This window comes from Cryptomeria japonica, chromosome 3 (genome assembly GCF_030272615.1).
Source record: "Cryptomeria japonica chromosome 3, Sugi_1.0, whole genome shotgun sequence".
Lineage (NCBI taxonomy): Eukaryota > Viridiplantae > Streptophyta > Pinopsida > Cupressales > Cupressaceae > Cryptomeria > Cryptomeria japonica.
Window position 1 is genome coordinate 471,548,227 of NC_081407.1, and position 72,089 is coordinate 471,620,315.

The 72,089-nt window shown below is 37.2% G+C and overlaps 1 protein-coding gene across 1 annotated transcript; it reads right to left on the reverse strand.

The window, feature by feature from the left end:
* Window positions 1–20,453: 20,453 nt before the first annotated feature.
* LOC131029589 (peptidyl-prolyl cis-trans isomerase CYP38, chloroplastic) lies at window positions 20,454–53,311 on the reverse strand. Its single transcript, XM_057960126.2, has 7 exons — window positions 52,921–53,311; window positions 52,499–52,783; window positions 51,031–51,230; window positions 22,482–22,717; window positions 21,704–21,846; window positions 21,356–21,427; window positions 20,454–21,153 (listed from the first exon to the last, which is right to left on the reverse strand). The coding sequence occupies exons 1-7, from the start codon at window positions 53,146–53,148 to the stop codon at window positions 20,926–20,928; spliced, it is 1,392 nt and encodes a 463-aa protein (XP_057816109.1). The 5' UTR covers window positions 53,149–53,311; the 3' UTR covers window positions 20,454–20,925.
* Between the last annotated feature and the right edge of the window lie 18,778 nt (window positions 53,312–72,089).

Below are 72,089 nucleotides of genomic sequence, written 5' to 3' on the forward strand. Positions count from 1 at the left end.
TAAAAATCATCTAATATAGATGTACAGACACTCTGGACAATATGGGAAAATCCAAGAAAACAATCTCAATATGATCACGGGGTGTGTCTAGGGCTGACTCACTAGCACTTGTGGAAGATACATGAATAATACTTGATGAAACAACACTTGCAAATATCGAAGGCTCGGGATCAGAAGTAGAGACAGGAACTTGTAATGTAGATGTAGGAGAATATACCTAGAGTAAAGGTTCATCTGTTTGTGGCAACTCTTCTACATTCAACTCATCTTGTTCCTAATCACCCTCATGTTCATTAACTAACTCTTCACCGGGAAGTTCACCCTCCTCTTTCTCATTTGGTGTATCCAATTTTTATATCTCATGAACATTAGAACTTGAAGGCTCTCCCTGAGATTTACCTTTCTTGGATCCAACTATGAATTTTAATTTAGGAGATTTCATTGGAACCACAACATCATGTTTGTTCTTGGTTCTAATCTAAAATCTCTTTCCCATTGAGCCAGCAGTGTCATCATCAGAAACAAAGGAGAAAGTTTTTAGGGGAACACTATGCAAAGATAACCAAATATTAGTATTCGTGAGAATACTCTGAAAATGTGCTCTAATAGAAATACACTCCTTCTGAGACCATTGAATAAGAGGCAGAGTAGAAGAAACCCTGTTCTTTTCATATAAAGGATCCAAGATATCACCATCCTCTTCCAAATCATCACAAATATCAGCAATACCAAAGTTCTCAATTTGCTCAATTGTCAAGCAACAATAATCAAGTTTCCTTATATCATGCTTGGATCTACAATCAGCCCAAACATCTTTGATCCGATGAACATGCACATAGGCCTTCTTCTTTGTTTCTCATACCCCTATTGTCATAATCCTTCCTAGATTTGAAGAATCTCATAGTGACTCTTCTCATCTCATCCTCCATGGCTCTAGCCTTGAAAATAGAATTGATAGAATATCTTCCAATGGAGATAGATAATTTCAAACTTGTCTTATGAGAACCAAATTGGGAGGCAGGTACTACATTCATCTAACAAGCAAGCTCCATTAGCACAATTTTGTCAGAAGGAAATCTAGGGAGCATGAAGGGCTCACCATTAAAACATCCAACCCTAATATCGGTAAAATTTGGAAACTGAAGAAACATACATCCATATTGATTAACAACTTCCCATGTGTGATCAGACACCCTCTTATTATATAGGTTTTTATCCATCATAACCATATAATAACGAAAGAAGGCATCATTGACTCTTCGGAAATGACTATGACTTTCTTTCGAAACCAACTGGGTATAGTATTCATGTACCTCAACTTGCCTTTTGTCACTAGTAGTAGTTAAGCCGAGAAAGTGTCTCATTGAGGCCACAACATACACCAAGTAAGAAGTCGTATAGAACTTGAGAGTAGTGGGTTGGCGAGTTGTTCGCAAATGGCATCAATGATTTGATTTCCCCAAAATATATTCTCTTTATTTCATTTGCTCACATGGATATATTGATACATCGACTTATAGAAAGTATTAGAAGTGGGAAGTGCTTTAACTCTACTCAAAATAGTTATTAAGTCATTGACTTCTTCAATGAAGTCACACCTGGGAAGAGATTTCGGCCATCTGGCAATATTTGACCTTGGAGTTTTAAGCCATTTGTCATTAATATTATGCCTACACTTGTCAGAATTTATGTCAAAGTAAGTTAAAATTGATTGTATAGTGATATTTGAATATCTCTCAATACTCATACATTTGAACACTGAATCAAAGAACTCTTCATCAAGCCCGATTAACTTCTTTTCAGATTCATCTTTCACGATTTTTCTTTTAGGATCAAAATGCTTCGCCACTACAATCACAAACTCACGATCTTGTGCTGACATGGGAAAAGTTGCAATTAAGTGTATACCACTATTGATAACTGCTTCCATATCCTGATATGAAGTTGGTTTCTTGATTCTCTTGAGAAATTCCTCTAGGTCTACATGACCTATCTCCATGTCTCTAATATGATCAATATTAGAAGTAACTAAAGAAGAAGGAAAACCGGGATGTAGGTATTGCTTCTTGAATTTAATTCCTCTTTTGTTTGGAGATACCTCTATCATTATTATGATAACAATATTGAGAGAAAAAGAAATTCATTAGTATCAACATGATACACTTGCTCAATTTTTTGTTCATATGATTTGAACAAATTCTGACAATAGTACATTTGAGATGATTAGGTTTTCCAAAAACCTATTTTTGATAGCTTGATATTTCTAAAGTAAATGGAATGAAAAATTACCATTTACGTGTGTGCAAACTAAAAGAATTTCAAACAAAAACATTTGAAAAAATGCATTTATAAAAGCATAGAACGAAAAACGTAATTAGAATTCATTTAAAAAGAATCTAATTACACTTAGAAAAATCCCAAAATACAAGTGTAATTCGGGCTCATAGATCCGAAATACACATATTAAAGAAAATAACCAAAGTGTTGGTTGGGTCTATAGACCTGCCAAACACTTAAAAATTGCATGAAAACCGTATAACGCAGGGCGGGTTTATAAGCATGTGTTGCACTTTAAAATATTTTGAAATGGTGTCAAGTGGAGTCGTAGACCCAACATACACCATTTTGTCGTGTATGGTGGGCCTACGACCCCGCCAAACACCGCTTGGGTATTGCAAGAAAAACTAGGGCACGATGGGGTGTTGGTAGGGTCTCCGACTCGTCATACACCACGTCGTGGTGTATGGCAAGCCGAAGGTCATGCCAATACCACAATAAAACTACAAGATAAAAACAATGTAGTGGGTCGAAAACCCACCACACACCACACTATGGTGTGTGACGAGTCATCGGCCCTTCACATCGTCACAGTGATATAAATACAATGTGTAGGTCGCAAACCCGCCACAAACCAATCAATGGTGCATGGCGGGCCTATGGCCCCGTCACGACCCCACCGTGAATTAAATCAATGAATCAATTAAAACCCGACTCGGATCAAAGATCCGACCAGGTAAAAAGCTATGAAGAACGATTTGATAACATATAAATTCATAAAAAAAAGTAAAACAAAAAGGGTTATAAAAACTCTATATCGAAGGAGAAAAATTCATACTCGAAAATGGAAGCTGAGAATCCTTCTCCTTCCAACCACAAATTCAATCTCAAAGGGATTAAAATGAAGATTAAAGAGATAATTTAGCCTTAAAAAGAGGAAAATAGACTCCTAATCCAATAGTTCAAAAATTCCACAAATAACTCAAAGTGTATTAAATAAGTGCAATTCGGGTTTATGAACCCGATTTGCACTTATGAAGTGTAATTTGGGTCTATAGACCCGAATTACACCTAAATGGTGAAATTAGCCAAAAGAGGTGCAAGTCGGGTCTACAGACCCGAATTGCACCTAGAAGGTGAAACTTAGTGTAAATCAGGTTTACAGACCCGAACTACACCAAAATGGTGAAACTTGGTGTAAATCGAGTTTAAGGACCCAAATTACACCTAAATTACAAAATTTTCACAATTAACAAAAAAGGGATAAAAGAAGGAAAACACGCTTTCGATTGCACAAAACATCTCAAAAAGTGAACCATAAAGAAAGCAAAAACCACAAACGAGTAAAATTTTGTGGGTGCCCTCATTTTTGCTAACGCTAAAAATGAGGATAACTACGTAATAATAATACACCTATCTTGCGGTCTACATTGAGAGAGGAGGCACAAAAATACATTTGGGATACCAAACTTCTTGAACATTTTTTGAAGCACATGTCAAAAGTTGTCATTAAAAATAAGGAGTGGTTTAGGCATGATCATAATGCAGAGGGAGCCATGGAAAAATGGCTTGTGTATACACATAAAAATGGCTATGAGCGATTAAATAAATATTTTATATTTATTTAATGTTTATTCTTCTATTAAATAGTTAATTTGAAAAGATTAATTTATTTAATTAATTTCGTGTCTTTCTATTAATTAATTTAATTGAAATATTTTATTAATTAATTCATCTATTCTATTCCTCTAATTAATTAAATATCTAATATTTAATTATCCTTCTAATCAAGTTAATTAAATATTTCTTAAATATTAATTCATCATTTATCTTCAACTTCCAAATTTAATGAAATATTGTGTACGTACACATATTTCATAACCTCCTTCTATATTCTCTCCAACATCCCTACATCTTAGGAAGGACTTGAGTCCACTTGTCCTCTCATGCCTAAATTTTCTCCAACCATCCCTAGATTCCCTCAATCAGCAACCCAGTCAAGGTGAGATGAGTGACACTTGTCTTCTCCTTCCCCCTTTCTCTCAACCTTCACCTTTGCTCACAGCCATCCAAATCTGTACATCTGATCATGACCATTGATCTGAGCCACATCATCTTATCCTCTCAAAGTCTATAAAATCAAGAGTTTGACTTGAGAGAGAGTTAGTCTTCAAGTGGGTTTTCATAGCTAATAATTTGTAAAACTTATGCATCTGTGAGTTTTCAATCTTGAAGCAAATAGCAATTATCATTTAGCATTGCATATCATAGTATCAGTTAACTATCAGTTAGCGGTCCATTCTTCATATGCCATCTTGGAAGCTATCAGTGCTTGTCTGAGAGCACACCATCTGCAACCAGGAACAGTGGAGTTAGGACACAATGAGACATAAACCATGAAGGTAAAAATGGCATTTCATTTCATATATATTTCATGTAGTTTCATTGGTTGAGTTTGGATTTCTTGTAGCATTTCCTTTGTATTTTGTGAAACTAACATGTTGCAGGTAGTATTTTGATTGTGAAATTCAAGTCGACGCAGCTTGAACTGGCTGGTCTTATAGTCGATCTACAAATGAAATTAAAAGATTTAAGAAAGGATGTGGAATCAATTCAGATTAAGTGGGAGGTGAGGGTTTAGTTATAAACTTTTTAGATTCAATAGATATAGAATGAAATTTTTAGTTATAATCTAGTAGATGATTAAACGTGTTTTGGTCCAACAGGAAATTGAGAGGAGGGTGATGGAAGCTTGAGAAGATCATGAAATTGAAAGAACTAATTTTTACACCTGTAGACCGAAATGCGGAATCTATGGAGTAGCCCCCAAAGAGCTATAGTAGGGTGCCCTTGCACATTGTGCATATGATCCACATCACTAACAAACTAAGGGTCTTGAAACCTCCTTGGAAGTGAGGAGCAATTAGCGAAGCCTTGCATCCATTATTTTACTGTTACTGGTTGTTATCAGAGAAGCCTTTAACTCAATCGAAGGGCTAGCAATTTTTATATTGGTTTTGATTATGGAACAAAGGTTGTTGTCTAAATTTTTTTATTTTCCAGGGCCAAATATGCCGACAAGGTTGTGTTTTGTGTTTCTATCGTGTTGTTGCTTTCTAGCCAGGAGTACCAGTTACCATTTATGTTATAATAACCCTTTATTTTTTACCCAACAAATATTTTAATTACTAACTTTAAAGAAATAAAAATAAATATAAATCAAAAGTTTATTAATCAATTCCAAAAGTACTAATAGTCTCTTATTATTTAATCCTAGGTTTTACTATTTTACCAAAGATAAGTCTTTGAAAATAGAAATCCTAGATTAAACTTTGCAGTCGACTAGCAAGGAGAAGAGTGTAGGTTCCCCAGAATAGGTCATCCTCCCTCCCTCCCTCCTTAGAAATATATTTTTTCCTTTCTTCTATCTGGCATGGTTACGGTTATACGACTAGAACTCTCCTTTTCATTATTGCATGTTCTTTATTAAATCCTAGTGGCACGGTTTAACTTGATTTATTAATTGCTTTCACTACCCCTCTCTCCAACATACTTGTGTGAGTTTGTGGTCTTTAATTTTATAACGAATCCACTTAAGTTCATTATTACACATGCCTAAAAAAATAATAACTTAAAATTTAAAACTAACTAAAATAATTTTAAATAATCACACTTTGAAATCAAGATGCTTATAAATATATATTATGTCATAAATAATTATGAAAATGTAAATTTAAATAAATTTATTAAATGATAAGATTAATGGTCATGACAATATTCAATAATTATTATTATTTCTGAATTTTAAAAAAAAAATTACACAAGAATTTGGATAATTTGTATGTAAATGGTGTTGACATTGCATGAAGATTGCATTGATGAAGTATAGTGTTGTCGTTGATGTCAATAGTAACCGGTAATGAAGTTGTATTGTAACTGGTAAAGATGCAGTAATGCAACCGGTAGTAAAGCAGTGAAGGCAACCGGTAGTGTTATTGAAGCAGAGAGATCAACCGGTAACCCTAACCAATTGATAAGACGAACCCTAATTGATGGAGCTCGGAGAATCGGTTGTGATGATCTATGACCGAATGATGATCAGAGATGAAGATACCACCTAAGCATGATGCACGTGATGAGTTTCAAAGTGGATTTGGCGCTTAGAGATAATCGTTTATCTTGGGAATGATCAAATGCATAGCATGAAGTGGAAAACGTGTGATGAGCTACAAGATCCACTGTGCGGTGATCCAAAAGCGGTTGAAGTTGTCTAGAACAATGTGTAGTTGATTGCTATGTAATCCAACGGTTATGATTGAACTAATATGTTTGTAATCTCTATGAGATTTGTAGGTTTTGTGTTGTCTTACCAACCTATTGTATTTGCTTATAAGGTCGATGATTTGTTTCAATGTTGTGTTAGCAAATTTGGTTAAGTGTGGTAATGATTGTTGTCGAACCAGAAGGTGTGTCTGCAAAATGTTGTGAAGGCAGATAGAAGCAGAAAAGGATCTAATTAAGCAAGGAAGTGTTATTTCCATATCAACAAAGAACGTGTTGCTCTCTAACCATTACAACAGTTAAATCCTTTAACCGGGTAAGATTTAACAGGCTTGGTGTTGTTGAAATCCTCTAACAAGGTGATCATTAGCTTGGATTTGAAATCCTCCATCGAGGTTACCTCTAACAGGGTATTACCTTTAACAGGGTATTGTAGGCAATCCATTAACCGGGTGGTCCTTCACCAGATCTGTTCTTAACAGGACATTATTGTATAAGCTTCTAACAAGGCTTGGCTCCTAACTGGGCGAACTTCAGAAGAGTTAAAAATACTTGTGGGTATTCATCCCCACCATGGTTTTTCCCATTTGGGTTTCCACATGAAAAATCATTGTGTCAAGTGGTGAATGATTTTGTGGATGTGTTTTGATATGGTTGATATGAATGCCTGGTAAATCCACTTAGATATGTTTAGATGACCAGAAGTGATCTGAAATGAGCTATTACTGATATTAGTGAAGTGGTTTAATGTTTTGGTTAAATGGTATTTGAGTTTCAAACCTGTTGCATTGTATCATTAATGTTTTGATCAACCGGTAAAGTTTGACAATGTAGTTGCAGTTTTTGATATAGTGACTAAACCGGTTAGTTTAGTGATTGGATTCTGAATTGGAATTAAGTTTGGTGAAAGTTTAGTTTATTTTCTATCTACTGATTCACCCCCCCCCCCTCTCAATAGTTGACCGGATCCTTATAGTTTCATCATATTATCAAATGGTATCTTTTAGGCATCTAAAAGGCCAATTTCATGTCGTGTTGGTGTAAGTTGACTATAGAGTTGTAATATTTGAGAGTAAAATCATGTAGAAATCTTTAGAGAACCACAAGTGGCAATTTTAAATGTGATTATTCACAAAATTTTAAATGTCATATAATTTACATTTGGATGTGCAAATGTAGATTTAAATATTGAATTTGTATCTCATGTGATTTGGATTTGGAATAGAGAAGATGTGAAGATTCAATAGATATCTTAGATTTAAGATTATTTTAAAAATTAAAGTTTCCTTATCATTCAAAAAGTGATCTATGCGCTCTTGTTTTCCCTTGAGATAATGGTCATATGCTAACAATTAATTGAGTGAGGCTATGTAAGCTAAAGTGAAGTTATTTAACTAAATTGAAGGCTTAAGAAGAAAGGTTGTCTCTATATCAATGTAATGTTGCATATTAATAATAGAATTTTGGCTTCTTCAAAAGAGGACATAAAAAAAATATATAGGTTTTTGGATTTGTGAAGTATTGAAAGCTTCAAAGTGTTATTAGAATTTTGAGAAAGTTTGGATATAGTGTGGAAATCATGTTACTACAACTCTTTGGCATTTTGAGCTTCGAAAAAGGTTGGATCATATTTTATTAATGCTATTTATTTTTGTTAAATCTATTTCTTGATTTAAAAGTGTGTTTCTTCCTTCATAACTGTGTAAAAATGGTAATTTTTTCTTCTTTGTTTATGTTCATTCTTTTTTTAAATAAACAACATGACATCCATTAATGGAGCCTCTAGCCTTGGAGTTATTTTACCATTTGTGTATAATTTATAAAATTTTGGTGACTCTTCTTTATATTCTTCAAATGGTGTTTGTGAACTGTTAAAAATCTAGTATTGGGTTGAAGATTGTCTCAACATGTGTAGCATATCTATATGTATAGGAGACAAGAGTGTATTGGATCATATTCATTAAAAGTATGAGTACACCTAAGAGAAATTGACTTGTGAATAGAAGGAATAAGGATGTGATGTTGAGAATATGATATCAGTCACATGATTCTATAAATATATCCTTGAGAAGGCAAGGTTTCATAGTGTGGATGATGAAATGAGAAACTATAAAATAGGGACAATACAATGAAAGAACCAAATTTCACATTCATCTATCACCTCAATAGAGCATAAGAACAAAGCATTAAATGAGATAATTAAAAAACATTACCTCTCTAAAGCATCATATTTCTCCATTGCCTTTATGTGTGCAAAGATTATCTTATAATGTGGATTATTGCATTCACTAGCATGACATTAGCATTATTTGGTTATAATATTGATAAGAGATTTGAGGATTTGAACGTTTGATGATTGGTGAGAGATGGTTTGATTCATAGATTTGCAAGAGGATTTGATGAATGGCTAGGATTGAGTTTGGAATCTTAGATTTGATCCATGATTTAGAGGATTGATGGGGAGATTTGGCATGCATAGGAGAATTGCAATTTATTTTGATTTTTACTCAAAATAATTAACTCAATGTGACTAGATATAATTGAGGAGTTAACTAAGTGTATGAGATAATTAAGGGGAGTTGACTATGCATGGAGGAGTTAATTGATTTCATGGTTGAGAGGAGTGTATTTGATTGATGAGTAGGAATAAGAGTGACTAAGTGAATTGATTAAACTAGTGAGTCCATTAGACGAGGTAGAATTAAGTAATTAATGATTGGATTATTTGTGCACATGACATAGAAATTAATATTAAATTAATTTATTAATGGATGATGTGTGGATAATTTGTTAATTAAGTCAATAAGTCTGTGGATAGTTATGGATGAATAAATGGATTAATTAATGAAAATTTGAAATAGATATTGCATGGATGAGTTAATTGGTTAATTAATGAAAATTTCAAGTGGAGAAATTGTGGATTTATTCCTCTTCTAATTCAAAAGTAGGAGAGATCACGTTGAATCTCGCACTACATGGATCATTCAAATCTATCAAATTAGTTGTTTGAGGAAGACTATATTCTCACAAGGAGTATCTTTAACCATCTCACTCTTTCGAAGTTCCTCACATTTAATTAATATCATTTATCCATTTGATAAATGAATTATCATTTATCCCAATTTGAAATATTCAATTTATCAAATGAATAAATAAATAATTTATCCATGTAATATTAATCCTAAAAATCTTAAAATGACAATTTATAAAATATTAATGTAGAGACTTTCAATATATATATATATATATATATATATATATATATATATATATATATATATTTTGTTGGATCTCTTCCTTCTAAATATATTGGGATGTCTCAAATATCAAATAGGATTCTCAATCCGAATAGCAAGTGGTTACCATGTCTAGGAAAATTATACTTTTGAAATCAATTATTTCTTTACTTCCCATAAATCTAATGACAATTCTTAAAATGTCCAAGGGTTTAGCTTTCAAGCAACAAAGAAAAATGGGAGCTTTCTTGTGGACTGGAAATGTTAGACAGAAAGAGAAGATCTCTATACTAGCTTGGGATATTGTTTGTAAGCCAATAAAGATGGGGGTAGAGGCATTTTAAATTTGGATCTCTAGAACAAAGGTAATGGGTGCCAAAATGATGAGATATGCAAATCCTGACTCCAAATGGTGTAAGTTAATGAAACGCAAATATTTGGATTTCTTAAATAACAAAAGGATCTTCACTCTAAGGACTTCACCTAAAGGTTCAAAAATTTGAAACTTCATCTCTTCTAGCAAAGATGTTATTTACCACATCCATCTTGGGTGATATATAATGGAGAGTTGGCTAACTTCTGGGTGGATGTTTGGAATGGGCACAAACTGTTATGAGCCTGTAGTGCCCCTCTCTCTTTTGCCTTGTCAGACCTTGTGGTTTGAGTCTATGTGGTTCGGCCCTTCTTTTGGTGTTGGTCGATTTTGGCCTTGGTTGTAATATTTGACTTTGATTTTTGGATTCATATATGTGCTATTCTTACTTTGTGCTACATGGTTCGTTGCAGAAATGATGTAATTTTTTTATGTTGTTATATGATTGTGAATTGTCGATGTCTATGATGGATTGATATGATGTTGATAATGATGTTCTTATTAAATGTCAATCATGTTCAGTAGCTAGTTAATTGTGATGGCTTTTATTATGTTCGCTATGCATTTTATCTTGAAGGATGGTTAGATGTTAGATTATATGTGTATATACTGACCTTGGACTAACATATCTTCTTTATGTATGAGATAATTCTTGTGTTTGTCTACTTGTATGGGTATGAGTCTATATGGAGTGTGAGGAGATGATCTTCCATCGCCCACTTTGGAGGGACACAGACTTTCACGACTCTCCTCCACCGGTGTTCCTGTATATGTTAAGATGTAAGTATGTATGTTTTCTCGGTGATGCAGGACAACAGGTACCGAGCATCGACTCCACCTAAATCTTCAGGTCTGAGCGTGCTCTTTGACCCAATGGTAACGTGGAAATTAGAGTTATCAATCAAACCATGTTGTACATCGTTCCTATGGAACGAGACCTATTGTTAGGTGACCTTGTTTTGTTGGTCTATGGTTGTTCGGTCTTGTCTAGTTTGTCTTCCTGTTTCGCAATTTCTTATACCAAGGTATTGTTGTGTGTTTGTGGTGTTAAGAAGAAAATTAGTATTGATTCCCTAATAGATCAATGAATGGAAAATCATTGCAATGTTTTATTTAATTAGAATTGTTGAGTTAGATAATTTAAGTATTTAACTGCGGTCAGCTGGATTTGGAAAGGTGGAAGAATCCTGATGAGTGGTCGGTGGTTGGGATGGAGGAAGAATGTGCTGAGCTGTAGGGCATTTTGGCGAATAGACACTGTAGCTCTCTTAAGGGGAGGGATGGGCTAGCTTGGTCCCCAAATCCTAAGGGCGTCTTTTCTGTGGCTAGTGGTTACTGGGAATTGATGAGGCGAAGACTTGAGGGAAGGGAAGTGGATTGGTGGAAACAGGTATGGAATAATGCTTCTTGGCTGAAGTGTAATTGCTTTGCTTGGACTTTGGCTTGGAATAGATGTCTTACATGGGACAATATTCGCAAGTGGGGATTCTTGGGGCCCTCTATCTGTGTTTAGTGTGGTAACGGAGAGGAAGATTCCTCTCATCTGTTTTTCAGATGCCCTTTCTCTATGCTTATCTGGCACTATTGGTGGGGGGTGTGGAAGCATCCTTGTGTCCATGCTGATTCTCTGGTGGAATTTTGGAGCAATTTGGGTAGACCTCCTATTCTGTCCTCCTTTATCCAAACTGTCTGGTATATTGGGCCCATTTTCATCCTATGGCAGATCTGGCTCGAAAGGAACAAGAGGATTTTCCGTGAAGCCAAATTGTTTGTTCAACAAGTCTGGAATAGGATCACAGTTATGATTCGGGAGACAATGGAAGCTAAGTGTGAGGTGACCTTCCCGCTGGGTAGAGACGAGGCAAATATTGTGAGTAGGCTTGGATTGCAGGAGCTTTCTCCGACCTCTGCCTGTGTCCGAAGAAGTAGACGGGCTATTAAGAAGGTGCAAAGGGTGGGAAGGTGGGTACCCCCTCAGGAGGAGTTTATCAAGATTAACACTGATGGCTCATCTAGGGGTAACCCAGGCCCGGCTGGAATAGGGGGTGTTGGCAAGAACAGCAGGGGGGAGGTTGTTTTCTTTTTCTTGGTTCATAAAGGATGGCAGTCTAATAATCTTATGGAGGGTTTAGCGATTCTTTATGCTTTGGAGAGGGCTTTGACGTTGGGTTGTAGGAAGGTGATTTGTGAGTCAGATTCACAAATTGTTGTTAATTTGTTGACTGAGCAGAAGGTGAGTGGGATTCAGTGGCAATTGGTAGGGATTGTGCAACAGATTCTCCAAATTAGCTCCTTAATGGAGCAGGTGTCCTTTATCCATATTCCTCAGGAATGGAATGGAGGGGCTGATTGTTTGGCCAAGTGGGCCTCAGATCATGACAGTGATTGGAAAGTGGAAGGTTGGGAGCATCTCTCTGGGGACTATTGTCAGGAATTGCAGAAGATTTTCACTGAGGACATGGATGGTAATGAAGCTGGTTGAGGTGTGGTTGGCTTGGTTGTTTTCTCTAGGGGCCTTGGGGCTTTGCCTATTTGTGTAATGCATTTTTCTGATGTTCAATAAAGTTTTTACTCTTTTTTTCAAAAAAAAAAAAAAAAAAAATTTAAGTATTTAACTATTTAAATTTCTCGAAGAGGAATTAATAACAATACCTAATTGTTTATTTAGAGAGTAATTAAATTAATAAATCAAAGTAAAATTTTATAATGTTATATTGACTAAAATTTTAGGGTTCATATATTTAAGTTACTTTATTACCTGAAAAGATTATGTTAATTAGACTTTTGATTATTTATTTGGTTATTTCAAATGAGATTATATTGGAATGTATTTTATCTTTTTCATGAGAATTAAATAATATAATTATCATTTTACTTATTTTTAGAGTTAAATTATTTGCAAGTGAGTGGGAGTTACAAGAAAATTAATAAATTAATTAATGATATTAATGGAGAGAATCTTGCATGCATTTGGGAGTTACATTTTGTGGGAAAAGCTTATCTTTGGAAAAAAATGGAGAAGAAATGCTTTTTGTTTTGTCGTGAAATTTTCTCTCTCTGCTTTTTTTGTTCTTCTTTGGTTATGGGGGTGTTTCCAAAAAAAAATTGGGGGTCAATTTGTTCCTTAAAGAAGAAATTGGGGAAATATTGGAAATTATGGCTCAGAATTGTCGAGGTTTATTGAAGGAATATAGGTAGATTTAGTAGAAGCTTTCTGGATTGGTAAGTGTTGTCGTGGATCTCTTGGAAAACTCTGCTTCCTCCTCTATGTTGCCTTCCTGATTGTGTAAAGAGGTATGTTTCTGACTCTTACTCCTTTGCATGCTATTATAGCTTCTTTATTTGAATGAAAATCAATGTGATGTTTTATGGAAATGAGGAAATAAGAACATTTAATTATTTTTTGAGGGATTATTCTTGCTAGATCTTCGAATTTGAATCCTTAGACTAAAAATCAATATCTGGAAGAAAATGAACCTTGTGGCTCTGATTTTGTGAAGATTTAAATTGTGCTTTATTTTAATCTCATTTAAAAATTTGGGATTTGTTGTATTTTTAAAAAATAAAATAAAATAAAAATCAATGTATTGGGCATTATGGAATCGTTTGGTTTATTGTGATATTCGGTGCATTTGATATCGTGTATTTGACTGGATTATGTGTGCAATATATACTTTACATGTTTGTAGTTCCAGGGTATATATATATTTGTGTTACCATTAATGTCAATTTAATTATTTTATGGGCATCGATCAAAACTTGTTTCGGCAAAAAATAAATTTTTGAGGAGTTTACTGTGCACATGGGGGGGGAAATAGTGTGGGGAGCCCACCCACGATAGTGTGGGTGGCTCAACCCACAGTCGTGGGGGTTTCCCCAGCATCGTGGGAGGGTGGGGACTCACCACAACCGTGGGTAATCCCCATGACACCCCCCTCCCACTCTTTGCTTTCCATATTGTGCGATAGTCTTTAAATATCGAATGTTTTTGACACTCAATTATTGTAGTTATTCAATTCAATGTAATTTAATTATAATTTTATATATATATATATATTTCGTTTATGTCTTGTCAGATTTGAAATATTGCAGTTACTGTATATGTGTTCAAAAATCCAGATTTGTATGTGTGTTTGTGTGTGTGTGTGTGTGTGTGTGTGTGTGTGTGTGTATCCTTGAGCTCTAATTCTCTCCTTATTCTTATTAATTTTATCATTCGCGAGATCCATCATAGATCTTGATTGGTGTAGCCCCACTATCTATGGGCCTGAGGTTGAGGCCTATAGAAACTATGGGGGCGGATTAGCAGAACGTCAAAGATCCCCCTACTATTCGCGAAGGGGCAGAACCGAAGTTGTAATGTATTTTAATTTCATAAATGATTGAGTAACGAATGTTAGCTTTTGGTGTAAATAGGAATAGAATGAAATATAATGTTAAATTTGAAGTAATGTATGTTTAGAAGTTGATCTTGTCTTCTTAGTCATAAGAATGGGTTCTTTTATGTGTGGTTTAATGAGACTTTGGCATTGGTTGACTTTTGTTTATTATTGTGGGATTCATGATCATGTTGTTAAAATGCTTTTAAACTCCAGCGACTAGGATAATATTCGTATTCCCAATTGAGCATGTTTCTCATTGTCCTTGAATGTTTGAGATTAGTGTCTTGCATGAATTCTATGATAGTCGAGCCTTCATTGTTGATTTTTGAGGTACTTCTTCTCTTGATATTTTGGATCAGTGGATTCTTTATGTGCTAGATGGTCATTCCTAGCCTATTGTCGTTTCTCCTTTTGGAGGTCTTTCTCTAGCAAGTGGGCTTTGCCTTGCTATTGTTGGAACCTTGTTACCTCGTGTTTTTTGGGGGGGTGTCATGACCTTGTGTTTTATTTGATTCCTGGGTGCAAGTCAAGGGGGAGTGGCTTTCATTAGGGGTCGAGACCCAAAGTGGTCGCCAAGGTAACTCAATGGGAGTTTTGTAAACAAGTGAAAACCTAATTAATGAACTTGGGTGGGTAGTTAGTTCACATTAATAATGATAATTCTTTGTTGCCTCTTTTGCCCGTAAATGCTTGTATAGGTTTGGGGTAAGTAGAGAAGGGCCTGGAATGGCTTCCACCAATCTTGTCTTCACGTAAGGTTGGTGTGGTCCACTAGTGTATGTATGGGGGCCGGGGGTCGGGAGAGGTCACCAGGGTAACCCAGGATGGGGGTCGGGACCTAGTGAAGACCTACCAAGGTAGCTCATGATATCCTAGTGATGGCACTCTTCCCTACTGCTACCTAGTGGTAACTTGCGTCTTTTTATCCTTCTATGAGTCTTTTTATCCTTTTATGGAATGTTTTGTAACTCTGGAAGTGGTTGGTTAACTTATGTTGTATTTCTTTCTGTGGATTGCTTGGGCCTCTGGAAGTTGATTATTGTCTTTTGTACTCCAGTGATGTTACTGTTGTGAGCCTTTTGTGTATCATGTATTGTTGATTCTCTTGTGAGCCTCGTGTGTACTCTGTTTGGTGGATTCCCATGTGAGTCTCTTGTGAGTATAACTTGTTGATTCTTTTGTGGTTCTTGATTGATACCCTTGTATGTTTTGCTTCCGCCTTGTGGGTTTGGCTGATACCTCCTAGCACGGTGGGTGGACCAATTGGTACCACATGGTTGGGAGGAGTGTTATTCGCATCCATTGGGTTTTGGCTCCTTCAGCTTCGTGTTCGTGATGGCTCGTGGAAGATTGGAGACCTTTTTATTGTTGCAAATTTATGTACTATATCTCTTCTTGTACTCTTGGAGATGGAACCATTATGGATCCTTTGTAATGTATTTAGATGTTCATGTGTAAATTCTCAAGAAATGTAATGAGAACCTTGTACCTATGTAAATGATCTATGTTATAATTTGTATAGCAATTCTTTGTTGGATATATTAGATGATGTTCAACCTTGTGTTGCATCGTTATGGGGCCTTGAGGACGGTTGCTAGTTGTTTAATTTGTATCATCATTCATCTTGTTGTATGTATCTCTATGCTTGTGTAAAGTAATCTTAAATAGAAAAAAAAATTATTCGCATTTTATTATTCGTGGTTGTTTTGTCCTTTGGGCCTCATGGCGGGGCATGACAAAGCCTTGGGGAGATTGGAGAACTATGGAAGTAATTCTCAAGCAAAATTTGGGGGAATAAAATCTTTGATTACTTAATTATAGATAAAACATCTTCCCCTTGATTTGCAAAGTGGAAATCCTTGGACTTTTTACCTATCCCTTAAAAGCATGAATCCTGAATTATGGGTAAAGCTCAATAAAAAGCAAATCCTTCTTTCTGGAAAAAAAAAAATTGAGATCATTTGGATGAAGGCTAAATTAGGAGTGTATAATGTTAGAGATGGTTAGAATTTAATTCTTGACAAGTAATTCCTTGAAAATTGGCCTGTTTTAGTATCTAGCTTGCTTCTAGAAAGTAGAAAGTAGGTGTTTTTGCTTGATTAGCTTTGAAAGATATGACTTTTATAGGTATGAGGTTGGACAGATTGGTCATAACTCCTTTATTTCCCTGTGTTTTATGTTTCAACGAATATGAATATAATGATTACCTCCTTCTAAACTATGAAATTACACAACATTGTTGGAAATGGTTACAAGATAAATTGAATTGGTTAGGCCATCTTCCCTACTCTTGCTAGCTTTCTTTCAGGTGGGCGCTCCTCTATAGATTTCCAAATTCGGTTATTAGTATAGGACATCAATTTTCAATTTTTTAATATTTGACAGGTTAGATTGAATACTTTGTTCAGATTACTGCTCAACTCGATCTATCTTGTATGTCTGCTTTATTGGGACTGCAAACTGCAATTATCGACTTGGCATTTCTCCTATGTAACTACTTAGTCATTTTAGAGATTTGAAATTGAGTCCATGTCACTTTCCCCTGCTCACAAGTGGAGGATACAATTATGGGAGCGGATTGAATGTACATAAATCTTATGCTTTCCCTTTTAAAGTGGCATCAATATTTGTTTCAAATCTCATGGACATTCTTTGGAGCCTAGAGTTGGTCAAGTTCTTGGTGGGGGAGCTATCCACTCATTCTAGTATATTCTTTTAGAACATTTTTTTTTATGATCTCTATTTCATTTTGATGATGGATTACAGAGTGTAATCTAAAATATTGATGAAAAACACTCACACAATCAAATCCAGGAGCAGCACATATCAATCTCATGGATTGTGGAAATCTACTAGCATTAAGATAACATTTTGGAGAGTATGTAATTTGCATATGTGGCCCAAAACAAATTGACCCATCTTGTACCACTTTTTTAAATATTAATTTATTAATTCTAATGGTCTTATTTTTTTACTCTAATTAAATATTACTTAATTAATTTATTAGGTGTTACATGATAATGTGTACTTTAGTTGATAAGGTGATGGCTCATGTGCACTAGGTGATAAATGAATAAATTAGATGATATTGGATGAAACTAGGGTGTGGCTAATTAGGTGATGACACAAACAAATAGATGGTAAGAGGATATGTGAGATGGATGGATGAATTGGGAGATTATATAAAATGAATGATTAGTAGATTAATGATGATCTAAAAGAAACATTTTTAGGTGTCAACAATTTGCCCCTTTTTGAGATGATGTTCAAAGTAACATTTTTTTAAATAAGAAAAGTAGTTATTATGAAATGAATGAGATATGAAGAAAGTGATGATATTCTTCAGGAATGTGGAGGAAATGATGAGATGATGATGCCCACTCGATAGATAAATCAATCCAAAAGAAACATGAGTGAGCTCTTGAATGATGAATTATGACATGACAATGATGAAGAATATGGAGAGATAGATGCAAGTGAATAGATGATATGAAGATAATGAATGCTTTATCATGTTGCCATATGAAGAGAAACCTTATTCTGATATAGAAATCAAGACTACTTCATAGGATTTTTATTGCCTTTTAATATTGTCACTATACCCTGTGATATTTGATCTTTCAACCTTATCACACTAGACTTTCTATGTTTCAAAGTCTTAAAATTGCCCCCTATTAGCATGATCATAAAAGAGGATAGCAAGGGAAACTTCTTTAGAGCCTCTTAAGGTCTTTTGTATTATAAAAGTGTCCTCTCGTTATCACTATCACAACCCTACAATGTTGGTTATGTGCTTTATAAGATTAACCGGTAACATTGTCAAAGGTATCATGTGTCCCTCAACATTTTCTATTTTGTCTTTTACCCTTAGACTATTATTTATTAATATTCAATTCCTTTAAGATCTATCTTATTAGGACCACAAACAAACTTGCCCCTGACTCTACTTTGGCAAACCTATAAGCTTCTAGAGGATTGTCATAGATCGATCGCTCAGGTCTGCCTCTAAGTATATCCTCTTTCATGGATAGTCATAACATCATTTCCATGTTATTTGTGTGATCTCTTGTAGGTTACAGTATCATTGCACCAATCAAGTTCATTTGCCTTATTTTTATCTTTTAAACCTTTTATGTGAAATGTATCTTTTTCATAAGATTGTGTTTTATGATTGTCCTATTACAATCTTTGTGACTGTCTTTCCATTTTTTTGTGATTGGACTATATAGTCCCCATAAATCTACTGACTACCCATGAACATTGCCTTTTGGTGTGATGATTGTCCATTGAGATGTCATAAATGTCTATCATTAGATGAATTATGACAATACCTTACATATCCTCATTTAGTGATCCTTAGCCTTATGGTTTGCCATTTTGAGTCTCCACTATGATTTACCTCTAGGCTATGCTACAATGACCCTAAATAACACGTTGGGATCATGTGGAATATCTTCTTATTTTCACCAAGTCCATCATGTGTATGTCTTATTATACTGACATAGATAAACAATGCCTGAAAAAGTGATATGATATTATCGACTCAATAACTGCATGAAAATAGTAAATGAAAAATATCAACCATCTTGAAAAACTTTCTTCAAATAGGTGCACTAACTTCTTGTTGAATGATAAAATAAGATGACCACCTCAGTATATCTGCTTACCTTTGCATTGACTCAAAAATACTAAACATTGAGACCATTTCTTTGTGGAGAAGGTTTTCACTGTACAAAAATGTAACACTTCTGGATCATGATCCGAAGGATGTAGTTATGACTAAGTTTGTTGATTTTGTGAACTTCAACAATCAAAGCATTTCCACTCTTCATGGCAAATATATGAATAATGCTTACAATTGGTGTTACCTCCATAGTCAAACATTCTAACACCTACAACCCCTTATGATCAAATCTTTATCACAAGGGAAAAAAAAATCATTTTTGAAATAATTCTTTTGAAGTTCAAATTTCATTTATAATTTTGTAACTAGTCACTAGCTTTGGCTCAATAAGTTGTCAATCCATCTTGATCTGAACACTAGAATACATACTCCTTTGTCCACTTTCACATAACCCAAATGCTTACAAAGAAGCGGCAACAAAGTTGTGAAATGTAGAGCCGAAGCTAACTAATTTGGAACCAATTTGTTTCCCTTTTAATGTGAATGCTATGACACTTCTTGTGAATCCTCTAATCTACCTACATCATCTAATGTCAATGATGATACTAGTGATGACCTTATGAAGACCAATAAAATGTTGATTTTTTATTTAATTAATTTAATATTAAATATGAATACCATCACAACATCCAATTTTGACAAATTGATATCTATTTTAGTTTTTATAGTGATTTATAAGTGACATTTTGAACTTAATTATATATATAGAGCAAGCTCAACCTTCTAAAGAAAAATTGTTATACTAGCATAACCAAAATAGTAGTTTAGGTCAATTACTGATATTTTGAATTTAATTAGATCCTAGATATGTAAGAACAAATTTGAATGGAGATCAATATCTCACATTAATGATAAGAGTATATACAAAGTTTAAATTCGTGACATGGTTGTATTTAACGTGAATATAATATGTCAATGATACTGCACATAGGCACTCCATGTCATACATATCATTTTCATGACTGGTTATTCTTGCATATGGATCCATAAGGTAATGGCAATAAGACATTTTTTAGAAAAGGTATGTAATAAAAATAAATAGTTTTTATTTACAATAGTTTTCTTCACAATTTCCAATTTTTTGTGTTTTTAATTTAATGTGTAATTTCAATGAATAAACCTGCTCTTTAAATATATTTAATTTTGGTGTTTCTTAATTGCAGATTAATTATGTAAAGAAAAATCCAGTGTAATGATTTGCCTGTAAATAACACTTCAAATCCAGATCCAAAAACCTTATTCATTTAACGAATGGAGTGATCCCTTGCACGAAGAATCTACGAAGACATTTTATGCTGCAAGACAAGAAGTGATAGCTAGATTCAATGGCAATAGCTACGAATGCCCATAAAGGCTTCTCTACCTAGACTAACCCATACAACCAATGTTCTTCATGGTGCAACGATATAAAAGTTTTCCTTTCTATGAAAGGAAATACAATAACTCCTGGGCGTCTGTTTAGAGATGTAATGCACTTGGATGGCACTGGTATAATATTCCCGGGAAATGTTTTAAATCATTTGAAATTGTTATCCATATTGAACTCAACAGGAAATGCCTACCTGTTCAATCACCAGCCTCAGTAAGACTGGACAAATAAAGTGGTGTGCATAGTTTGAGATGGGTAATCAATTATGAAATGAATCATTCAAAATTTGACTAAAATTTGTAAACAAAAGTGTCATTTTTGGATCAGACAGCAATTTTATAGCTCGGATTGGCAAGGTTATCAATGCCTGATACAACCCGTGCTGATTCAATCACATCTCCAACTTTTAGATCTGCAAGGTAATCTTGGTTCTCAGTCACATATCCAAAGACTGCATACCTTCCATCTAAGATATTTGCATCACTAGGTGTAAGTTCACTTTCTTTGAGAAGCCAAAATATTTGACTTGACGCAGAATCATCATCAAATTCCTGTTTCAGAAAATATGAGATAATTTGTCAATGCAAAGATTTTCTCCTTTGAGTGTGCAAAACAGAAACGATATTAAGAGCAAAATATAGCCCAAACATGAAGCATTATAGTACCTATGAAATCTATAAAGAAGGCAATAATCATTGGGCAACAAGCACTCAGAGTGATAAAAAGCAATATATACAGTTGTGAGATACTTACATCTCGGGCCATTGCCATTGTACCAAAAGCATTGAATGGAAGCTTTGTCCGAGCTTTGTACCGTCCAAGCTCCTGCCATACATGAGAAGGTAAAACAAAATTAGCTCCATTAAGCCATTTTTAAAGCATCTTTATAGTTTGAACCTCCTCTGAGTTCTAACAGGACAGAAAAGTAATACAAAATGGTACTTTCCTTGCAACAGTAACCCTTAAGTATAAGAAAAATGCAAGTAACCAAATCTATGAGCTTAATCAAATTGAAGGGTAATTCAAGAATCTGTAATGGACAACAGTACACTTTGCAGAGATGGCATCAGTGATTGTTTATTAGGAAAGTTTCTACTTTACCTCTAATGTAGCACCATATATAGGTGATTTGTCACCATCCACCATTATTTCTAGGGGGATTTTACGAACATTTCCTGTACTGGGATCCACAAAGCCTTCTGCTGGCCCTTCAGGATCACCCATTTGGACTACAAATCCATCAGCTGCAAGTTCAAACATCATGAATTTATTCAGTCAAAAGACCATAACTAGACCAACCATAGTTCCTTGGTGCATATGCAGGTGCAAAAATTCATTGTTTTATGGGAATAGGATGCATCAGAAACAAATTCGCAGACTTTTGAGTTTGAAGTGAAATGTTCAATAACAATTTGAAATCGAGAGAAATTCTGTGTATAGTGGAAGACCATGGAATTTGGCAGTTAAATAGCTATCTATATAGTTGAATCAAACAAATTCAAGCATAAGCGGAAAAACATATTCCACTTCAAAGAACTAGTTGAAATGCAATCAAGGTTTATGCACTGGATTCAGATTACATTCTTGAGTTCATCATCTCACAAGTTACAAGAATATAAAACTTGAACGTGTGACTTTATAGCAATTTAAGAGATATATGAAGTCTTCCTATAATTTGACTAAGAGAATGAATCAGGTCACTCAATTCTAGAATAGTACAGGGCCTACTGTGAATTCATGTTCAATTGTGGGCAGATATCCCCATCTGGGGAGATACATACTAGGTGCAGGCACAGTTAAATCTTCCCCCGGTTCTAATTTGCCATGAATCCAAACTTGAGTAAAACCAACAAAGAAAATAATTTAGTCTAATGCTTACCTCTTTGAATTTCCATGCCATCATAGAAGTGTCTCTCTACCAGGTCTGCAAAATTTCCTGCTGTAACTGGGGCATTGTATCCATCAAGAACCAGCCGAAAGATGACATCTTCAAGACTGGGATTGTCTTTGACCTTTACTTTCATTTCCACAGTCGCCCTCCCCTTTAGAAGAGGCTTGCTGGAGTACTCATCGGGCACTTCAAATGGGAAGCCATCCACCATATCTTCTTCAACACTGCAGAAATCCAATGCCCCTCAACTGCAGTCAATAACAGAATTAAATTATTAATGAGACTAATGCTTATTGATGACACCAGATTATTATATAAATTTATTATAAGTCAAGCATAATTGTGTTATTTAAACGATACATGATCTGCACATCCTCAAGTTTTAGAAAAGACCAAATCACCAGAATAGTGTGGATTTTGTTTGTATGAACCAAAATTTGGTCAAATCTTAATATAATACAGGTTTTATCATATAATAGTGATCCAGATACCAAGAGTTATCTGGATGACAACTCTAAATTATGAGAATCTAGATGTATTATATGCTGAAGTAATATTACTAATAAATCAGAGATGATAAGCAATGATCAGAAAGAGATGCACAGGAAAGATAATAGATCTCATAAAAGAAATTCTATTATTCTGCGCATTCAGTACACGCCAAACTCGAGGTAGAGGTTTGGCCATCTATCTTGTACTAGCTAAATTAATGATTAGAGAAATATGCATGGATAGATAACAGAACTAGAGGAAAAAACAGTGTATCTTTGTGCATTTTATACATGGCATGCGAGAGAGTGAGGAGAGAGAGATGTAAGGTTATCTATCTTCTAGCTATGCCTACTTTCTGTTTATCTTGCTCTCTTATGTGCTTTCTATGGATACAAATATCCATACATGATGTTACAAAGCTGCAAGGGCTAAAGAATTGTTATGGAGGTTGAAATGGTTCAGCTTCAATGTCAAACTAATTAAACTTGAGAGGTTGCCCACAGCTGTCAAGAAGAGATCCTTATCCTATGCTTTCTGGAGGAAATGCATTGACCCATTTAAACTTGGTTTTTTGTCAAACAATGTCTTAATGAGACAAAAAAAATTAAGTACTTAAATTCACCAACATTGTGTGGGCTCGTATCTATATTTTTAGTAGATACATTTAAATGTTCATGTTTTTAAACTTTCAGTGCCCTTTTGTTCATCTAAGTTATTTTTGTTATTTAAATTTATATGCATTTTAAAAGTATAAATTTTTATATACTGTTTTAATAACCATCTCCCCACTGTCCCCAAAACCCAGAAAAATATTTGCTGTCCTCGAAAATATGGAAAAAATGCTGCATTTTTTTACTTTCCATGCATAATTGCATGATCACAACCTTGACTTGAGACCTAACTAAACCCAAGACTGTAAAACCAACTTGCAACTTGAGCAATCAAACTTGACAACTGCATGGTAATTTTTTTTATTAATTCAATAATGAATTAATTTGAGAGGCAACAACATGCAAAACCTCAACTTAATTTAACTTGAACTCACTATTGACACATTTTACCACCTTCCTAGCCTTCACCTGAGATAAATGTGTAACATGGTAGATACTCAAGAAACAAGCACAAATGCACCAAGTTATCAAGCAATAATGGAGTAAGCTGCAATAATAACAATCTCACCTAAAGAGAATAAGAAAGCCAGGCGCCCATCCAATTGCATGACTTGAGCCATTTAGTTGCAAGAATACTTCTGATGCTAGCAAGCTACATTGATGGAGTCATTCTATGAAAAAAGGGCAAAGGGAAAGAGCACACGAAAACAAATAGTAAGCTTCCAAAATTACATCCTTCCTTGTTCAAATGGGGCAACAAACCTTTTCAACAAGTGACCAGCTAAATCCCTTTGATTTGCCTACTATCTCCCACAATCCATGCTGACCTGCCCATACAACCTAGATACTACCAATTCCACACCATCAAAGACCACAAAGACGAGACCAGGTTCCTATTCATAGGCCCACTACCAAGTAAGATAGCATTCTCCAAGTGACACACCATCTCGTATCACCAGATGTTCCTTTTTGTCTTCTAGTGACACCTATGCTCCACCAAGTTTCGGGAATGGGTATGGCAGGGGACAGTGGAACATGCTTCCGGTATGGGTTACTTTTTGGACATTTTTTAGGGGACAGTAGGGGACAGCTATTAAAAAATAGAGAAATTTCAAATATTCATTTGAGAACATTGTTAAAGCATTCATCATAGATATTGTAGAAGCTTAATACATAACATTAGACTTGAATTGAGATTTCACATGAGCATTGACAAACCAAAGAATTATAACAAAATGCCTAAAGGATCCAAGTTTCAACTATAAAATGATAAAAACAGAGAAAATATATGACTGTCCCTAATCAGCAAATGTAATTGGCAAATGTAATTGGTAGATCTGTATCAAAATCAGAGCTCGAGTTTGAGTCACTGCTAGTATAAGGGGCTGTCTTAGGTAATGGAACCCCAAGTCCCCGAAACGTTTTGGGGACGGGGACGGGGGTACCAAGGCAGGGAACATGTCCTCATTATATAAGTACATTACATCCACTCACACTTTATATTATTAAGTTCAAATCCCAACCTTTTTTATTACATGAATTTCTAGGCCAATAGACTCTCCCATCCATTACATATATTAATATATTTTTGCTACCAATAGGACTCACAACATTTACGTCTTAATATTAATTAATCTGTTAACAAATAATAAAATATTTATGTTATATAATCATATAACTGACTTAACAATGAGACAAATAAATGAGAAATTGATCCATTGACACTAATATTTGCATGTTAAATTATGATCAATTCAATAATGAATCAATCAAGAGATGTAAATCCAAGTATCAAAACATTACCATTTCAGATTGATACCACCTTATCCATAGGCTCACAAAGTCACTATTAACACTACGACACCAATGCGTTACTCCAAGACAATTTACATGACATAATGCAAGACGCAAGACACTTTCTAATTTAGGACAACGGAAATTAGCACTAACACAAAATACAACACAACAATTACATAACATATCTGTGCACGTATCAAAGACAATGTGTCACATGATAAATGGATTGACCTTCCAAAATGGAGTGCCTCAATGAACCTGAATGCCTGAGAAATGTTTGAAAATGCTGATGTCATCGATTATTTAGGAGAGATCTTTCACTTTGTGCCTTCAAACACCTTCCCTAGGTAAATTGGAGTTGAAAATAATGATTATGAGAAAACAGAGACCCAATTGCTCTGAAATACCATAATGGCTCTGTTATCCCATCAACAAAACTGAGGGATAACAGTGGCTCTTATTAAGGACCATGTCACCTATGTAACAGAGGGCTCTTTTCTGACACTTTGTAACATGATCTTTCTCAATTAGCTATCATAGGGGACTAAAGTTTATAATTGAGAAAGACACCTACCAGAGGGCAGTTTTGTGCAATACAGTTTGGGGAACTATCAGCTCCCTCACTAACTTCTTCCAGGCGAGCAAGAACAAGATAAAGATCAGGGGAAGCACAAAGGTGGTCAAATATGATTACAAACACCAAAGGCAACCAAAAAAGCTCTCAAAACCAAAACCTAAGGAACACATGCCTAGAAGCAAGGAATAACAGCCTAGTGCTGAACCTCTACATTGAGCTTTTGGAGGATAACATTCATAGGATAGCTACGAGAGGGTTTACATGCAGATTACTTAGAAAGCAAATATCTACCAATGAAATCCATGGACAGGCAAAACAACACAGAAAGAAATATAGCAACTATGAAATCAAAACTTGCTCAAGGGGATATTCCATAGACACCTTTGCCAATGAAGCAGATTGTGTAAGGATGTAATGTCCCCTATTTATACTGTGTCAATTATCAAGCAACATCTATGTTACTACCTTAATTAAGCATAGTCAACAATACCTTGTGACATAACTTCTTAAAATCATCCCCTAATTTACAACTGCTCCGTCCCTTTTGCTAGGGCGCTTGAAACCAACTCTCAAGTTAGCCCAGATTACTGAACTCAGTCCATTCACCCTTGGGGCATGCAGCCCAGATTTCAGGAGGAGTCTTTCACCCTTGGGGCATCCTATCGGATGGATTTACTCCGCCCCTCCCTAGCAGCTCCCATCTCCCTAGGGGATTTGGAGAAATACGGAACTGATTATAGATAAGGTTGGTTTTAAAGAGTTCTATTACAAGAATTTATTAACTTACATTTCATTCTTATAATCTTGGATTCTTATAATTAGTTAATTGAAGTCATGTTTAAGATACCTTAATTTGTGTTTGAAGAATTTGTATTACTGTGAATCTAGTTAATACTGTCTACTTGTTCTTCAGAATAGATTACTGATTTAATCTTGTATGTATATTTATACAGATTGCAATTATTCTTTATATATATATATATATATATATATATTATATTATCAATTATAAATGTATTTACTAATTACCTGTTGTATAAATTATTAATACCATTGCTGACTTAAAATATTAGTTATTAATATATTTCTGACTGTAAAGGCAGACAGATCTGACATGCATCGGATCTGGTCTGCCATTATATAAAATTAACATGACTCATACGTATTGCAGTCTATATTAACATTACTGTTAAATTCTGCATACAGGTATTATCAGGCTTCATATATTAGGCATACGTAACAAGCACATCCCCTATGCATACTGCCGAGAACAAGGATGTTACTGCCTGTAACTCAATAACAATTATGTTCCAATCTGATCGATGGTGATAATATATATATTCTCCTCCCTTCGATGCCTTTGATAGAGGTTTGCCCAGTCTTAAATACCTTTCGGTGTTTGCAAATAAACACGTCTCTTCATAGGGAGACGTCTACCTGGCCAAGGGATGTCTTCTTTCCCTCGTTGACCGATTAGACTAAGAGCCCAACCTAAATATTAGGCACCGTTTCCTTTTAATTGGTAGTACTTGTTTAAAGTAATATATATATGTTAAATGACAAATATTTAATTTTGTTCAACGTAATATATGTTAAATGATAAATATTTAATATTATTTTGTAATACTATATATATATATATATTGTTTAATAATAGCAATTTGTCTACAAATTATTGTTTCATCACTAATTCATATGTTAAGTGCAAGGAAAAGAATGGCAATAATAATATTATGAAAATATTAATGTTGGGATATTACAAAGGATCTTTCAAGGAGACCCTTGGTTCGTCCAAAATGCAGGGCTCTTTACAAAATACTGGTATACTGGATTCAAACCATTGGAAAAAAGTCATTTAGGGCACTGATATGGGTAATACTTTATACTTTACCTCACAAATTGTAGTCAGAATAAGTTTTCAAATTGATGGGAAACTCTATGGTAAGTTAACTCTGTACCTCAGATCTATCCATGAAAAAAGGATCAACAAATTATTGTAGAATTTGTGTGGAACTAGAGTTGGATCAACCATTCCCAAACAATCTTAACTATGAAAGAAAGACAGTTGGAGTGGATCTAGTCTATTGATTATGAATACATTCCTCTTCACTGTAGAGGATGTCATAAGAAACGATCTCATAGCCAAAGAATGCTGCCTATTGTCAAGAAGCACCATGCAGGGTAAGGAGGCTTCCACAAACCCATGATTGGGAAGAAAAAGTGGGTGAACACAGGTGCTAAATAAAAACACAAGAAAAAAGTTGAGAAATCCATATATAAGGTGTTAGAAGAGTCAAGGAAAGAGCAAGAGGTGATATGTGGTTATGAGGTTAAGGAAACAATAGAGAAAATATTACATGGGTGATAAGGTTATCATTCTCATTCTCCTCTTTCTTTTAGGAGATCAACCTCCTTACAAATGAGAGTCCCCAAATAAAGGTTCCAAGATACTAGATGAGGAGAAAAGTACCTCAACAAAACAATCTTTGAGAACAAATGCATCACAGTCTCGAGGGAAGTTATCAAGTGAGAAATATGGCCCCAAGTGTTGGTCAAAGGAAGAGGAAGCAAAGCTACTAAAATCAAGATTCAGAAACAAGCTAAGAAGAATGTGTGCCCTTGACATTTGAAAAGCTGATTCTCATTGTGGAATCTGTGCTTTTCATTCCTCCCAAGAATATCTTCCAAGAGTGAAGAGTGATTGGGATCTATTTGTATTCTAGTATGTTCAAACAAATACCATATCACATGAAAATTGAGGATTGAATCCTTTAAACTGGATTTTCTTCTTACATTATTTTATGGCCTCCAACTACAAGGGCCAAGGAATTTTGCCTCCAAGCTTTATGGATATGGAGCACTATAATTCAAAGAGAAATGGTTTATCGGAGATAATTTCAATACCCCTCTTGAAGATGGGAAACAAATGCAGAGGATCCCCCTTAAGACTAGCAGACTATAAGACCAGCTCAAGGTTTCTTCATGCAGAATAACACGAGACTTGGAAAAGATCACATTACAAAGTGGCTAGATCAATTCTTGGACTAATCAGGATGAGTTGAAAAGGGCTTTAAATTAAAATCAGAAGCTCTTCACACCTGAGGATCAGATCATTAGCCAGCTGAATTATGTGTCCAAGAAGAATCTCCCCAGGGAATTGTCCCTTCAAATTTGAGAAGATATGGATTTGTCATCCAGATTATGAAGAATTGACTAGAGAGGAATGGATAAACATTCCATTTGCTCAAGTTTCTTGCATGTTCCATCTAATGGCAAAGTTGAAGGCATTAAAAAAAGGTTTAAAATATTGGAACAACAGAGTAAATATTTTTGCAAACAAAATGATAATGAAAGGCAAGATTTCAAACATCCAAGCATGTGTGCAATAGATGGGTCTTGGCGGTGAGCCAGAGGCAAAGGAGAAAAAGGCTTTGAATAGACTAGATGAGCTTTATTGGTTAAAGGTAACATTTTGGGAGCAACAATCAAGGCATAAATGGATAAAGACAAGATCAAAACATGCAGTCCTTCCATCTTACTATACTGGCAAGTTGTTAAAAGAACGAGATTATTTTTTTGGAAGGGGCAAGAGCCATCTTTTAGTCCCCTTTGATCATGCGTTAACCTGTTAAGTTGACGTAACTATCATTCTATACATAAAATAGAAAAAGTATGTAAGTATAAGAACTGAGTTAATCCAAAAAGTATCCTCCTCAAAGGCACATAATAATTGAAAACTAGAATAGACCAAATTGTGTGAAGACTCATCGTGGTTAGTCAATATTATGCTTCCAACTTGTGTGTCTGAACTACACATGCGAATTATGTGATCAACTTCAAAATAATGAAATTTATAGGAAATTTTATCTATGCCACCATAGGAATTCAAATAGAGCAACATCATATTTTTATATCTTGCAATCCAAAAAAAACTTCACATACAATGTGTTAGCATTTTAATTCGCACCCTCCAATATAACACAAAAAGGAACAGATGTGCAATAGATTCACTCTTTTTAATTAAAAGGGTAAAGTCCCTGTGAATTAAAAATTAACCTAATTTGCATGATAGATACTTGCTATTGACTATCTTCACGATATTTTTTGGGGTGTTTCATGCTCATGCTGAATAAAAGTAAATTTATTTCTTTTAGGATTCACCAAGGATAAAAGGTTGGCATGCACTTCAAAGCTAGGCAAAAGATCTTTATGATTTTTGACTAAAAGAAAACTCTACAACTTACATGCTTGTGTTGTCCAATTAAAGGCAAAGGTTGACTAATCAAGTACACAAAGAATGGGATAAGTTAAACACATACAATGAATGTTATAAGTTAAACATAATAGTTGCAGCCAAAGGTAAAAGAAACCAAACTAACACTTACTACAATACAAAGATTTCGACAATTGTATGACTATGTTCTAGGCACACCACCTCCTCAATTCTTCTCTATAATTGAATGACAACATTTGAATGTTGTACTTGGTGAAGCATGAGGTCACGAGGTTTAGTCTCCCCCTAGCCCACGTGGTACCAGAGGATGTATCGCGCCAGCGTCACTGATCAGGTTAAAAAGTTTACCCGGCACACTGCAGTTTATAGGAGGGTGCTATACCCGATTCCTGTAGTCTTTAAATAAAATAAATAGATTGAATGTTGTACTCATTATTCTTGCACAATGATAAATGAGGGAGGATGAAAACAAAATAAACCAACAAAAAAATCTTTGAAACATGACTCATAATTGATGAAAGGACAAGGATTCAGCTGGGAAATCAATATGAAAAACTCATCACGTACAACACAATGGTCCACCAAATTACTTATGATACTATTTCCCATTTTTAAGTTTCAATTGAGACACATCCAAACTTAATTTTCAAAAGAGTTCATGCCCACCTAAATTCATAAAAATATAAAGGTTTTTGTACTTTGCAATTCTAGAGGTTGCATAAATTGTGAGTTCTATGACCCATCAGGGATTGTGATCCATAGATCATTGGATTGATAATCCTAGTGATACATCATTAATAGGTTTCCGATTTTAGCTCCATACCCCCTCATCAAATTGCCTATAGGCTTCTATATTATTATAGCAGTACTAATATGTGTAAAACAACAAAGAAAATAGATTAAACAACTCATAAAAATAAGGCAAAAACACTCTGTAACATAACACAATGGAGAAAATCCAATTGGGTAGAGAAAATCCAAGAAGAGTATGTCTGTGGCATCCTGCTCACTATATGGTGCTATCAAATGGAAATTCTGCCATTAAAATGGTCCTACAGGCCAGTACAGCTTCCCATGTCTCCAATCTGCCATTTCAATTCACACTAACCACATAAAACACTGTCTATCAACTTCAATACAGCAATAAGAATGATCTTTTCAGCCAACAGGCCTTCAGAAAGAGTAATTGCCTGCCTTTTATCCTTCTTTGCATTTCATTGAAGGAAAACTGGATTGTTTTGCCCAAGAATGGCAACAATCACCCTTGCATAACCATCCAAACATCCACATGGGAACCTGTTGACGTGTATTTTGTACACCATCATACACAGAATAAAATACCTTAAGGCATCTTATCCTCTCTTGAAAAAAGTCTCTAACTGCTGAAGATTCGCATGAAGGATCAGTTAGGATGACTCCAATGTTCTGGTTAGTAGGGTCTCTACGTGTGGATAAGCACCAGTTGGTATGATGTGATTTGCTGTGTCCTCAAGGGGATCTTACACTCCGAAATTCCGAAATCTTACTAAACTAAGAAGCTTTTCAAAAAATAACAAAAGGGATAGGGTTTTGAAAGAATTTTAATCTAGTCTAACCCTAAGAATGACTTCGTGTGAACAAGACTTGGCAAGATTCAACCAACTTCAATTTTGCCATAAGATAACAACTCAATTGAAATTGATGCGATCTTCTAAGGTAACAAAATGATTTTCAATGCATTAAAGATCAAAGACACCACCACAAAGGTACATATCCAAGACACAATAATGATTGAAGGTTAAGTGATTCCAGGTATTCTCCAGTCGACCACGCAAGGCGTTCCTACAATCAGCAAGAAGCTAGTGGTATGGATTACGAATCCTACCAAAGATCAAGTCTCACACTATGTCCTTCAAATTAACACACTACTTTGATTGAGCATGATTCAAGTAAATTTAACAACCATGAAGATAACCAAGAAAGTTGCAACAAAACACCATAACTTCAATATTTCATTGATTTCAAAGTCATCATGTACAACAATTGCTTGAATTCCTCTCCTCAAACTCAATCTTGCTACAAAAGTAAAATTGCTTCTAACTTTAATCTCTCTAATCTCTCAACTATCTCTATTCTCTATTACTCTAGTTACAAATGAAATGAAAAATGAGGGTATAAATAGCATCCTCAATTACAATGAATGGTCCAGATTGAAAGTAGATCAATGGTCAAGATCATGACACCTAAACCCTAATTAGGGTTTGTTACAAATGGCCTCCTTTTTACTGAACAATATTAAATGCATAGCCAAATATTAAATTTGGCACAAAAACCTAGGAGACATAAACCAATGACAAATAAGATGCCATGTCATCTATAACAACCTCTCATCTAGAATCTTATTCCCTTTCCAATTCTCTTTTTTAGCATATGCAACGAATCTTGATACGATTCCTTCGATCTCTGCAATTGGAATCTCGGGAAGATTCTTCATACTTTCTTCCAAATGGATGACTTGATCGAATGCATCTAGAAGAGCTGCGTCCCATGAAGATTCAAGTTCCTTTGTTCTTTCAATCAGGAGCATGGTGGCAAACATCTGATCATATTGCTCATCTGTAACATTAGCGTCCTTGCAAAAGATGACCTTGATTCTATCCTCTAATTCCTGCATATCCACATCTGTCTCGACCTCGATCCTTCTGCCAAGAATGGTACGAAGTACCTCAAATACTCTGTCCTGGATAGGATTGATCACCTCCTCAACTTGGCTACATTTAGTACTGATGTCCTCGAAGAGAACACTCTTCATATGGAGTAAGGTTGACCACTGAAGCAAACTGTGAGGTCCTCCATCCATGATCTTTTCTTGCGCTAAGACCTTCCTTGATGTGTGTCTAATTACTTTCAAGACAGGAATGATAACATCTTTGGTATGGGCAAATGCGGCTACTGTTATCATCAAATTGTGGATTATCTCAAGAACCTGGATAGCTTGATGAATAATCTTCATCATCCTTGTTACAAACTCTATGGCCACTGTATGAGATTTATCCATCCAAGTACTTGTACGCTGGACCATATTCCTGAATCTTTCTGCCTCATTGATTGATTGAAGTGGAAGTGCCTGCACTGGTGATCTAGCTGGATCCTGACGTCCCAAAGGTTCATTGATGTGACTGAAATATGTCCTCCATGCACCGACCTCTCTCTCAAGCTTTCTATTCTTCTCCATTTCTTCTCTAAGCTTGTCTTTCAATGCTTCAAATGAATCGGTGGCATCATCCAACGTCTGCTCTGCTGTGGATGGTCCTAGCTCAAAAGTCTGTATATCATATTCATATGCTAGGATCTCACCTTCATATTTGTCTACTGCCGGTGTAGCTATCTGCAGTTTTCTGGATCCAGTCTCATCTCGAATCATCTTGGACATCTTGGTAGCCTTTCTCTTCTCTGTTACTTCGTGAGAACGTCCAACAAGGCTCTCTAAATCAATTGCATTGTCCTCGTCCTCTACTACGATCACCTTGGTTAATCTTTCCTTCAACCAATCTGGGATAGCCGATCTTGTCTCTTGAACTTGAATTTCCTTATGTACTATTTCTTCTTGTCTGGGAGGAGATGTCATTTCATTGTCTTCTTTATCTTCATCAAACTCATAATCTTGGAGAGATCCATCTGGTGACCCTTGCTGTGCCTGTCCTTCTGTACCATCGACCCCATGGATTCTTCCACTTGAAGTGTCCTTTTCTCCTGTTGAGAAGATGTGCCGGATGAACGATCTCGGTTGGCCTCTTGTTTCTTCTTGGAAGATTCTCTCTTTCCAGGTCTCTCTTTCCTCTTCGAACCTCTTGGATGGAGATTGCCCTCACTGGCACATCGAAGGTTACCTTCACCTGAATTTCTAGGATTAGGATTACCTTCACTTACACTAGCTCCACCTTCGGCTGGTTTCTCTTCCAAAGTGAAAGTCATAGCTATGCCTTGCTCTCTCAACTTCTGATGCTGTACGTAAACCCATCTGCGAGTACAAGACAAGACTGGAGCCATTAAAGCATCTAAATCCACGACCTCGGGCTCATTCCAATCTAACCTTATTGATTTGCTTTCTCGATCATAGGATGACTGGATATGTCTGCCACTGTCCTGAGCTTGGTCGACCACTCTGTAAATCCTGCATTTCCTGATGAAATCCAAAGGCAATCTAGAATGCATTTTTCGTTTCACTTCAAGATCATCTAAGAGATTCATCATAAAATCTTCAATTTGGTACTCATGCTTAAATTTCCTACCGACTGTCTCCTCTAAATGTCCATGTGGATCAAAGCTTTCCCTCAAAGCAAAGGTTGAAAAAGAATACAAGGCTAACTCCTTCTCTGCGTCATCCATGGCTAAAGCATTAGGACATACCTCAACTGAATTGCCCAAAATGATAGGTACTGGAACTCCATTCCCATGTCTGTGTCTGAATGCCTTCGCATATGCTGCCAACTGTCTTGTTACTTCAAGTAACACAATTCTGTCTGTCGGATATCTCGGCAACATGTATGGAGGTAAAGGACATCCATGTACTTTAATATAAGTGAACTTGGGAAACTGAATAAACCAAGCACCGTACCTCTTGATTAAATCCTGTGCATCTTGAGATAATCTGTTGTGAATCCCACCTTGCAACGTCCTTGTGATGTTCATCGTGAAGGTATCATTAACTAGCTTGTAGTTGCTCCCTGGCGGATGATGCAAGTAGGCATAGGAATCACAAGCTCTGACCTCGCCGGGTCCTCTTCCAATCACTCCTCTGTGAGGTAGTCCTGCGTACTCAAAACTCCTGATCAAGGCATAGATGACGTATGAACTCATGTGGAAGGACTTGGTAGCCTTGAGTCTCCTCAACTGTACGTCTAAGCAATGGCTAATCATCCTAGCCCAATGTATCGTACCCTTTCCCTGAACAATCACCTGGATGAAGTAGAACATCCACTTCTCAAAGTAGAAGGCCTGAGGGGCTCCTGTAACTCGGTTGAGCATCGTGATCAAATCTCTGTACTCCTCCTGGAAATCAATCCTGTGCGGTGTGTTCGGGATCTTGCTCAGACGGGGACGGCTCTTAAGTAACCAGTTCTTATTGATAATGCTTAGACAAGCATCTGGATCATCTTCGTACATTGACCTGGCTCCTTCTATGCTCTTGTATATCATGTCCCTGTGCTCTGGAAGATGGAAAGCTTCACTTATAGCTTCCTCTGAAAGGTACGTCAAAGTGTTTCCCTCATTGGACACGATCGTTCTGGACTGTGGATCATAGTGACGAGCACACTCGATCATCAACTCATGGCACTGAACAGCTGGAGGAAAGTCGGCCGCCTTAATGATGCCACTCTCGATTATTCTCCGGGCGACAGGTGATGGCTTGCCAATGTAAGGGACCTCTCGAAATTTCTTCGTGCTAAAGTTACCCAAGTTGGTATCTCCAATGTTGCTCCACTTCGACACGATCTTAGTCTCCACTTCTTCGGTCTTCTGATCTTCTTTCATGAGAGCTGAACGACTGGTGGATGCTCCCGCCTTCGGGGTTGCCATACCTACACAACATTTCATAATGAGAAACTAGATCTTGCAATATATAACATAGATTAGAGAATATTTTAGGAAACTTCATGATAAGTCTTAGAGTTATCATTTCCTAAAAAACGATTGAGCTAGGAATTCAAAATTCAAAATTCAAAATTTAAGCTATGACGATCTAAAACTTAAAACAATAAAACCAAATCGCCATACCTCACGAGAGAGCTAACTCTAGAATGCAAATGAATAAAATCGCCTAGGCAAAATTGAAGTTATATAGTCTTCAACGTGATCTCTCCTTCAAAATAGCAACTTCGCCACCTTTGATATGTCCCTGACGTGGTCTCCAATATCTTCTTCAAGTTCGCACAATATGAAACTTTAGATTCGCACCACCTTGGATAATATTTGCGCCACCTTGCTTGAAATGAAATTCGCACTTGAACACAATTTCGCACTTCTCCCTTTGTCTTCCAAATCGCATGTGAAATGGCAAAAAAAATGATAATGTGAAAATGAAGATTTTCACCCTCCTTTTATAGCGCTCACCTCATATTCTCCTTGAGGCCGACTTGGTAATTAAATAAGGCAATTTAAACGATTTTTAAATAAATACAAGGGCCGACCTCCATAAAACAAATAAATACCAAGCGCTATATTTAATTTTTTATTAAAATAATTAATTAATTATTTGCCAACGTTTTTTAATTTAACAATTTCGATTTTTACAAGGCAAAAAACAATTAATTAATACCAAGCGCAAATATTAAATGCCATTTTAATTGGATTTTCAAACTTATCGAATTTTCTAGCATTTAAATAATTTCAAAAATGTGTTTGAGCGCCAAAATTTGAAAATGAAATATACAAACCTCATCGCCCTGGTCCCTGACTGAGGGACAGGAGCGATCCATCATCTTGGTCTCGATTCTTGCAATTTCGACGTCCAAAGTCTTCATCTTCACGTTGAATTTGTCATGTTCGTTGGGTCCTTCGAGCTTGAGTGTCTTGCTTGAGCGAATGAATGTCTCTAGATGTGATATCGCCCTGGTCCCTTGGAGAGGGACAGGGGCGATCCTAGTATTTCCCCCTTGACCTTTGTAACTTCGAACCTCAATCTTCATTGTGAAGGATAAACAATGCTATTCTTTCATTCCACGCTCGTTTTTCTTGACTTCTATAAGGCATTTAGACGTTTGGAAGGATCATCGCCCTTGTCCCTTGGAGAGGGACAGGAGCGACCCATGTGTTTTCTCCATTTCAAGCTTAAAATTGGTAACATCTTAACGTTCACCTCCTTTATATCACCTTCCAAATGATGTTTTAAACTTTATGCAACCTTGCTTTGACGTGATCTTCAAAGGATAAAGAGTGCTCTAACCAATATCGCCCTGGTCCCTTGGAGAGGGACAGGAGCGATCCTTGTGTCCTGGCTCAAATTTGCAAACTTTTGATCTTTGTTCTTCGTTCATCACCTTCCAAATGGCGTTCTTGACCTTGCCTACCCTTGCCTTGTCTAGGTTTTGACGGAACATGAGTGTTTTAATAAAAATCGCCTTGGTCCTTGTCCAAAGGACAGGAGCGATATAGGCTCCTTGGCTCAATTGATAACATTTTGACGTTAAAAACCTTTGTATATCATCATCGAAAGACACCTTTGACCTTGTATGATCTTGCATAACCCTGACTTAACGAGGTTTTGGAAAGATTTAATCAATATAATCAATATCGCTCTAGTCCCTTGGAGAGGGACAGGAGCGAACTTCAACGTTTTGAGCTTGTCCTTGTTTTGACCAACTTGCAATCACTTTCATCATGTAAAATAAAGTCCCTCGATCCCTCTCAGCCGCTTGGTACTTGGCAAACTTTTGAAATCTAGGCACTTATAGGAATTTTGCTCTGGTCCCTTCCTGAGGGACAGGAGCGAACTAGGGGTCTTGGTGTAATTCCTTCAACATAGGCGACTTTGGATACTTCGTCCTTCATTGAGGTGCCTTAAAACGTCCTTGCCACCTTGTACTTTGTCTTGGAGTGCCTTGAACTTGGAGGAAAAGGCATCATAATCATCATATCGCCCTGGTCCCTTGGAGAGGGACAGGAGCGATATTGCTCTTGTAGGCTTCATTTCACTTCATCACCTTCAAAAACTATCTTCACTTGTCTTGTTATACCTCCTTTCATCCATCCATGCCTTGAGATTCTTTCAAACTTGGCAAGAAAAACATCTAAGACAAAAATCGCTCTGGTCCCTTGGAGAGGGACAGGAGCGAACTTGGGCATTTGGGTCCCTTGTTGACGTTTCATAATCTTCAATTTGTCTTCAACGGGTTCGACTCACCTCCTTTCTTGCCTTCAAACATAAAACTTACTTGATTTTTGCCTGAATTTTGCCTTATGAAGAACTTCGCTCTGGTCCCTGGGAGAGGGACGGGAGCTACAAAGAACTTCGCCCTGGTCCCTGACTGAGGGACAGGAGCGATTTTTGCATTTTGGGTCATTCTTCTTCACGACGGCACTTCAAGTTATATTCATTTGATAAAACACATCTCCTTGGACCTCTTCAAATCGTCAAGCCGTAAAAGTCTTGCAAGGACAAAGCAATATTTGATTTTAAGCTCCGGTCCTTCACTGAGGGACAGGAGCGATTTTCTTCCCTGAGGCATTTCCGTGTTCGTGAAATTCTTCAATTTATATTCAACGGAAAGATCACGCCTTCCTTCATCACTTTTAATTCGAAATTCATCTTGACTCTGCAGGGACAGTAAGATTTTTGAAAACGAGCTCCGGTCCTTCACTGAGGGACAGGAGCGATTTAGCTCCTACAGGCCAAAATAACATGATTTCACAAGTTTAACCAATTCATGAGGCAAAAACAAATCATTCCCAATGCCTGGGATCAAAAATCAAAAAACTTCAAAATTTAGTCAAAATTACTCAATTGGACAAAAATTCACATTTCATCTTCAACACTTAGACAAATTTAAGCTCTGCACTCAAAATTTCCAATTGAAAATAGACCATTTTGGCGAATTCATTTCATTCAAAATTTGCATCCTACGAAAGGAGGCTCAAAAGCTCTCAAAACTGACTGGATTCTGGCCTGAAAAGACGGCAATTAAAACCCTAAGGCTTGACCCTAAATCCAGACAATTGACTGACTAACAAAACCCTAAAAAACGAAGCGAAAGGCGAGCGAAAAACAAGCAAAAAGAGGGGGTCCCCATTTCAAATGGGGCGATGTGTGAAATGGTCACAACAGAACCCAAATGATATATGTTCCAACTCCAATAGCCTCCAACAAAAAAGAAATGACTTTACTATTTGCCAAATTGACATGAACTACCATGGCTTCATGGGGACATGGCAATCACCGCTATTTAGGAATAACAGCCCACAAAGATGATGTTTACTTCCCTAACAAACTCAGCCTTTTCCAAAGTCAAATGGCCATCAAAACTTATCTGGAATGGATGAAGATATGTATGCTTGAAGCCATAAATCTCCCAATGATGTTTTGGACCACCACCAAGACCTGTAGACATATTTTCTCCATTCATACACTCACAAGATATCATTCCAGCATTCTCCATAGTATGAAAGCAAATCATCCCAATAATGATCCCAACAAAAGCCCAATGCTCCAATAATCCACATGATATCAGAAAACACTCCTTAAATGACTTCATACCATTTATGTGAAAGATTGAATGCCTACTGCAACCCATTATCACCTATAGCAACCTAGAAGATGCCTGTAGCAGTGTACCAGTAACCTATAAGTGACACTGCAATGTAAACATAACTTTTGGAATCTTCCCAGTCCAAATTACTCAATCAGATTCAGATCACAACTCCCTAAACAAGGAGTCTTTTGGTCCTCAAAAGCCACAAGACACAATCAAATACAGGAACTTCTTTCCCGCGCCTTCACGAGACATCCACTAAGCTTTGTTTAGCAATTGCCTTTTCTCAACAGTCAGGCATGTCTCGCATTCTCCTTGTCTAGTCTACCTTACCCTCTTATCAAGAATGACATCTCCCTCCAATCCTTCAGTCTCTTCAAATGCAAAATCATCCAGTGAAGAGCTCATCCTCCTGCTCTTCATCCATCATAGAAGGTTCAAACAAGCATGACCAACAAACATTGATCACTGAAAATATTTTCATACTCCAGCAATTCAAACAAAAAGCATTCTGTCCCACCTGCTCAATGATCTGAAATGAACCATTCTGCAGAGGTTTCAACTTCCATGAAGACCCTTGTGGTCTCTCTTGCCCGTGTAGACCCAAACTATTCTATGTTGATAATGACATCTCTTATACTTGAGCTGAAACATTTTTAGTCTCTGTTGGACCTAGAGGTGTATTTGCATCACTTTCACCACAAGCCTCTGAACTTTATTAATCTCAATGTCTCTGTTTTCCAGCTCCTTACTTGACTGTACCAAATAGATATCAAATGGGCTTGGTGGCATAATGTAAGAACCCCTGCTCAATCTGATTTTTTTTTTTCAATTTCAGATATTTGACATTCTGTCAAACACTTTGCATGCAAGGTCTGATTTCTGATTTCTGATTTCTGAGTTCTTATTTTGTTTTTGTTTTTTTGAAGTTTGTTTCAATGCCGAATGATGAAGAACATATAGAAATGCAAGTACTAAAATGCATAAATCATAAACAACAAGTTTCTTAATGAAAGCTCACTTATTAGCCTAAGATCAGATCTGATATAGGTCTGATACAATTACAACGGCAAACTAATGTCTTCGGGTTTGAAGTTTATTACAAATCAAAATGGTTACACACATACCCAAAAGAAAGGATAGAAGCCCAACATCTAGTAGAAGGTACGGCTGCCTCAAATGGTGATCAAAATGACTGATAACAGCAGCAAATGTTCTCTGAAGATCTGATATAAAGTGCTGACCTTCAAACCCTAGTTGAACATCGTCCAATTCTCCCAAAATATGCAAACCCTTGTGCCAAACTCACATAAAATATTCCAGCAATGATAAAAATATTATTCCACCTCCAATGGCTTCCAAAAATCAGTCCAAATCAAGTCGCCCTAGCTGGAAATGTCATTAGAAATTCTCAAAATGGGATTTGAAACCCTAGCTTCAGCAACCATGAAATTACTTCAGTCCATAAACTCTTGTCAAAGCACCCTTAAAAATGATGCCAAATGGACGCCAAAGATGTGCCATGATCAAATCTGCAATTATCATCAATTTCTATCAACACCCAAAACCCTAGCTGCCAAATATTTGTGAAAACCAGCGAATAACAAACCCTCTCCTTGGCTGTTCCAACTGAAACCTGAAACAATATGCTCTATAAGGAACCCTAGGTGGATTCCTCTCACAAGGTGGTGTTGGGTTTCCGTCCAACCCACTAAATTCTGAAGGTTTTCGTCCTCAGAATTGGCTAGGCATGAACATACCAGCTGAAAATGGAGAATTCTCAAATAGCATAAATCAACATAATAATGCTTGGAGGGCGTAGGGATCTATTTATAAAAACTCTCCATGCCACTTTTGGACCCTAAAATCCATTAAATTATTTTTAATAAATTTTTCTTCTCTCTAAGGGGTCGTCCCACTCCAAGGAGCAATATTTATTTTTTATTTTTGCTTTTTATAATTTTCCCCTTCATAAAGTCACTTTATGACTTAACAAAATAAGTCAATTTATTTTTTAATTTTTTATCATTCCGAAAAGTGACTCATAATATCATTTTATAAGCTCCCAATAAAATAATATTTCACTTTTAATTTTTCCATTGATAAAATAATGTTAGGCCTAGAATTTCATCCCTCATCCCTCATCTCCAAATTAGCCCACCAAGATGACAAATAGGCTAATAATCTCATTAAGTGATCACTGAAGAGAAGGAGACATTACACATAAAACCAAAACGCCCCTTGAAAGGCAAACGATTCAAAGAAGAACAAATGGTCTTGCTTATGACTCTTATATGCACACTAAATGTTCATCACAGCCTTTGGGATACCTATGATTACAACCCCATAGCACCTGTAGTAATGTTTTGTTCGCAACTATCCATACATTTGGGGATGAGAGGCAGTAGACAGTTTGAGCTTGGTATCCATTCTTTCACACAAAGTGCACCAAAACTTGCTCAAGAACCTTGAATTCCTGTCAGATATAAAGCTCCCTAGGATACCAAAATGTATACACACATAATTAGAGAAAACTTTCACTGTATCCCTGTCACCATCTGCAATCAGCACAAACTTCTTGCAGAAATGTCCACAATTACAAAAGTATAATCATTGCCTTACTTAGTTCTTGGAAAACCTCCAACAAAATTCAAGGATTGGTATAGCCCCAACTATTGATTGTTGGATTTAATCACACTACACAACTAACAACTATGGACAAACTCTACATCATCCGCTTGTAGGCATGGCCAATAAACATAGCACTAGAGATTACTTGTAGTCTTATTTACACCAAACTGACCAGCTACATGTGATGGATGTGCCTCAAGCATCAACGCTTTTGGCACACAAAGTCTGCCTACTTTGTATAGGAATCCTTCCTAAAGGTAGTTGTATTGTTGAGGCACAAACCCAACATGTTTCTCACTACATATAATCTAATTTATATCTTGCTCGTAATCTTATACATACACTTCACAAAATAAAGGCTCCAACTTGGACAAGCTACTCATTGTAGATAAAAAAGGTGGTCTAGATAGCATATCAGTCAGTCACCTTATTTGTCACAAATAGCTGACCACGAGATGGAAGTGTTGAAGGAATCCCATCCATTCATAATGACTAGACTATTGCAATTATGCATGTGCTTCTATGTATTATAAGGGCTTATGTTTTGAATGCACCACAATCTACTTTTCCAAGTAACACTCCCACTTCTTCACTGTGGAAACTGGAAACCAAAGCATATAGTTCCTTATCATACACGTTGGACTTTAATATAAGCCCTTTGAAAGTTTAAGACTAATAACAAATAGGCTTATCCCTGTAGCCATACTACACCCATAGCATCATAGCTAACATCCATCTCTACCTCAAAAGTTGCTTACAAAATTGGGTAAAGCAACTATTGGTGTCAAACTTATCTTCTTCCGACTACTCAAATGCACATTATTATCAATTGCTGCAATAAAACTCCCTTCCTTTGCAGCAATATATGAGAAATATTTAATGAATTTATTAAGGTAGTGGACTTTGGCCAATTGAAAGTTGCCTTAACCTTGGATGGATCTATCCTTGTCTCTCCATCACCATGACTGAGCTATACTAAAGAAGTTTTAACATACTTGCACTTCTTACCTTTCGAGAGTAATTTATTCTCCTTCAAAATATCAAACGCCTTTCAATATGAAACAAATGCCCTTCACAGGACCTATTGAACACTAATATATCATCTAAATAAACAATGACACAAGAGTCAATTACTAGTCTCAATACCTTGTTCATGAGGCTCATGAAAGTCAGTAGTGCATCGCACAATTCGAATGGAAGAACCAACTGTTCAACGAGACCCTGGTATGTTTTGAATGCTGCCTTCTACATGTCCCCTTCATTGACCTTCACTTGATGATATTTATCTTTAAGGTACAACTTTGTAAAAGTATTTACCATGCTGCAATTGATCCAATAGATCACCAACTTGAGGAAACAGATGCCAATTCTTCATGGTTATCTTGTTCAGTCCCCGATAATATCTAGCACAATAGCAATAGACAATCCACATGGAGATGTACTTAGTCTAATTACTCCTTCAGACCTTCCAACAAGTTATTGACCTACTATCTGACTTCTGCACTTCCATAACACTTTGTCTATACAGCCCCAAGTTGGGTCAAGGACACTCAAGTAGTTACTGAATCTTGTGTTCTATAACTCTCTTTGGGGCCAGTCCTTTAGGTTCTACGAATAATTCAGAAAATATACTCACCAGATCATCCACACCTTGCTGCTCTTGATGAGCATATCTGCCATGTAGTCCTTTCAACTCAGTCCCTTTTTTGTTCCCCTTTGCCTCTAAATATCAACAAAGAAAACTCACAATAGTGTTGATCAACCACTTGGCCTTTGCCACACTTGCCCTGGTAATTTGTGTCTTCAGATCACCAATTTGAGGAAACAGATGCCAATTCTTCATGGTTATCTTGTTCAGCCCCCGATAATATCTCGCACAATAACAATAGACAATCTACATGGAGAGGTACTTAGTCTAATTACTCCTTCACACCTTCCAACAAGTTATTGACCTACTATCTGACTTCCTGCGCTTCAATAACACTTTGTCTATACAGCCCCGAGTTGGGTAACGGACACTCAAGTAATAACTGAATCTTGTGTTCTACAACTCTCTTTAGGGCCAGTCCTTTAGGTTCTACAAATAATTCAGAAAATATACTCACCAGATCATCCACACCTTGCTGCTCTTGATGAGCATATTTGCCATGTAGTCCTTTCAACTCGGCCCCTCTTTTGTTCCCCTTTGCCTCTAAACATCAACAAAGCAAACTCACAATAGTGTTGATCAAGCACTTGGATTTTGCCACACTGACCCTGGTAATTTGTTTCTTATTCTTAACTGTGTACAACATGAGTTAGAACCACCCTATACTAATTAGGCCTTCTCCAATATGTAGCATCAGTATCACTAAATACAAGTATGGATTGCCAAATATCACTCCAAATACATCCAAGGGAACCACATAAACCAAAACATCATCTTTGAAATCAGCAACCACTAAGAATGTGACTTTGCATTGCTTCTTCACCTTGATTTCCACGCCATCTTTCTGCCAACCCACAGCATAAAGTTGTGGATGCTCCATTACTTGCAGACCCAATTCATTTACTAAATTCTGGGATGTTAAATCAGCCTTACCTCGTTGCTGCACTCCTGTACACTCTATCGTTGCCGCTGCTAGAAGTAACCTCATTAAATATCTTGGTCTTCTTCATAACAGATGAGATAAAAACTGCTTTTTCAAAAATTTCTTCAAGTCTTCATGCTTCAAAATAAGAGCAACTTTTCTACGCTTGAGAGATAATGCATGACTCTCATACCATGTGATAGTATGGCTTGATAACTTGAGCCTAGCAAGTGAGATCTGTTAGTGAGAAGTAAGCTTATGAAGGCTGAAGTACACCTCCATCTAGGATATCCAATAATCTAGCTTCTCAACACAAATCTCCCTGTCATATGGCTATATATCAATCTTTGGTTGAGCCTAAAAATACAATCCATGTGGATGACTCCCCTTCTCATAGTTCAGTCTTCACTAGTTCCTCTTCTTCCTTATGTTAAAGCATTCCTAACTTCTCAAGGCTTGCATAAAGATTTCAATCTGCTCTATCTTTCCCTTTGAATTAGAGATTCTAGCCATTGCTCTTACAACCCTAGTCCACAGCCTTGTTCCTCTTGAGATCATAAGTAACTAGACTCTTTCTGACACTTGACCTTGTAGATGGGCATAAAACATCAACAGCCCTAATCAAAAACCAGAACTTCAAGATTTGATACTGTTTGATCCATAAATCACTAGATGGTTAATCCTATTGATACATGATTAATGGATTTCCAATGTTAGCTCTATCTACACTCTCATCAAACTACCCTAGAGGCTTCTATCTTACCCATAGCACTATTAATCTACACAAAACAGCAAAGAAAACAGATTAAATAACTAGTACACACAAAGCAAAAACACAAGAAACAGTCACATAACACAATAATGCATATAGAGAAAACCCTACAAAGTAGAAAAACTCCATGAAGAGTATGCATATGGCATCTCACTCACCATTCAATCCTATTACAGGGAGATCTTGCCATTAAAATGGTCTTGTGGATCTGCACAAACAATAGTACAGCTTCCTCTGTTTCCAATCTGCCCTTGCAATCCACAAGAACCCTATTACACATTATCTTCCTCCTTCAATACAGCAATAAGAGTGCTTTTTGCAGCCAACTGAACCTTCACAATGGGTATTTGCCTAGCTTTTATTCTTCTCTTCCTTCTCTTCCTAGCATCAATGAAAAAATGGATCAATTGTCCAAAAATGGCAATGGCCACCCTTGCATAACTGCCCAATCATCCAAATGATCCATATTCCAGCCCCAATGGCCCCCAACAAAGAAAAACAAAGAGTTTACCATCCAGCAAATTGACATGAACCACCACAGCTTCATGGAAGACAAACTGTCACAGCTGTGAAGGAATAACAACCTGCCAAGATGATGTTTGCTACCCTAACACTACCAAATGCATGTAAACAACAAGCTCAGCCTTTCACAAAGTCAAACAAGCACCAAACAAGAAACAAAATCATCCTGTTTGTGCTCTATTTCCCTAAAACAACTTTCAAAAACAATAAGCATAAAAGTTTATCTGAAATGGATGAAAATATGGATAATTGGTGCCACAAATATCCAAGCAATATTCCAAACCACTTCCAAGAACCTGCAGACACATTTTCTCCATACATACACTCCCTAAATATCATTCTAGCTTTCTCGATATTGCTGAAAATGACAATCACCAATGATGATCCCAACAGAAAACCAATGTTCCAATAATCTATGTGAGATCAAAAACACTCCTCAAATGACCTCATACCTTTTATGCATAAATTTTATATCTAAAGAAACCTATAATCATCTGTACCAGCCCACAAAACTCTGTAGTGTAATGTCTCCTTTTAGGATTACCCTAAATTTTGCCCTAGAAACACAAGTTCAATAAAAACAAGAAACATAATATAGTTAGAAATATAATTTTACCCAAAGAATGTAAAAGTCAGATAGATCCTGGTCGAGACCCTGCAATCATGTTAGACAATTATTGAAGATACAATTCACAAAATCAATTAGTACTAGAGTTAAAGAACATATATTCACAATCAACTTAATCATATAATATCTATAAATCATTATTTGGGGTTCAACCATAAAGGGCTCAGATAAGGAGACATGATAGGGTGCCAAAAGCGATCCTCACACTAGGCCCAAGAGTGGATATACCATCCCTCTTGGCCTCATGTGGCCTTCCACCATCCATCCTTCATGAGGTGGTGTACCTAGTGAGGAAGCTTGTACCTGCCCTCCCTATTCATACCACCTTATTTGCCCTCATATGATTAAGACTCCTTTGAATCCATTCCAACAATCAACCATTGTAGAGGTTGGAGAGGAAACTCCAATAGGGTGCCCGAAGCATCCTTCCCATCTAAGCCCAAGGGCAGGATACACCTTGCCCGCCTTGGCCTCAACTAGCAAGTCGCCAACCATCCATCATGAGGTGGTGTACTTAGAAGAGGATCTCATATCAATTTCTCCCTCCCTGTATTCCCTCACTCACCTCACCATGATTGATTGCAGCTATTTGTTAAATAGACTAGATATCTAAATATTCCACATTTTTTTTTTTTTGTTGCCACAGGATATCCCCGCAACCCAGCCAGCACCCATTTGGGGCGAGCTGAGGTGAGACTAGTCCCTGGGGATGTACCAAGCCGCCTGCAAACCAGGTGTATTGGGTGAATCCAGGCCTCAAAGTCGAACTCAAGACCAATGGGGAGCAAACCCACAGCCCAAGCCAACTCCGCTACTAATGCGGGCTAAATATTATTGCTTATAAGATGTTACGTATCAAATATATTATTTGTTGTATACATATTATTGCCTATTATAGTATGTGAGGAATTATGCATTAAAATTACTATCATGCTTCATACATCAAGCATACATATTAACATATATCCCTGCATACCACAATGTTTACAGTTTATTAGATCAGGTATGGCTATATTCTGAATGGCAGACTTCCTTAATTTATTCTTATCTTCCTTGTTATTCAATCCTCCTGCTTGATTTCTGATTAAATAATTATTTATGTCTTGATCAATGCTTATTGAATTCTCTTCCTTGCTGCCTTCTTACATCGTGGTCCTTTGCCTTTATATCTTCATGTCTCTTGAAGAGAGACAACTCTTGGAAGTTGCTGTCCGGAGGGTCACAACCTTTTAGTAATGTCTCTTCATAACCCAAACCAATCGCTGCATCAAGTGCCTTAATTGCTGTTAGTCATCGATTGCTATAATAAGATTGTAGTCTCCTTAATATTAATCATCACTCCTTTCTAAAAGGAAATTGCTGTCCAATATATTATCCCTTCTATTAATCACCATCCAATATATTATGGTTTCTATTTATCGCTGTCAATATGTTATGTTTTCTTCTAATCGCTGTTCTGCAAGTGATGACTTTTGCTTCTACACGTGCTGTTTGTATAGATATTAATCATTGCTGTTGTTAATCATTGTTCGCTGCCTTCTAAAGATTTAAAATTTGTGAAGAATTATAAATAAGACAAATTTTCTGCTGATTAAGACAAGGTTAATACTATTACTTAGGCGGGGGCATGAAATGTAGCAGCTTGCACAATGCTTGTAACAGCCTAAAGAATGCCTATAGTAGCCTGCAAGATGCTTGTAGCAGCCTACATGTAACCCTGCAGCATATACCTGACTTTTGAACCTTCCCAGTTCAAACTACTCTGCCAGTGTCAGGTCAGATCATTGGTGATCCATTAAACTAATATTAAAACAAATAAATGATGGCTAGTGGTTATGGTTGCATTAGATAGCTAGCATTTACTAGCTCAATATTCCTATGCCAGCCAATTATCATAAGCATAGGAAGCAGCATTCCATGGGAACAAGTCCCCGAGAGTCCACTTGACATCCCAAACGTCCCAAGGATTTGAGGACTTGGAGGGGACCTTCCCTTTTTCCAAGACTGGATAACCTGTTCCATTTTGGTGCATGCAAGTAGAAATATAACTTTTTAAGGAACATAATCTAAAAACTCCTAAACACTTTAAGGCGGAGGACTCTAATTGCAAATTCAGCACATTATATTTGCTTCTTAACATTTTACATGCTTTTAATTTGTTTAATTATTTCCTAGTTTACTAGCCATTTTAGCATTGTCCCCAAACTTCAGAAAAAAATTTGCTATACCCAAAACTTCATTCCCATACCCCATCCCAGAAACTCAAAGAAACATCAATAAGCACCAACAAATTAGTTGCGGTTGTGCCAAATAGGGTTCTATTACAATTGTGTGATAGACAATTAGTTGTTAGTTCAAGTTGAGGTTGCACCATGGAGAAAAGGATGACAGAACATAATGATTTATGTTGTAATTGCCCCAACCATTTCATGTATAGAGACATTAACAGACCTTTAAAAAGTAGTAAGATCCAAGTTTAGGAAAGCCAGATTACATAAAGGCGTTTGAATTGTTTGGGTCTAGTCTGTCTTCTTCTGTACCTGAGATAGAAAATGATACCAAATAGGGTTCTACTGTTGACGTTATAGCTAGGTCGGATCCCTTCTAGGGCCGACCTAGCACGTGTAGGTGACTAATTGGCCTATTGGCCTTAGTCACGATTTATATGCAATAATCATAACTTGTATTGAAACATGTTGATGGGACTGACCCTATATTGGGCGCCAAGCCTAAAGCATTATATTGTAATTAAATTGCTCTTCTTGTAAGCCGACCTAGGGTGAATTGGGAGGCTAAGACACATATATATACAAAGTCCAAATCATTGTATCAACACACAATGAGCGAATACATTCTTCATTCAGCAATCTCCTTCAGCAGTGATCAGCGAACTATCACCCAAGGTCAGCGAATACCTCTAAGGACAGCGAATCAACTTCCAAGGACAGCGAACTACCTTTTAGGAACAGCGATCATCTTCAAGCACAGCGTATTCATTCAGAGGCAGTGAATCCTCTCCATTATCAGCAAATGATGCTTATAGCAGATAAGTCAATTGTACTGCTGTGCCCTAGTTTGGAAATCATCACTCTACTGTGCATATACTGCTGTTCTAAGTGCTTCAAGTGTTGAAGCAGAGTTGTAAAGATTCTTACTGATTATTGCATAATAAGATCTGAGATTAATTGCTGGGTTTTTCACCTCCAAGAGGGAGGTTTTCCCAGGGTATTCTGGTGTCTTTTGTGTTCCTTTTATTGGTTTTCTGTTATTGCTATCTATATTTAACAGTCTGATCTAAAATTAACATCTACAACAATTGCATGATAGATAGTTAGTGGTTAGTTGAGGTTGCATCATGGAGAAAGGATGACAGAACATAATGATTTATGTTGTAACTTCCCCAACCATCTCATATATAGAGACATGAACAGACCCTTTGAAAGCAGTGAAGACCTAAATCCAGGAAAGCCAGATTACATAAAGGTGATCTTATTGTTTTGGTGTAGTCTGTCCTCTTCTGTGTATGAGATAGAAAATGATACCAACTAGAGTTCTATTTCAATTGTGTGATAAATAATTAGTGGTTAGTTGAGGTTGCACCATGGAGAAAAGGATGAAAGAATATAATGATTTATGTTGTAACTGCCAACCATTTCATATGTAGAGACATGAACAGACCATTAGAAAGTAGTAAGATCCAAGTCAAGGAAAGCCAGACAAATAAAGGTGCTTCTATTGTTTGGGTGTAAAATGGCCTCTTCTGTGTATGAGATAGAAAATGATAATCGATGATCACATTGTTTGGTTACCTGTAAATTTCAAAGTAGCACTTTGGACTTTGCATATGGCGTATCATAGCCTAAAGGACAAAGTAATGATGAAATGTAAGACAAATTTTTGCTTCTTTTTTTTTTTTCCAAATAAGGCATCATAGTGATGAAATGTTTCAATATAAGAAAAGATGAATTTATTTAACTACGCAATAACTAGTAGCTCAGGTTCACACACCCTAATAAATTTAGATTGACTAATCACCAAATGTTTCCTGGAGATTTTGATTGCAAAGCACATTGAAGTATGAATGTGTTCTCTCACTTCCAGGCATTTGGGAACATTTTCGCTCACAATAAAAGTTCCATACCAATACAAGTGAAGACCCAAGCCAACTGACTTTTTGTCTAAAAATTTAAAGCCACTGATCCTACTAAATTTAAGATTCACCGAAATTTTCCTTAAGGTTTTGATTGCTAAGCACAATGCAGTATGAATGCATGCTAATACAAATTTGAGAATGTTTTATGCCAGTCTCAAGTGAATGTCCAAGCAAACTAACTTCCTATCTAAAGAGATGTATAAATAAAATATTAAATGCAAAAAAAAAAAAGGCACAACCCTCATATAAACATTTTCAGTGTGATATTATTTATAGGTCCTGTCTTCTTTAGAAAGCATGTAACTAATTGCTTTGGACATTACCCTCCAACCAAATCAAGGAGCTCTTGTTGTTTTGGTGCAACAAGATCTCTCTCTCGTGCTTCCACAATCTTTTGAAAATCTTGTAAGCCAGCAGTTATCTTGTCCAGCAATTCTTGTCCATGATCTTTCTTCAATTCTGCAATGCCTGCTAGAATGGCTGGTTTACTTTGGTTGAAAATACGGGATGCTTGCCTTATATTCTGCTCATCATTAACACACAAAAAAGGAAGTATTGAAGTAAGCTTGAGCTCAAAAACCTACTTAAAACGGTATTCCTAGATACAAAATATTCTAGAAAGATTACGTATTAAAAAAGGAATACAATTAAGCTAAAGCTACTCTAGAAGAAGAAAATGCCAAGTTCATAAAGAGGCTCTGGCTCATTTCTTGTCGGATCTTCCCATTGGATGAGGTTGCAATGCATGCTTGTAACTTGTGCAGGATATTACTAAAAGATATTTGAAGCAAGGATATAGCCACCCTAACGGCAGGATGCTAACCTTAACAAGCAAACAAACATCATTGGTTTCATCTATAAAAAGCACAAACAGGATATACGTTAAGATTAAATAACTTCCCTTAGTGAATCACTCTTAACACTTAAATAATTCTTCATTAGTCATTATACATTTTACCCATAAAGATGATTTGACGTAAAGGACAAATTCAACCGGTAGCTTGCCCTCACATGGCAATAGTTTAACTCAGACACCCAATACAAACCAAGTCTACTGAAGGATATACACATTTGGTAAAGGGGCTCTCGGCAAACATGGATGAATTGCAGCAATACTCCCATAAGATAGAAGGACATGCAAAAACAAGTAGTGTACATGAATGAGAGCATTAATTTCTATATTGCCTGGCTTCCAACAATATTGCCATCAAGTAAAGGATAGCCAGTGACAACGACACGGTGCAACATGCAGACATTGATTGCAATGGATAACATTGGCTCTAGAAATCTAATTATTGGAGAATGAACCACACTCAAACTATAAGAGGGCTGGTAGCTCAGTGGTAGAGCACCTTAACATGCATAAGAGAGGTCCTAGGTTTGAATCTAGCTGGTCCATGGAAATTTCACATGGTATTAGAGCCATACTAGGACCCCCAAAGCACAAAGTGTAGCTCAAGGGGGAGCAATAGAAATGGAGACACACTAGAACCATAAGAGGGCCAGTAGCTCAATGGTAGAGCACCCTAGCATGCATAAGAGAGGTCTTCGATTCAAATTCTAGCTGGTATATGGAAATTTCACACTAAAAGAAAGATTCTTCATCATACAACAACATTGTTGACAAAAACTATTGCAATATGTGTCCACAAACCAAATCTGATCCCAATGGAGAACAAAGAGATGAAAAACATAAAGTTCTTTTCTTCACTACGAGAAGAATGCCTTTTTAGAAAACAACAATCAGTAAAGTTCTCTGATTTTGTGTTGTAAAAATTTATATCCTCTTACCCTCTCCACAGAATCCAATGCCCTAGCTCCTGGAACCTTGAGATTTTCTGTGATATCTTCAAGTGACTTCTGTACCTCTCTGATGGGTTTGTTATCAATTGGCAGTGCATATCTCAGCAGAGCTTTTGGGTCCTTAATTGGAGGCCCGGAGATCAACACAGAGAGATCCTGTATTACAGGCCCAGATTCAAATGAAGAAGCAGGTGTAACAGAGGGCTGTATTGTGGCAATTGTTGCTGCCAAGGCAATGCACAGAGCACAATTTTTCCAGGAAAACCATGTCCTCTGCGCCAAAAGAAAACACAACCTTACTTTAAGAGTTAAAATGCTTTCAAAATGATTCCAGTTAAGTTAATGAATAAACACACAACACAAGAAGCAAACTCATACATTTAAAAGAAAAAGTGGAAAAAAAAAGATACCTGGGGATTTATAGGTGAAGTTCCAGAACACCTAACGGAGATGCCATGATAGAAAAAAGTCGACGCAGAACCTTTGGTGCTGCTCGTGCAATTAGATAGCCTGAATTTGGATAAGCTCTTATTAAATTCGTTTGTGAATAGATTCCTACGGTGAAGCCTACAATTCGATGCAGCGGTGGAAGCCCATTTCGGTGCTGCAATGGAGGGGCAGCAGATGGGCGCTGCCATTGCCAAAATTGAGAAATGAATTTTAAAATGAAGGCCGAATGGATAGCGAACTCAGGGAATAGTGAGGTAATCTTCCCATCAACTTTCGAGCAATAAGGAAATATGGATTTGTTTCGAATGATACCCACGAGAGGCGATGAGATTGTGGATAAGCCTATTACTCCTTTCAAACCGGTTTGCTCCCAGTTGTCTTTATCTTATTCGCTTTGTAGGCTGCTGTTCTATTCAATTTTTACAAATTAGTGACTGATTTAAAAACAAATTAAACTGAATTTATTACAGTAGTTATAGCTAACTTCCTTCACATATAGATCTTAAAAGGTACACCAGATTTTAACTTTTTTTTGTTGTTTTCGTATGTGACTTCGCTGCTTACAGCTAAGGTTTCAGTGTCTTAGTAGTAACAATGCATGTTGTAGGATCAGTTACGCATACAAGGGTTAAAAAGTACACATTTCAAAGTGTCGTTCGATACCTAATTAAAGATGTTCCAATAACTGCCCACTCAAAATTGCCAGTACTTGTGGACAAATCGCCCAATAGTTGTGCACAAATGTCCCAGTAGTGGTGCATGTTGATCACTAAAATTACTTTCAGGAAAACAGCCTTATGGGAAACTCAGTGAAGGGGGACCTGCGCATTTCCACTAAGTAACCTTCGGGATTTTAGAAGTCGACTCTTCATTTGTCTGGGGGAGTAAAGGGAAAGAGAGAAACATAAAAGTAAAACCTACTTTAGAGTGATGCGCTGAAACTGATTTTAGTACATTAAGGAGCACAGAGAACTTCACATACATGTCATTATGAGCTCCATTCAACAATCTACATGCCCAGAACAATAATCAAGATATAACCAAAATTCCCTTTAACATAAAGCAATACACACCACACATCCACTGGATAACAAGTGCAAAGACATAGTTTAATCGGCAGAGTATTAAGCATATATTTCTAAAGTCATATTAGAATTTCGCAAATGCACAATAAACTATCAAATGCATACTGAATAACAATAATCATAGAGGCCGCAGGCAAAGTTTGTTTATCTTGTCTTCAGAAAATACAACCAACAGACGAAAGCCTAAAAATTCCTATAGAATATCAGTTTATCTTTTGAAATAAGTTATGAACCCCTTGACAGGCAAAAATCGCTATTCTTATAGACTGGGATTTAACAACCCGTGAAACGAGACAAACAAAAAAACACTGCTAGCAGCTCCTTTGCATTTGACGACGTGCAAAAACCTGCAAATGAAAACCACCATCGGTTTCTAGTGAAACCGCATTCATTGTTTTGTTACCCCGATCAAAGATCTCTCGACAGTTCGCTTACAACTGAAAGCACAAAAAACCTTTGGGTCGCCGCTATGGAAAACACGTGGCAGCAGGAGGGAGAGAGGCTTGGACCCTGCTAACTGCTAACCTAGGACCTCCCAGAGAACTGCCACGCAACACAACACACTCCCTGCAAACTACAGCTCCCGCCCACTCGGGACAAAAGCGAGTGCCACAAAAAAGAAATCACCACGCGTCAAGAGCATGCAGCTTAACCATCAAGGCAAAGAAAGGGCATAAGAAACGAGCATCGTGCCAACACGTGGTAGGCACGGGCCAACCTCTTCAAAAATACGACGTGTACAAGATAAAGTACACAACTTTTTGGTGACTTCTGGGAAAATCCTACCTGCAGGGTGTCGATACCCAAAATTTATGGTTACACACCAGACTCAATAAATCATAAGTAGGGAAAAGTCGATCAAGGACCTACTGCAAAGGGACCCAATCATTCTCTGAGAGCTTCTCTTGGGATTCAAGGATCTGATAATTCTGATCAAGGCCAATAATTTCATGGAAAGGGAGATCACCCAACTCATCGTTAACTAATCTGAGCAGAATACGAAGTCGAGCCAAAGGATGCAACAACTCTTCAACTTCTTCAGCAACAGGGGAAACACTTAGATTCTGTAGAAAAGTCTGCTCTTGTTGTCGTTGCTCAATCAGACTCATGATCTACTCAATCTTCAAAATTGAACCATCAAGAGGGAAATTGGAGGGTAAGCTGAGACTTACAAAGCGTTCAAAACGCTCTTTGATATCTGACACCAAGGATTTGAGAGATCCTAAGGCGGACGCAGCCCAAGCTGCTACTTGGTGGCGACCGATGAAACTATTAGCCTTTCTAACCAACTGCTTATGATCAGTCACCTCTTTGGCCATCAATTCTTCTTTGAAAGCAGTATATAACCACTTGATCAGTTTCTAGGCATCATGAACCTTGGGCGCAGTAGACTGTGTGGCTTCATCAATGATAATGCTTGCCTCGGCACATAGAGATTGCACATCAACTAGGAACGTCAGGGCTGGCTGCAAAACAGGGAGGAAGTGCTTGACCTTTTCCAAATGTGAGACATATAACTCCCGGATGAAAGGGATGAAATCTGCTGGAGCAGCAAACGGAACATCAGCAGGCTTTAATAAGAGATCAATTTCTTCTTCTTTTGCCCGGATCTCTACATATAATTCTTTCACTTTCTGCCTGGACACAGATGCTTCGTGCTCCAACGTTATGACCCTGGTGCCCTTGTCTCGTAACTTGCCTTGCGTTCGGGTCAGTTCAATGCGCTCATTCTCCAGAGTATTCTTTAAATCTCACATCTCATTTTCTAATTGGGCTTGTCATGCTTGCCATTCTTGCACTATCTGCTCCTTTTCCTCTTTCTCCTCGGAGAGGAGTGCCTGTGTTTGGGTCAAATCCCATAAGAGTCTCTCCTTGTCCCAGTTTGCATCTTGCAACTGGATCTGAATCTGAGTCACATCCGCGGAGTCTTCTTGGAGTTGTAAGAACTCCTGCTCTTTGTCATGGAACCTCTTTTTAAATTCATTACTTTCTTTTTGCTCGGCTTGTAGCGGAGCAGTCACAACATTGAGAACACTTTGCAGCTTTTCCTTTTCGCCCCTCTCCTTCTGGGCATCAGCTTGAAGGCGCGATATCTCAGCATTCTTGGCTTCCTCCTCTATCTTGTAAGTGTCGAGCGTGGCTTTAACATGGCCCAATTCTGCTATGATTTTTTCTATGCATCTTCTCCCTTTAGGGAAATCATAAGACACCACTTTCTGCGTCTCCTCCAACATCTCTACTTTATCTTGTGCGCGAGCCTACTTCAAATCTATACTGATGGCATGCAATGAATAGTTTGTGGGCTACATCTCTCCCTGTGGCTTGATGACGTTAGGGAGCATAGCTACGAACATTATGTTCTGGCTTTCTTCATTGAAATGTGTCTGGATACTGGGTTGCTTGGGCTCCAGACTATCTTTCTCTTTCCGCTTTGCGGTTCTCTAAACTCGGGCCAATTTAGAGGAATTCACCTGTTGCAAGAAATCTGAGGGAGACGGAATCGCCTGCCCCGCAAAGGGAGTGCCAGGAGGGAGAGCAAAGGGTACTGAGACTATAGGATCTCTTAGCTGCAATTGTATTGGCTAGGGAAGAGTAGCGAGCAAAAAGGGAGGAATACCGAACATAGCGCTAGCAAGAGGGGATAAAAATAGACCGGCACTTGAAAATGCATGAGGCGAGGAAATTGCAAATCCTAACATCTGCACGACCGAAGAGGCAGGAACGAACTGAAAAGGGGGTTCCACAGATTGGGAAACATCCAGAACATTGCTCAAGGTCGGGGAATCATGCAGAGACATTGCGGGAAAGCTAGCAGCTACAGGGGACGATGAGGGTCGAGGTGTTGCTACAAAAACTGCAACTCGAGCAAGGGAAAAGACCGCAGTGACTGAGACTGTAGAAAAGGAAGTAGCGGGAGCAACTAAGGACTGAGAGGAGAGAAAAGGAGGAGCAAAACGTACATGAGCCGAAGATGCTTATGTTATCAATGAGACCCGGGCTGCAACTGGTACTTGGGTTTGGGCTCCCTCCGGAGCTTTCACTATCATCTACTTCTTCCTCAGAGGATAAGAGCTCGCACGCGTCTCACTAGTCCTTTTTGGTTGACAAATAGGAACGAGGCTTCCTAGTGAGCTCGGCAGTAGCGTATGATACGATTGCTTGACTTGTTGAATCCAACTCGATCTCCTTTCCTTTGTCGGCCTACTATTGGGTATCCTGCGATGGGGTTGAATCATGAGGGTCAGAGCCACTTGAAGGAGAGTCTTCAGTAGATTCTACATCTACATTGTGTTTATCCCACTCCTCCTCAAAATTTTCATCCAACAGGTAGTTTCCTACTCCCAAGTCGATATGTCCAAAAGGCTAACATCTTCCTCTATGACCATTTATCATCATTCATCTTCTTCTACAAAGGGGCAGGAATTATTTTAGCTGGATTTACTCTTGCAGTTGGGTCGTAAAATTTTAACCATGGTGGTCGTTCTTTGACGGGAATAACATTTAGGTCCACATACAACAGGGAATCATCTCTCAAAGGGTTAATGCAAGCCTGCCAAGACTCGTGTGGTTCATGCACTACAGGATTCTTTCTCTTTGCTAAACAGTCATCTCGATCATAGCTTCATGGGTCATCAATGACCATGAGACCCAATTGCACCAACTTTGAAGTGAGCACAGCCTCCGCAGGGTGTCTCTTTACCAGAACAATAGGACCTATCATCTTACGGTCCTGAGTGATGGCGACATCATGCCTGCCTGAGCCTATGGCATTTTAAATCACAACCAATTGCTTAAAAATCTCTAAGGCGAGTGTGTGATTAGTTACACAAGTGGGGAGGCAGAAAGGCTCATCTATAAAACCGTGTACTCTGACAAAAGTGAAATCCCTTCCCAAAAACTAGTCACGGCGAGGACTACATGCATTCATCCAACAAATTTGTTCATGTGTGAAGCGGGAAAAAGAACCCGAGGCCTCCTTTGCCAAATCTCGCATGGTAGGGGTAAAGAAACGGTCGAAAAAAGAGTACGTATCACGCATGGCCAACAGTATGGGAGTCCATGTAGTCATAGGCTTTCGCCTATTGTGCTCATAAAAAACTGATAACTCCATGAATTGACTGAAAAATCCCTTGTTTTGATGCAGGAACATATGGACCAGAAAAGAAGTGTACCTGAATCTATAATGTGTCTGGAAATTTTTCAACTGCTTCACCATTCCTTCTACAATGTCTTTTGCGAAGTCGTACAGGAAAGCTTCTTTCTGCTTCTGGAGTTTGAAAAGCACACCCATTTGGAAAGTATGGACATTCTGATCATTATCAAGGCCACAAATGTAAGCCAACATCGAGACAACCTCTTTCAAGTCATCTTGCTTCATATCACTTAATGATAATGAGAATTTGGGAAGCTGAGAAAGTCCCTTTGCATCCATTACAGTTCCACAAAAACTTAAAGCATCCTTCCTTTTCCGCTAGTTCTAACACCTCCCTACTGAAAATATTTGTCTGATTGGAAAGTAAAGGGATGCACAACATGTCTCAGATGGCTTCTACACTTATGTCAACTCTCAGTGAAGTACCCTGAATAGAAGGGGGATCCTAAATAAAGCATCGTGAGCATGCTTCTATGAATTCTGGGCAATGGGGAACCATCGGGACGACATACTGTGGAAGACCGCAATTCCAAGTCTTGACTGCCCTGTGCTTCCAATCCCCTTTGTTATTGAGCATCCTAGCACAGGTGGCTTCTCATAGATCCTTGGGTTGCTTATGTATTTTAGGAACAAGAACCTCTTCAAATCAGTCTAAAACTAGAGCAGGATTCTTGGCCATGGTCTTCGTCTTTGAGAAAGTTTTTGGGTAATCGGGTTTCGATGACATAGGGTGAGAAGCATATGAGTAATCCCCAAACACATCGACCCAAGACTCGAGCTACGAGAAACCCGACGTTTCAGTAGGAACATCCATCTCTTCGAGCCAAATTGTTCTGCCTTCTGTTTTTCAAAATTCTCTAGTGTTGGGATATCACTCTTTTGGAGAGAAAAGTGTTGCATGCTACTTTGAAAACTTTTCTTCTCTAATACGCTTCATGGCTTGATTTTTGTGCCTAAATAGAGTGTTATTAATACGCTTTGCCTTGTACATGCACCACCTGTGTTTTTCATGCAGAATTAATTCTGCAATCCTTGACATTTTATTAACTGCCACCTCGAGTGTACTGAGAAAGCACTCTCCAATTGTGCCACCATTCCAACATTCAGACAATTATCTCGGAATTCATGTCACTTTCTTTATTGCAATTAAAAGGCAAGTGATGGCGATGCATGCCAAAAGATAGCGATGATCTACCTCGGTCTTGAAAAGTACATACGACGGGACACATGACGCATTCTTGCACCATGCACACTCTCCTAAAACCTGCACAACCTGATTATGATCTAGCTCCTTAATTTTCACTTGTTGAGAAACGAATCCATGCAAGTTTTCAACTTGTGCTCACTAACTCAACCTTGGCTTTCCTTTTATGGTTTGGGGCTTCATCATGTCTATAAATACGACCATGACGCATAATCAACATTGTCTTAGCAATTGGCTTAGTCTGTTGCATATTAGGAGCATGGATACTCCAGCTAGGCTAGCTTGTGTTGGGACACAGATGGCATTTCTAGGCAACATTTCTGATTGTCGTTTGCAAAGCTTAACCTTCCATAAGAATGCAATAATCATAGCGGCCATCAAATGGATATTGGGAGAGGACTTTGTAGGCTATGTAGATAGGTATAGGGTGAATACTAACATCACCTCTCGATTCATTGCCTCTCTTTTGGACTTTGCATTGCCCAAACACCTTACTATATAACTCATTGAAGTACTTTTCCCTAGGAAGTACTTGGGCAGATTGGAAGAAGTTGTAATGACACTTTTCTCCAAGACTTAATTAAGTAATTACAGCTGAATTAATAGATTAAATATTAATGTTAAGATCAATGTAGTAAGACTAAATTAGATGTGAGTAACCAATGTAATAATTTGACAATAATTATAAAGTCAATTGATAATATAATAGATGGAATAACATAGCCACATATTATCATCAAAATCATTATATTCTCATTATCCTTTATCATCAAGGGTTTCAAGTACTTATATGTATCATGAGGCTTGGAAAGGTCACTCTCACTTCAAGGAAGTTCTGGTGCTATTGGCCCTTATTGCTAGGTTGCACATCTTAGAGGAACCAGTTCTTACACATAACCAACCATATTTTATAGAATTCAAAGGAATAGTCATAGGTCTAGGCTCTTTTACGACAAGTAAGCACTCCAGGAGGACAAGTTCTTACACAGAACCTTGCATGCCTTCACGACATGAAATAAACACAACCCTAGCCAGGAAACTCCCGGGTGTACATTGTACCCCGAGTTGGACACACGTTGTGTGCCCCTTCTCCAATGCCCATGCCAACCAATGACCTTAACCTTCATTCCTTTGTGCCCTCTAAATTCCTATATTTCCTCCCATGCCCATAGCCCACCAAGCCACCTTCTTCTTCTTCCTTGAGTGATCTCCCTACCCTCTCCCAAGTCTCACATAAGTGACTTATATAACCTTTTCAAGGGTAGTTTTTGTGTGTGAAAAAGTGAAAAGAGGTATGATAGCTGCAGGCCCAACACTTCAATTAAGTCATTACATGTATGGTTAGTGTAGACACCTAAAATTGTCATGTCTAATTAAATATATATTTTATTTATTTAATTACTTTTATCCTAATTCTTCTATTAATTAAATAAATCTTTATTTATTTAATTAATTCATTTATCCTCTTCTAGCCTTATTTCTCATTTAAATAAATACATTCATTTATTTAAATTATCCCTTTTCCTAAATTAAATAAATATTTTATTTATTTAATTATCCCACTTCTTCTATTAATTAAATAAATCTTTATTTATTTAATTAATTCATTAACCTTTTCTACCCATGACACATGTCATTCATCTCTTAATTCATACACTACCTACCCTCTTATTATTTTATTATTTTCTTTACCTACCCTCTAATCATAGCCGACCTCCTTTTACACCTCTCAATCTTATCCCTCCATTTCTTATGGTGTCTTCTATATAAGGAGATGCTTCCTTCATTATCAAACCCTAACTACTTGATCAATTGACTACTTGACTACACTACGCTCTTCACATGCGATCCTACTTGCAACCATATTTCCGTTCTTTGTTGAGCTCTTGCACACATAAAATCTGAGAGCAAATATATCAAGCAAGATCAATGGAGATAGGAAGAATGGAGATTCAAACCCTATTGGACATGTGATGGTATAATCTTTGTGATTTCATTTGATTTGCATTGTCTTAGGTAATCTTCATATGTTATGGTGGATCTTTGTTGTTGTTAGGCTAGGGTTTTGTGGTTGAATTCATTTAGTCTTTCATCATTGTTGTTATCCATTTTCACCATATACATTTTGGCATGCCCGGTGGGACCCTTGTCCCTTTTGCATTTAACACCTTTGTTGCAGATTTTGTGTTTTGAAGTTGCAGATCTGACATTTTCGACAGTATTTTTGGTATTTTTGCATCTGCGTACTTTCGGATCACGTTTTTGGTTTTCTGTCGCATCTGCGACATCTAGGATCGCGTCCACACCCTCGACAGTTTTTTTTTTTTTGGGTAGATTCCGGAAATCGCATATGTGTTCCCTAATCGCGTCTATGGGGTTTTTAGGCACGTTTACGTTCCAGAGCCGCGTCTATGTGTCATAGAAGCATGTCTGCATCCAGAAGCCGCGTTGTGTTGATGTCGTTTTGGGGGTTTTCATTGCTTCAGTTTTTAGTCATTCGGTTTTTTTTTAAGATCTGGTTTATTTTGAGCTAACATTTTCAGATCTAGCTAACGAAATTGGTGCAGCTCGTCTTGAAAGCAAAATCGTTTTGTCGAAGGCCCCTATTTTCACAAAGTCTTTTGGATCTAAAATTTACCTAACTTGTGTGTTTGCAGGAAGGGGTGATTATTTCAAACAATCCAAACTACTAACAAATCTTTGTTGTAGGACCTTGGCAAGGGTTTTTGGATTTTTATTGTGTGCCTTGTTTTCATAGACTAGCAAACACTTCAATTGGTGCACTAAAATTGAACCATTATCTTTTGTGTCTTGAGCAATAGGCTCTTTTTGTTTCATCTTTAGAGGGCCTGTCTCACCGTGTGGTCATTAGGACTACTAGTGAGGAGAGAACGACCCAAGTGGTAGCAAAAGAAAAGCCATCTTCTTCCAAACCACTATAAATAACTATATTCACGGTGAAAACTATGAATAACGTGTGCTGATTAGTTCATACCGACACTATGTCTCCCCATAAACCCGTTTGATCAAATTTATTTGATCATTTATAGGGCGTAACCCCTACCCGCTGGGAGCCTTTTGTATTTACAGAGCTGAAAGTGCCACATGTATGGCCACACGAGCGGATGCCCTTACTAGCACCTTTTTGTTTTAGAAGCCCAAAATCCTTCTAGTTGTTGAGGCAGGAGGTCGGACCTCTGGTAGTGGCCCACACACATACGGTTCTTAGTAGAGATACAAAGTTCGCCACAAGGAGTTTTTGTGGGGACTGATGCTTGGCTGCCCCGAGAAGTGAGTGTCGAGGGTGGAGCCAATGGGGTCAAGCATCTAAGTATCTGCTCTGAATAGAGTAGCCTCGGGGGTAAAACCCCATGTGGGATCAACAACTATTGTCTTGGCCAGCCATAAAAATTGTGCTTGACTTATTTTGAACAATCAAACATTCAAGACCAAACAGCAAAACATTGTGTCTTTTGTGTCTTCAAGTGTATGCAAAACAATTTTTTACATCAAACAACACACTTTTCTTTGAGTCATTTTTTAGTCTAAACACTTGCAAACATTGAGTCCTCATCAACATTGTGTCCTCTTGTCACGAAAAATAGTCAAACATTCAGATTTGGTCACAACAACAACTTCACAAATTGGAAAAATTTACAATCCAACAAACAAGAGCAATCAGTTTCAGAATTCTTGAGCTTCCTAAGTTATTTCTCTTCAGGTTTTCATCTAGCATTCAACCCATCTTTGGGTCTCACAAAGTCCATCATTGCTTTACCCCTTACATTACATTCACATTTGTCTAAACTTGAGTCAAAAGGTCACTTGCTTGTCCTCATCATACTTTGTCAACACACTACATACAACAACATTTTGCTAAGTGGTCCCTCATCAAGGTCTATCACCTTTGGGTCTCATTTGGTCTTACTTAGAGTCAAGGTCAACTTACCTCATCAAGAGAAACTATTATCTCTTTGGAAGTCACACCTACTCTACTACATACATACTTAGTCTTACACTTTGGACATTGCAAGTACACCTCAGATTCATTTACATTCCATCCAACTCTTGGTCTTCCATACTCTTTTCCATTTTCATCTAGTCTCATACATCTTGGTCAATACCTAGTTCATAGTTGAAACCCGTTCCCAAAAATCTAGGAGAGAAACTAAAGAGGCTCAAGAGTCCGTAAACATGAGTGCCTATGAGTATGACAATGATGTCTTTTTCAATTATGATCATACTATATTACCTGACATGGATGCCTATAGAAACATTCCAAATGTTGAGAACATGGACACTACAAACAACAATGATACACACAATGACAATGTGGACAAATTTTCAGTACATTTAGCAGAAGTGGAAGACACCATTATGGATCCCCATTTCAATAGATTGGTTGAGGAAATAATGAGGAGGGATAGCCAATATTTCTTAAAAGTGATGGCACAAAGTGGAGCCAAGATACCTCATGATTTTTACATGTCTCAAATAATGGAAAATCGACCTTTGCAATAAACTCACTCCAACATGGATCAAAGGAGGCCTAATAGTGGAGGCAATAGAGGACCACATCTTGTACTTGAATCACCATCATCTTTGTTTCAAAAACCAGAGGTCCCATACACACATGGTCAAGCATATGATACTCACCTTCGTAGACCATCATGAAAGTCTTATGCAGAAAAATATGCTCAATCACATACCACTGCTAAGGATCAACCACCAAAGCAATTGGATACTCAAAGACATGCTCAAAATTTGGACACAAGAAAACCCCGCATCAAATTTGGGGGAAACACACTAGAATAAACTCATGACATGCCTGTAGAGTATGGTATACATGGACAAAGCAGATATTCCATTCCTCATCATGACTCTATACCAAGTGGTCCATATACATAGCATCATTATAGACCTCCTCCATATGAACATGTGTATGATCAATATCATCCATATATGCAACATGCTCCTCCTCCAATTGGTGCCTCAAGCATGGGGTATGGTCCAAGAAGTCGATCTCCACCTAAGAACAATTTGGAACAACAAATTGGGGACTTACAAAAGAAAATGGAGGACATAAATACACCGAAGCCAACATACACAATGAGAGACATATGTCCTTATCCATTTGACAAGAGCATTCCAATGCCTCCTTTTCCTACACACTTTGTGACACCTAAGTTTGTTAAGTATAGAGGCAAAGGAGATCCTAAGGCACACATAAGACAGTTTTTCACAGCCTGCATTGAGGTAGCAGCAGAAGAGACATATTTGATGAGATTATTCCCACAAAGCTTAGGTGATCAAGCTATGGAATGGTTCTCTCAACTCCCACTTGGAATTAAGTCATGGGGTGACTTAGCAGAGGCATTTATTCAACATTTCTCCTACAACATAGAGACAGACATATCAGTCACTACTTTGTGCAACACCAAGCAAAGGGATGGAGAATCTTTTTCATCATTTTTACAAAGATGGAGAAATCTAGCTAGCAGATGCTCTTGTGAAATTCCACAAAAACAAATGGTAGAAATGTTCACCCAGAATGTTAACAAAGACATTGGCTATGATCTAAGGAAAGCTTGTTTGTCCACCTTCAAGGACGTCATTGAAAAAGGCTTAGTGACAGAAAAGGTCCTAATTGAACAAGGAGTCATTAAGATATTTAATGAAAACAAATATGACTTTAAAGGAAAAGATAAACCAAGATTTTGGAATAAAAACAAGAACATAGTCAATGATGGTGTTGTTGATGCCAATATAGTGCGACCCAAAATCATTTTTTCGGGATCAAGCTCTACAAACAATCAAGTGAATACTCAAACAACTTCTAGATCACGAAGGAAGTACACCCCATTGGGAGAACCACTTGAGTCAGTTTTCAAGAAGCTAGTGGCAAACAAAGTAATCACAATTCCAGATTTTCCTCCATATGAACCAAAGGTCAAACCAAATTGGTGGAATGATGATGAGTATTGCGAATTTCACAAGAGCAAGGGTCATAAAATAGGAAATTGTCATCGACTGAAGAACATCATACAAGATCTCATTGATAGAGGTGACATTGAGATTGAAGGACACTCATCCAATCAAGAACATGAGGTGTTTAAGGAACCATTCCCAAAGCATGACAAAGGAAAATCTAAAGCCACAGATGAGCAGACCAGCTATACCAGAGCATCCTATAACTATGATTCAAATGTCAATCACATTTCGATGGACAATTATGTCTCTACCATTATCATCAAGGACAAAACACCTGAGACTTATACCCAAAGACCCAAGATTGTCCTAAAAGGCATCAAATCTTCTTCCAAACCTACCTCTGAATGTAATGTTACAACTCATCGAGGTAAATTCACTTTGCAAGGTGCTCTAGCTAAAAACACCGCTTCTTCATCAACCAAAGTTGAGTATGACCTTGTAGAACAGTTAGGGAAGACACCTGCGCTTATCTCAATCCTTGAGCTCTTACGCATATCCCCCGTACATAAAGCCATTCTTGACAAAATCTTGGGAGACACTTATGTCCCTACTGATTTGAACATGGACCGATTCCAAGCCATGGTGGGATACCTTTCCATTCCACACTCCCTTACATTCACAGAAGCTGATGACACATCCGTAACCCAGCCATATAATGCACCTTTACACATTGAAGCCTTCCTACACAGACATCGAATAAAACGAGTCCTGATAGATGGAGGAGCAGGTCTAAACATTTGTACATTGAGCACTATTAAACAATTGGGATATTCTGATAAAGTTGTGAATTCTACAAACAAAATCACCATCAAGGCATATGATGATGAAGAGCGTTCATCGAAAGGCACAGTAACCTTACCTCTCAGAGTTGGACCAGTTACAAAGAATGTGGTTTGTCAAGTCCTAGATCTTGATCTCACATACAACATATTGCTAGGACGTCCATGGATTCATGAGATGAGCACAGTACCATCTACATATCATCGATGTATCAAGTTTCCACACAATGGAGTTGAAGTGACTGTCAAAGGTGACCCAAATCCATTCATATGTTGCAACAATCTGTGACCTAGATCAAAAATAACAATTCCAGCCAATCAAGAAGCAATTCCATCATCAGCATATGTGGATCCAGAATCCTTGAAAGCTTCTACATCAAAACAAGAAGAGCTAAAAGAAAAATTTAAGATTAAAGACATGGGATGTGGTGAGTATATCTTTCATGTTTATATCTTTCATGTTGATCAACTCCCATTGTCTCCTGAGGTGTTCAGTCGACAAGAACAACCTACAAACAAATTGCAATGCCAAGGAATTGGGTGTGAACCACCTAGTGTTGTGGCTACTAAGTTTGAATGCAAATCTCCTCTAGTGGTGCAAGCAACTCTTGATATCAATAGTCCTAAGAGTGGTTCCAACAAAGAATCTATTGAGCGTATCGCCAGCCCTCTTGAGAAATCACATAGCTTTACCATTTCATCCACTCATTCTATTTCCACTCCGCTCCTAGACTTGGATCAACAAGAATCACAAAAGCCCTTACTTATTGGGGATCAAAAATCAAGCTTTGAAAAGAAAAATCTAAACGTCAAAAATAAAGAAAAGTCCTTTAGTCCAAATCAAAATCAAAAGCTATTGGACTCTGCAAAAATCAAGGTCAAGGATAAAAATCATATGGAGAAAAAAGAGCAAGAGTTGATCTCCCCTAATATCAAAATAACTGGCGGCAAAAGTTCTATAATTTCAAGCCAAAAAGCATACTTGTTGATTCTATGTCTTCATCATGCCATTTTACTTTCACTTCTTTTCACAATCATAAGCCTTCATCACTCATCTACTTGTTCCATACATCCATTCCCTTCTGGCGATACATCATGGACCTTTAATGGAGCGTCCTCAAGGGACTTTGTTATCAGGGATGCCCAAACTTCTTTAGGTGACACACATATGGGCAAACGTAGTCCACACACTAGTAATTCTATCTCAATTCCTTTATCAAGGAAGACAGTCACTCGAGATACACATCATTCAGTCAAGGAACAATGCAGCTACAATCACAAGGTAAAGCCTCACACATTTGAGGTTGGTGACTTAGTTCTCAAGGAGAAAATCCTAAAAATCAGCAAGACATAGAGAAGAAGGGCAAGTTCGAACCAAACTGGCTTGGTCCTTACATCATCACAATAGCATATGGATCTGGTGCATATCAGTTCTCAACCACAGAGGGTGAACCTTTAAAGGATCCTATCAACAATAGGCACCTTTGCAGGTTTTACACATAGCTCTTCGGAGTATCCCAATTCAAAAATACAAAAAAAAAAATCAAAAAAAAAAAAAAAGTAAAGAAAAAATATTTCGTCCAATAGTGAAAATCACTTCGGTGGCACCCTGGGCAAGTACCATGGTGAAAACCGGGTCACCAACGCCATGTTTAGAGACATTGCTCCTCCTTCCTTTAGGATTCCATTTCATCCCTCACTTTGCACACACTCACAACCTATACATCCATAATAAACTTACCCACTCCCATCATGGCTTGTTATTGATCTACCCAAGATTGGTTCGCCATTCATAACAAACCTCCCTTTTCACCCCTTTTCATCCATAATAAATCAGCTCCTATCTATGGCCAAGGCAAATCCTACGTCTCGTGATGGGTGTGGAACTGAGAACATCACATGTTTTGACGAGTATAGTTTATTCCACTTTTCTTCAGTCTATCCGCGCGCAATCCACAATAAAGTAGCACTTGCATCGCCAATCCGCAATAAAGTTTCATCTTCTTCACAATAAAGTATCAGTTTCATGGATTCAGTTAGTTTCAGATGAGACACAGCAGCAACAATGGGCTCCAACAAATCAAATCTTTCAACAGACTCAGACAACATTATGGTTCAGTGCTATCTATCCTTTTGTGAAAGTAAACATTGTGACCATAATCATATAAGACTTATACAAGTGACAAGAGACACTAAACTTGAGGACTACAGTGGATGTTGGTGTCGAGTCTTGGTTTTCTTTTGATATTATCTTTTGGTGACATGTCTTTTAGCATTTCCAGGATGTCTCTGACTAGAGATTTTATCTCCAGGATGTCTTTGAGTAGAAAGGCGAGGATGGGGTATCATCACCTATTTTTCTTTGCTGTCTGTGAATTGTCTCTTAGTAATGCTATGACTTGTCTAAGGATATGAGGACACTGTGAGTCTAGTGTGAACTGGGGCATTCCTTGTTTGTGACTGTCTTATCTCCATGCAAATAGGCACAATGACTTTCTGGGTCGAACATATGCCTCGATTGTCATAACCTACTTGCCATAATAAAGCTCAATGATGATAACGCACAAGAAGCTTTTTCACTTTCATATCTTCTATCTTTCATCCCCATTTCTTGATTGACTTCCATCATCCTTCTTGAGTCCGTGTAGCCTGCTATCACATGACTGAGTATAATGACACGCCAAAAATATTTGGATTTCATGTAGTTTGCACCTACATTACCACATATTAAGCATTTCATACATACATATAGGTATCACAATTGCATCACATCCTGCACACAATACATATTAGCACATCTTACATTTTTATCATGTAAATAATCATTTGCATTATCATATTCATCTGCATTTCATACATTCACATTTGCATTAGCATAACATTTAAAAACATAAAAAATAAAAAATAAAAAAATATTGCATTTCATTATGTACATATTTATATCCAGATCATAACCATCACATAGAAACATACATCATGAAACATACATAACATAGGTACACATGCATATAGCTACCACAAGGTTGAATCTCATATATATATCAAAAATCATAAGTGTCATGATACAATGATGTCAAAATACATATGGCTACATAGCCAACCTCGTGTCGCCCTATCTGGACATAGGAACCCGCCGATCACTCCTCCTAGCACTATTGGTAGCGCCAGTCCTGTCACTGTCATGGTGTCCCAGGCAACATGTCCAGCCCTCATCTCCAATCCCGAATCTTGGAACACTCGTCTCAGTGCATCCCTATCTCTATCTCGATCATAGGGTATCAACTCCCCATCGATCGGTATCCTCATAATCCTATATACATCCTCTAAGGTGACTGTCATCTCACGCATCGACAAATGGAAAGTGCAAGTCTCTGAATGCCATCTCTCGGCTAATCCAGTCAGCAAACCCATGTTCGCCCGAAACTTAGGCACATACAGAATGTATCTCAAACCCATAACCTCAATGGCAGCCCTGTCCTCGAATGTCAGCTCTGGTCGTAACCTCTGAGTCGATGGGAATCTCTCATGTGACTCCAGCATAGGTAAGTACTCCTGTAGTCAAGCAAAGCAATCATGTCAGTCATAGTGGTACTCCTTGTTCATCACAAAGTACTACATGTTTTGCACTCGCTGTTCATCACAAAGTGTTGTTCACATTTGCACTCACTGTTCATCACAAAGTGTTGCTCATATTTTAGTACTCCCTGTTCATCACAAAGTACTATGTCTTGGTACTCACTATTCATCACAAAGTGCCTTGATCTATCCTATCCTAGGGCCTCTGCTTGAGTGAATCCTCTTGAGTAGTTTCCTAATTGGCAACGTATGTTCTATCACAGAATTGTCAATCCTAGCCCTATCTGTTATCCTAGTCTTCCCTAGAGGACCTGCTTGAGTGTATCCTCTCAGCAACTTATCCAATCGACAACGTATGTTCATCACAGAACTATCGATTTGCCCTTGAAGACATAAACACACCTTCATGACATAAACGCGTCTGGCACCAACACAGACGCGCCTCGACGTTTTTTGACCTTGTTTGACATATTCTAAAATGCATTTATTGCACTACCTAAGATGCATTAATGACAACATTTATTGTGACAAAGTACAAGGAGGTTTTGAGGTACTCACCAGCTCTCCTGCATCTGCTGGCCTCTGAAATCGGCGAACGCGATCGAATATATGCACCAATGCCATCGTTGTTGACTACTGTTGCTCTATTCTCTCTCTGCACTCTAATCTCTTGGATGTGTGGATGACAATGAGGATGTTCTCCCCTCGTGGTCTATCTTATAGACTGCCCTAGCCCTAGTCTCCCGTGTCAGTCTTCGTTATCCCGTGACTCTGTCACTTTATCTGGTCAGTCCATTCTAGCCTTTCTTTCTTATCAAGAGATTGTCTGCGATCTTTTCAGACATTTTCACCCAATCTCTCGAGGGGGCATATCATTCCCATCTTGGGGAAACTTTGTATCAGTTCATCTTATCTTCTTTGAAACAACGCGACAAACTGCATTGTCTCAAAGAGGGGCAAAATGTAGACACCTAAAATTGTCATGTCTAATTAAATAAATATTTTATTTATTTAATTACTTGTATCCTAATTCTTCTATTAATTAAATAAATCTTGATTTATTTAATTAATTCATTTATCCTCTTCTAGCCTTATTTCTCATTTAAATAAATACATTTATTTATTTAAATTATCCATTTTCCTAAATTAAATAAATATTTTATTTATTTAATTATCCCACTTCTTCTATTAATTAAATAAATCTTTATTTATTTAATTAATTCATTAACCTTTTCTACCCATGACACATGTCATTCATCTCTTAATTCATACACTACCTACCCTCTTATTATTTTATTATTTTCTTTACCTACCCTCTAATCATAGCCGACCTCCTTTTACACCTCTCAATCTTATCCCTCCATTTCTTATGGTGTCTTCTATATAAGGAGATGCTTCCTTCATTATCAAACCCTAACTACTTGATCAATTGACTACTTGACTACACTATGCTCTTCACATGCGATCCTACTTGCAACCACATTTTCATTCTTTGTTGAGCTCTTGCGCACATAAAATCTGAGAGCAAATATATCAAGCAAGATCAATGGAGATAGGAAGAATGGAGATTCAAACCCTATTGGACATGTGATGGTATAATCTTTGTGATTTCATTTGATTTGCATTGTCTTAGGTAATTTTCATATGTTATGGTAGATCTTTGTTGTTGTTAGGCTAGGGTTTTGTGGTTGAATTCATTTAGCCTTTCAATATTATAATTGTTGTTATCCATTTTCACCACATATAGTTAGTAAATCAATAATCAATAAATAATAAATCATAACAAAGCGACTAATTGCCTTCTAAAAGATGCGAGTATAAGATTGCTCTCGGATTTTTATAAGCAATACCAGTGACTAGACTACACCAAGACGAAGGATTTAATCTATATGAACATGATATTAAGCTAAATGGATGCAAGATGGATGAATAATTCAAACAATATGGATTCAAGCAATAATGATTCAAGCAATATGGATAAACTAAATATGGAAAAAGCTAAGCTAAGATGTAGTAATCTCAAAAAGCAAGCACAATATATTCAATGACTCCAGAGCAAAATCAGCATAATAATAATCTCCAAGGTGTTTCTCAAGAATCTTTGGGGTGATTTGAATGAGAGCTGAAGGCTGAATTTATAGAGAATTCACAAGAGAGATAATGAAAAAGCTCAATTTAGGATTAATTGAAATAATTGAGAAATCAGGTTCAGTTAACCTTGAGATAGATTCTATTTATAGTTTAATTAAAATGCATTTAGATAGGAAGTTCAAGTTGCATTAGAAATAAGAATTAATTAATTCCATGCATTTGTGATAAAAATAGATAATTCTTTGATTTA

Bases quoted from the DNA above. Each gene is read 5' to 3' on its own strand.
- LOC131029589 (XM_057960126.2), bottom strand. From the start codon at position 53,148: ATGGCAGCGCCCATCTGCTGCCCCTCCATTGCAGCACCGAAATGGGCT. The intron at 22,718-51,030 runs GTAATGTCCAAA...GGATTTCTGCAG, and splicing joins CTCCTTGATTTGGTTGGAGG to TGTTGAAGAAGATATGGTGG. The intron at 21,847-22,481 runs GTAAGCATTAGA...TTGAACTTGCAG, and splicing joins TGGCATGGAAATTCAAAGAG to CTGATGGATTTGTAGTCCAA.